This window comes from Amblyomma maculatum, chromosome 10 (assembly GCF_055883805.1).
Source record: "Amblyomma maculatum isolate TAMU_Amacu chromosome 10, ASM5588380v1, whole genome shotgun sequence".
NCBI lineage: Eukaryota > Metazoa > Arthropoda > Arachnida > Ixodida > Ixodidae > Amblyomma > Amblyomma maculatum.
Window position 1 is genome coordinate 174,690,861 of NC_139353.1, and position 71,702 is coordinate 174,762,562.

Genomic DNA, 71,702 nt, shown 5'->3' on the forward strand with positions numbered 1-71,702 from the left:
CAGCAATCATTGATGACCTTAATAAGCAGTCATTCTAACAAAATAGATTTCTTTGCTGAATGTAAAGCCAGGAGCCAATTTTTGACTTTATTAGTTTATTAGCATTAGTTTATTAGTCAAGGCAATTCAGATGTTTATAACTTTTATTCCAAGCTGACGGAGATACATAGTAATTATTGAACTCATTGCATAATTGTTTCCCACTCAATATTTCATTGTTCACCAAGATTTCAAGTGCGCTAGCAGCAGTTGTATGTAGATTTAAAACGGGTGTATGCTTTGCCACATAAGATCACTCCTATTTGATAAGAATTGGTTGAGGCGTTTTTCCATGTATTCTTTTTTCGCCCGACGAAAGAAAGGCGTAACTTTGTTCCAGTATGCTTCGCATCGTACACGATCATCCGGTGACCTGGTTAAGATAAAGCGATTGTACAGGTCTTTTGGTGATTGATTGATTGAATGTCCTTTATTGAATGGGAAGGTCTTTTGGTGCTTATATAATTTTGAGGCATTCAGTGGTTATCCCGTTTCGAGCTCTACAGGGTTTTTTATTGTTTCATTACGAGAGGATTGTACATAAATGAATGTTATTAGACAATAAATTTATGGCAAGCATCTTCTGAGTCCTCTTTATTCCGCACAATATTACAGTTAACTTTATTAGGGCTGCCGTAAATTGATTCTTTGTGTCATGATTTATGCGTCGGTAGGTGGTAGTTGCGAACATGCAATTTTTAGGACAGGAGACAAGATAGTCACTCATTTTGATTGACTGAACTTTATATTAGGTAACAATCAAAAAGGTGCTTGTTCTGCCTCTGCGCTCTTGGCGAAGTCGACAGTTACAAATCCGACAGTATACTTTCGATGGGAAAAACCAAGGAAATTGTTGTTACCCGAGAGACTGCGCTACCCCGCCGGAGTGGCGCAGTGGTTACGGCGCTCGACTAATGTTCCCTAGGACGCGAGATCGAATCCCGGCCCCGGCGGCCGCTTTTCGATGGAGGCGAAAAGCAAGGCGTCCATGTGCTGTGCGATGTCAGTGCACGTTAAAGAACCCCAGATGGTCTAAATTTCCGGAGTCCTCCACTGCGGCGTCTCTCATAGCCACAGTCTTTTTGGGAAGGTAAACCCCACAAACAAAACCAAACCATTCTCCAGCGGCAAGAGACCTACGAAGAGCTCATCACGGAAAGGGGAACAGCATTTACGGCGAAGTTCACTCAGCAGTCATGACCTACAATCATACAATCATACAAGCCGCAAACGCAGAACAGCCTACCATCCCCAGAGAAATAGAATTACGGACCGCCTCACAGACCGACAACAGACATGTTGCTATGTACACGTCCACGTCGAATACATGACATGGGACGCAATCTTTGCGTGCATAAAACAGCCGTCCAGGAGACAACCAGAGCAATGTTCTAGTTTTTCTATGACAAGGGTCCCACAACGACCGCCGTAAAGCAGGCGCAAGTGATAGACAAGACAAACAACGTTACCGCCTACACGCAGCGTGCAGAGGATGCTCGAAGACTCGCCCGGCTGCGCGAACCCAAAAATTTTTGTTTTATGCTTTAAGCCCTATTGCTCGCTAAAGGACCTACTTGTTGTAATTTTTAATGTTTGTTTACATTTTCCTGTTTGTTTTGTAAGCATCAGGGCGATGACTTTTGCAGGGGAGATAATGTCTCGAACCATTTTAAACTTTGTTGCTTTCCAACAGGCGCTTGCATACGGCTATATCACGTAGCACGTGGAACGCGTATGCACTCTGTGTTCATGTTCGTTGCGGCGAGAGTGGGTGTTAGCATCTCTCTTTGTTGCGCAATAATCGCGAAAGTTCCCACAAACGAGCGTCTATTTATACCATGTCCCTAGTAGTGCTAATCGCATTTTGCGTTTTCGTCTAAATATTTTTGAGACAATTTTATATTGAGCTTAGACAATTTCACCGGGCATATATAGATCAACGACCACCTAGCAAGTTTCCTAGTATCGCCGCCGTGGAATGCTTGATTGTTTTGCGGACGCAAGTCACCCCAGATAAGGGGTTATTCCAATAAATTTTAAACATACTCATTTTTTGCCAACGACATTTTCATCACTAACTGACAATGATTAGAGAGAATTTTCAATAAATTAACATATTTCGCACGAAGATATTGTTACAAAGGTTAATCGGGTTCTTTGTTATTCTTGATTATAATGCGTGCGCCATAATTGTGGTGCATGTAATGAGTCAAACTTTAAGGGGAATTCGTCCTGGTCTGTGGAGCAGGTCGAAACTTTTTTTAATAATGAAGCTTCTGAATAAGCTGTATAGCTTTTCTTTTTAGCCGTAGGGTGGCACATATGTGGATGTCAGTGAGTAATTACTCCCGTATTAGAAATATGTAAACTTTTATTTAAACCAGCCCCTTGTTTTGAGCGCATCAGAAAAGCCCCTGAAAGTACGAGTTGTCGAGACTCGTATAGGTAGCCTCAGCCCTGAAGGTTTTGAAGATATGGTTCTTGTTTTCTGTTGCAATTTACTCCTTAGAATACAGACGCAATCATGTACACTAGTTGAAGCAATAATTCCCCTGAATGGCGGCTCAAAGGTTCTGCGTCTCCAGATGTCGTTGCGGCCACAGACAGTTTATAAATGCTGGTCATCATCTGCTACCTGAAGATCTGGTAAGTGTGCCATGCACAGGGATGCATAAACTGCCACAACTGAGTGTCCAGGATAGACGAGACTTCTGTAGCACGCATTAGTGCACCAATAAAAATTGAAATTGACAATAGTATTAATAGAGTTTGCTACAGAATGTTGTATGGGTTAGACTGTTCAACGTTGTTCTCACTATACATAATTTGGTACTCTATCAAAAAAGGGTAGTAACGTGAGAGCCTGTCCTCTGTCTTTTATTGTGTCCCTGTTTCTTTGGCGCTGCCCATTTTTATCATAAATCACCGGCTAGCCAACATCAACTTAGTGATTGGTAGTACTGTCGTTTATGTACTAGTTTCGCCTCAATCGTGGCATGGTGCGGTGACTGGGTTGTAGCATTAGTACCTCTGATCGGTTATTGTGGCATCACAACGATGAGCACGGAGACAAATGAAGACAAAAAAGGGCTCACTATCAACCAATAAAATTTATTGGGACACGAAATGTGTAAAAAATAAATCAATACCAAATGCAAAAGTAGCACATGCCATGTGCTGTCCAGGAACCGGTTACAACTAGCCAGAAGAAAACGACCCCGTAAAGGAAATTCATAATTGAAACACAATGAATAGTAAAATAGATTCTCAAGATAGGTTATCTAGGAGTCAAATCTACGGTTTGAGTCTTTATGTTCATGTGCATTGCATTGCCTGGAGCGTCTTCAACGTGAACTGAGCGGCACATGCGATGTTTTTGCTCCTTTGGATTTTAAGAGATTTAAGAGAAGAGTATCAACCCCGTTCGTTCGATAAGCAATCGGCATCATAGTTGTAGTTGTTGGCACCAGGGTGTAGGGAATATTCCAGCAGACAAAAACCTGATTGATCCACAGGGTTGAGAATTCAATAGCACATGACCGCGCGCTAGAAGTTTAAGAAATATGTTGTGCCTTGGGCGTAGACGGGGGAACAATGAACCGCTCAACCAGTGCGCGATTCCCGCCACGGTGTTGTCTTCTTAGTGGTTGCGCGTGGAGACGAAGGACCAACGACCCTCTCGACGTTCCATTCCGCCTTTCCCCTAGCACTCTAATGTCTTCACCGGCCAGCCGTGTCTGGAGGGGGGGATGACTTCGGACTGCGCCGATGAGCGGCCGCAAGCGCGCACCGTTCGAGTCGAGCTCTAATAAATAGCTCTTGTGTTCGCAAACGCCTGTCATCTTCAAGAATACCGCGGACATGACAAAATCCACATTTAAAACGCAGCCAATAATCAATGCAGTAGATATGAAGGCATCGAGGTTCAAACTCAGGTCTTCTACATGTCAAAATGGACATACACGCATAGGCCTCATGAGCTACCAGTGGTCGCGTTGTGGTGCGTATTACGAACATTCGTTTGCATTGCATACATTTGTTACAGTAATAATAATTTAGAGTTAGGATGTTTTAACACAAAACAGTTTTACAAATTTCGTTCTAAGCAAAGCCGATGTTAAATGTGCTTCTCCCACAGTCTTGAGGCGAAGCCTACACAATTTATATATTTTTGTCATATTGCTTTCTATATATTGTATTTGCTGATAAATTTGCCAGGTGATATTGAGCACTTGTTTTCTCATTCGTCTCCTAGCTGGTCCAGGTAGCACCACAATATCATGGATCTGTGCCAAATCCCCCATAGCTGCTGAGCTCTACATAATAATTGCAGATCTAATTTCTCGTAATATCGCGGTGCTTCCCTGTCTTCCTGTGGAATTGTTATTTTATGATCATCATCAGCATCAGCCGACATATACTCAGTGCAGGGCGGAGGCCTTTCAAATATTAGTAAATTACCCGGCCTTGTACTAGCTGCGTCCGGACGGACGGACGGACGTATGTATGTATGTATGTATGTATGTATGTATGTATGTATGTATGTATGTATGTATGTATGTATGTATGTATGTATGTATGTATGTATGTATGTATGTATGTATGTATGTATGTATGTATGTATGTATGTATGTATGTATGTATGTGGATAGATGGATGGATGGATGGATGGATGGACGGACAGACGGACGGACGGACGGACGGATGAATGGATGGATGAATGGATGGAATATAGGAGCGTTCCGTTTGAAACGAGGTGCTAGCAGATGCTATAATTAAATTACATATCCAAGTATGAGACCAAATAATACATAAATATATATAGCAGTGAAACCAAATTTAGGATCGTGTGACACTGCGAACATTTTCACCTCATCCGCGCACCTAACTTTCTGCCGCCACTTGTTACGCATTCCTTCACTTGGAATAGAGTTTCCGTTAGCGATCATCGGTTATTCTTTCTTTTAACTACATGCTCTGGACATGCATTTTTTCTTCTTGATTTTCACTAGAAAGTCATTACTTGAGATATTTTTCTTAACCACTCCACGAGCATCCTATCTCTTAAAATTACATGTACTATTTTTGGGTGCAAAGCTCTTTGGGTGGTCTTCAACTGATGTAGAACGCTTTTCGTAGCCCTCTTTTCAGCCCTATAGGTGAGTGCAGGTAAGATTCAACAGTTATATACTTTACTCTTGAGCAATTCCGGCAAGCTGCTAGTCATTCTGCGAGTCCTTTCCAATTGCCTTCACCTGTTCTTATACTGCTATTTCTTTCCCTTTCATGATCCGTCTCTGTGGCTACTACCGGTCCTTATGGGCTATAATGGCTACTGAAATGTTAAGCGTACCACAACGAGCCTCTAAAGCATGTAGTTAGCAGATTATGAAAATAGGAGCTTTATGTGCTCTACAACACTAAATGAGAAAGAAGCCCACAGCCATTGACTCAAAGAAAAGCATTAGAAAACATTTTGAGAGCTTAATGAATGTGAAATAAGAACTAGTGGGGAGAGTAATCTGCTAAACAGCTAAACTAAACCAACTATGTGCTGCAGTCTAGATCCAAAGCCATGATCTGTAGCGCTAATATATGACAAGGGCCCCAGGCAGCACAAAGCATTGGGCCAGTGTTGTAAGTACGACGGCAAACAGTGGCCCTACATTGGGCCAGCCTAACCAGCATGCTCCCAACATAGGATATGCCAGTCAGCACAATGTCCAACAATGGCCCAGACTAGCCAACGCTCTCCCAGTGTTGGCGCTGCCAGTAGCCGACACTGGCTAGCTTGGGCCAAGATGTACAGTGAGTTCCCGATATTGGCACTGCCGTACGTACATAATGTCTATATTGGACCGAGATTGCCGTTGTTCCTCCAATAATGGTCGCACCGGGTTTTAGAACTGGCTATAATGGGCCAAGCTGTCCTGCGTTCCTCCGTCATTGGGTTTTCCGTTTTTTAAAACTGGCTATAATGGACCAAGTCGTCCTGTGTTCTTCCTGCACTGGATGTTCCGGTTTTTAAACACGGCTACAATGGACAATGTTATCCTCTGTTCTTCCAGTATTGGATGTTCAGTTTTTTAAAGATGGCTACAATGGACCAAGTTGTCCTGTGTTCCGCCGTCGTTGGCCGTTCCTTTTTTAAAGCTGGCTACGATGGACCATGTTGTCAGGTGTTCTTCCGGCGTTGCCCGTTCAGTTTTTAAAACTGGCTACAATGGACCAAGGTGTCCTGTGTTCTTCCGACGTTGACAGTTCCGTTTTTTTAAACTGGCTGTAATGGACCATTGCAATTTGTCTTGTGTTTTTCCAGTATTAGCTATCCCTGTATGAAAACTGCCCACGATGGACCACTTTGTCCCCTGATCTCGCAATTGTCATTGCCATCCTAAAAACGCAGCTTTAATGGGCTGCCGAAGTGAATATTTTCCGTTGATCATTCAATCAAAACAAATTCTTCATTTTTAGGGTTGAATACACGTGCGCTGGACGCAAACCGCGGCATTTAATTCCGACAACATTTCAACAGAATGGCAAAGCGGGCGAGTTGGTGATACATGGTTTAAAAATAAAAATAAAACATTCACTTATCTGGACTGGCAACCACCCTCGTCAACTGATACCAGGGGGGCGGAGGCTCTACTTAAACGCCGCATTGACGTTCTGCTGCCGGGGCGCTACACCGCTGTCGACATGAGCTTACCGCGTCTTCTCGCACAGGTGCTTTTCGGAGCCCTGCTGATTCCATGGCCAGGCGACGGCTTCTTCAATGTGGCCGGATGCTTGGCCCCGTCTTCATCTTCTTCAACGGACGCACGCGAGGCCGTGCGAACATCGCCTTTCCCGGAAAACAACGAACAAGCGCCAACTCTGGATACATTCACTTATCTGGACTGGCAACCACCCTCGTCAACTGATACCAGGGGGGCGGAGGCTCTACTTAAACGCCGCATTGACGTTCTGCTGCCGGGGCGCTACACCGCTGTCGACATGAGCTTACCGCGTCTTCTCGCACAGGTTGGTTATCGAAACCCTGCTTCTTGTTACCGGTGCTCTAACCGATGTGTGATTGCGGTGTCGTGCCCCGACAGTCTGTTGGAGTGGGTTAAGAAATGCATGGGTTTACGTACTTTGTCCCATCGTGCTTTCTCTGCATTGCTTTTACTCCTCTCGGGAGATGTTGAATTAAATCCTGGCCCTAGTCCGGACAGTGGTAGTATTGATGCATGTACTATTGAGGGCATTTATGCAGTTGTCCGCAGGTTAGAGCAGGGACAGACACGCTTTCTTGCCGATCTTGAAGTAGTTATGAAGGAACAGAATGCTCTTGCTTGTTCGCTGCAGGAACTTCAAAACTCAGTCGCTGTACTGCAAAATGATTTACTTGCAGTCAAAGAAGGCGCCTCAGATAATCGGCGTAGACTGGTAAACGCGAAATCGTCCCTCGAGGATGCAAATAACAGGACACGCAGAAATAACTTGATAGTTTTTGGCTTATCTGACTGTGAAAATGAAAGTTGGAAAGAATCTGAGAAAAATGTTATCGCGTTTTTCCAAACTGAGCTTGACCAGATCACCCACGCAGATGATATCGAACGTGCTCACAGGCTCGGAACTTTTCGTGAAGGAAAGAACCGGCCGATTATTGTAAATTTCTGTAGGTTTAAAGCAAAAGAACTACTGTTGTCGTGCGGATCAAAGCTAAAGGGTAAACGATATGCTATTCGTGAGGATTTCAGTCCCGCTGTTAGACGCGCTCGCTCAAAACTGTACGAATATGCTCAAACCACGAACCTCTCATTCAAACTGCGTTTCGACAAACTACATATAGGCAACAAAATTTTTGTCTACGATAGCGGAGATGACATGGTGACGGAAATAAATAGATAGCTAAATGTCAACCACTGCTCAAAGTCTAAAGCTTTGTGCGCCAGTGCAAAATCTAATTCTCCTTGCAGCCTTCCGCTTAGTATTTTGCTAGTTAACTGCCGAAGTTTGAAAAATAAGGTAGACGAATTTGCTGCATTGCTTTCCTCTGTTCGACCACATGTTATTATCGGGACTGAATCTTGGCTTCATGAATCCGTTGCAGATATCGAAGTCTTTCCTTGTGGCTATGAAGTTTACCGGTGTGATAGAAACACACATGGTGGTGGTGTTTTTGTCCTTATAGATGAATGCCTTCAGAGTAGTGAGTTACCTAGCTCTTTTGATAATTCTGAATCTGTGTGGTGCAGGATTAGACTTAACCATGGCAGTTACATCGCTATTGGGTCCTTTTACCGGCCTCCTGGTTCTTCTAGTCCAGAATCATTTAGTGAGTTATCAAGCTTTTTAACTACCATAAATAGTGATTATATACTTGGAGGAGACTTTAATATGCCTGCCGTTCACTGGAATAAGGGGAAACCTGTTTTGGCTGATTCGACTACCTTATCTCTAGCTTTTTCAGAGTTTATTACAACTAATGACCTGACCCAATTCGTGACTGAGAGCACCAGACGAGGTCATGATAGTGAGAGTACCTTGGATTTGTTTTTTGCTAACTCTGAGTCATTGATTAAAGATGTAGTTGTCATCCCTGGTATCAGTGACCATGACAGTGTTGTGGCCACGTGCTCTACCACTTCAGTCAGATCTGCCCACAAACATCCCAGGAAAGTGTTTTCTTACGACCGAGGTGATTACACGTCAATTTCAAGAGAACTTTCTAGTTTCTACCCTCTTTTTTATGAAGTCATCCAGTCACTGGATATAGATGGAGCTTGGATTCTTTTCAGAGATAAACTAATGGCTGTAATTGAGCAACACATCCCTTCAAAAATTATTACACGTAGACGCCGGAATGATAAGCCATGGGTGGATAAGAAAATTCGGGCATTAATTAATAAGAAACGCCGTCTGTATGCCACATATATAAGAAATCACAAGCAGTCTGTTTTCCAGGAAATGCGCCAGATAAGCTACAAAATTAAGCAAGAAATAAAGGTAAATAAACATATTTATATTTAATCGCTTGATACAAGGTTAAGAGAAAATCCAAAAGAATTTGGGAAATTTATTAAAATCAATAGTAAAGAGGTGACCTCTGTCCCTACTTTGTTAGTTGACGAGAAGACAGTGTCCGACGATTATGAGAAGGCCTGCTGTTTCAATTTTTATTTTCAATCCGTCTTTACTGCCGCATTCTCTGGTGAATTGCCTGAAGCACAAGAAAAAGCCTACGAGGACATGCCCGCGGTTACTGTCACATATAATGGTGTCCTCAAGTTACTTTCTAGCCTAAAAAACAAATCAGCCAGTGGGCCTGATGCCATCCCGTCGCATGTATTGAAAGCTTGCTCACAAGAAATTGCGCATTTCTTAGTAGCCTTGTTTAATAAATCACTATACAGCATTTCTTTACCTGCAGACTGGAAGGCAGCAAATGTCATCCCAGTCCACAAAAGTGGTCCCAAAAAGGCATTGCAAAACTACAGACCAATCTCTCTTACATGCATATGCTGCAAAACTATAGAACACATTATTTACAGTTCTGTGATGAAACATCTCCAAAACAATAATTTCTTCTCAAATGCTCAACACGGCTTCAGGCCTGGCTTGTCGTGCACGGCTCAACTGGTAGAATTTTCTCATGATCTCTTTTATTATTTTGATCTTGGTTTTCAGGTAGACTGCATCTTTTTGGATTTCCGCAAAGCCTTTGATACCGTTCCTCATGCTTTATTGTTATATAAATTATCTTCTCTCTGTATACACCCTGAAGTAGTAGACTGGATTAGAGGTTACTTATCTGGGCGAACTCAAAATGTTGTAATCAATGGTACTAATTCAACGAATGTCACCGTAACCTCTGGTGTGCCCCAAGGGTCTGTTTTGGGGCCTTTGCTATTTCTAGTCTTTATAAATGACATTGTTGAAGGGCTTGAATGTAAAGTGAGATTATATGCTGACGATTGTGCCATTTACAGGAATATACGAAATGATCTTGATGTAAGTAGTATACAGAGTGATCTGAACAAAATTCATTGTTGGTGCACTAAATGGGGCATGTCTTTGAACACTGCTAAATGCCAGTATGTGTCATTTTCCCGTAAACGTCTTCCCGTGAGATCAGTCTATAATTTGGACGGGCTACCACTTGAAAAGGTCCAACATTACAAGTATCTAGGGGTCTATTTTTCAGAAAATTTGACGTGGAACCGACACATAGAATATTTAACCTTAAAGTCATCTAGAACGCTAAATCTCATTAGACGAAATTTTTATAAAGCCCCCACAAAAGTAAAAGAACAGCTATACGTAACTAACGTCCGTCCTATACTCGAGTATGCTTGTGCGGCATGGGACCCTCAAAGCTCTTACCTTGTGGAAAAACTTGAACGCATCCAAAACCGCGCTGCCAGGTTTGTTTCCGGCAACTATAACTTCCGTAGTAGCATCACATTAATTAAAGAAAACCTTAGATGGAAAACATTGGCTCACCGGAGACTAACCGCAAAATTAGAACTTTTTTACCAAATATACTCTGATCTTACGGGAATAAACAAGACCTTGTACATTCTACCTCCACATTTTATCTCTGAACGCCGCGACCATAAGCTGAAAGTTCTTGTAACGCGATGTCGAACTGATGTGTTCCGTAATTCCTTTTTTCCTCACACTTCTTCACTTTGGAATAGTCTTCCTAAGAGCATAGCACAATGTAAAACAGGTAAACATTTTCAGTCTTTCCTGGGGTCCAATTTGTCGTAGTAGCTTTCCACCCTTTTAAACCTGTTTCTCGCACTCACATTTTCAGTGTTGTTCTTTTTATTGTTAAACAAATGTGCTTTACTGTATACTTTCGGTATTGTAACATGCTCATTTTAGGTATTTTTTTCCGTTACTGCCCCCCTGCTATAATGCCCCTGGGCGCTGCAGGTACTTGTATAAATAAATAAATAAATAAATATTGCTCGCGAGGCGCTCGATCACGGCGCGCACTTTCAGGCGAAATGGGAGAGGACGTCAGGTCCGCCTGTTCGGCAATTACAGCTCTTTGTACCTCACGTGCCGTACCGTATGCATGAAGTGCACGCCATAGCCATCGTGCAAGAATGTTGAAACCGAAGCAGCGATCCACGTATTCTAATTCTATAGGAAATCATTTGGGAGTAGAAAAGAGCAACTTAATATGATGTGCATGGTTCTTTAATGAACGATATGTATAAATGGGCGGTTGAATAGTTACAGTAATGGTGTGTTCCGCTAGAATTGTTTACGGCCGTGACCGCAATAAATATTACTCATATTGCTCTTAGCTTTAAGCTCTGGCATTGATAAGCCTATCTAAAGAACCGACTGGCAGTGACAGGTTGTTTGCAGCTGTTGATCAAAAGGTAGGCCATCATGCTATTATTGCAGGTATATTCGCTTCTTTTTGTACCTCTGTTTACTAGTAAACTTAATTTTGTTCCCCATTCCTAGGGACGCTGCACCTCTTACAATACTCACTGTTCAGTCGCTTTTATTCAAGGTACAAAAAGGAGGAAATGCGCATGCACTCATAGGATAGCCTGTCTTTCCGTTAACAGCTGCAAGTAACACGCCACTGCTCCTAGGTACCTTGGATGAAGTTTTCAATGGGGCTACCTGAGATGCCTAGCAATTGCTGTAATATTTATACCAAGCACTGCAGTGAAAAAGAAAGGTAACACTGCATCGCTTTAACTGCTGCATGCACCTATAAACGTGCCTTAATTTATTGCCTATTCTTATAGACGCAGGACCTCTTGCTATAGGCTTTGTTCAGTAAGCAACAGTCTTTTATTGCTTCAATTTCTATCTCTCCACCACTTTCTTGTTGCTCTGGGTGTGATCATTTGATTTCATTGTTCAAATCATGTTGTTTTATCATGTGTGAATGATTTAGCCTGCACATACATGCTTTCATTTTTTTTAGATGCGCATCGGGAGCGTTTTCTACGTAGAAATGGATCGATTGAGTTGTATCACTGGTGTGAAAACCGACAACCCCCAGAAGATATGTGTCCTGTGGTTGGAAGGGCAATAAAGAAGAAGAAAATCAGCGGAAAAGCCTGCCTAAAAAAAGGTAGCACTGCATCACTGTAACTGCTGCATGCACCTTTAAATATGCCTTATTTTGATTGCCTATTCTTATAGGCGGTGGACCTCTTGCTATTGGCTTTTTGCAGAAAGCAAACGCCTTTCATTGCTTCAATTCCTATCTCTCCATCACTTTTTTGTTACTTCGAGTGTGATCCTTTGATTTCATTGTTCAAATCATATTATTAAATCGCCGGTGAATGATTTCGCCTACACATACATGCTTTCATTTTTTTAGGTGCGCATCGAGAGTGTTTTCTACGTATAAATGGATCGATTAAGTTGTATCACTGGTGCGAAAACCAACAGTTCGGTACCCCCAGAAGATTGGTGTCCTGTAGGTAGCAGGGGCATAAAGAAGAGGATAATCAGTGAAAAGCCTGCCTAAAAACTTACAAAGATGGCGCAAAAGCGAAGTGCTGATCAGGGTTAGAGTCTGATTACTTCTGTTATCCCATTACACTTGCTAGGTGATGTGACATATATGAAGCACCTTAGTATAATTTGTGGTATACTCACTGAAAATTCTGTAGATATTAACTTTTTTCTCGTTCAATTATTTTGAGTGACGCACGAATTGGAATAAAACGAAGTCATCCACACATCTAATGCCCACAGACATTAGAAGCGTGGATGAGCTCATTAATTGTGTTCCTATGTGAGCATACAATAGTTTGTCGAATATATTAATATGTTAAATGTTGATTTTTTTACTGTTAATCGGAGTAATACATATGCTCCATATCATAGCATTATTCGCCTGTAGTTTGTATCTGCTCTTTCCTAAATTGTATTCCACAAAGTCCCCTTCATGGATCACTGCCTTGTCGTGGCGGAGGGGCTTGCGAAACTCGATGAAGTCGTGAGCTCTGCTGTGTAGGGCCACCCAAGATAGACAGGTCACGGCAGAGAGTTCTGACAAAATGTGATTCACTGGAGAAGGTAATGGCAACCCACTCCAGTATTTCCTGCCAAGAAAACCCTATGGCCAGTCACAATACCATTAATGATATGGCGCCGGAAGATGAGCCCCCCAGGTTGGAAGGCGTCCCACATGTTACTGGGGATGAACAAAGGGCGATTCCTAGTAGCTCCAGGACGAATGAAGCGGCTGGGCTAAAGCCAAAAGGACGCTCAGTTGTGGATGTGTCGGGAAGCGACCGGAAAGTCCGATGTTGCAAGGAGATGTATCACATAGCAACATGGAATGTAAGATCTATGACGCAAGGTAAACTGGATATCGTCAAGCGAGAAATGGACAGATTGAACATTGATATCTTGGGTATCAGCGAGCTCAAGTGGACCGGAATGGGAGAATTTAACTCCGGCGACCATTATGTCTTTTATTGTGGGCACGAATCCAAGAGAAGGAATGGGGTCGCTCTCATAGTAAACAGAAGAATGGGCAAAGCAGTGCTAGGGTACAACCCCAAAAACGACCGAATGATTTCACTTCGGATCCTAGGTCACCCTTTCAACATAACAGTTATCCAAGTCTATGCACCGACCACTACTGCTGAAGAAGCTGACGTTGAGAGATTTTATGCGGACCTACAATGCCTTTTAGACCGCACCCCATCATCAGACGTCGTTTTTCTCATAGGAGATTGGAATGCCAAGGTAGGGAGTGAAGAAATATCCGGAATTACAGGCAAGTTCGGTCTTGGTGAGCCAAATGAAGCTGGGCAGAGGCTAGTAGAGTTTTGTCAAGAAAACAACCTGACCATAGCGAATACTCATTTTCAACAGCACAAGAGGCGCCTGTACACATGGACTTCACCGGACGGTCTGTACAGGAATCAGATCGATTATATTATTTGCCGGCAGAGATGGAGAAGCGCTATACAAGCAGTAAAAACAAGGCCTGGGGCCGATTGTGGCACCGATCATCAGCTTCTTGTTGCCAAGATTAAGCTTCGATTGAGGAAAACGCAGGAAACTAGAAGGCCTTTCAGGTATAGTCTGGATCAAGTTCCATTAGAATATGCTGTGGAAGTGAGGAATCGATTTCAAGAATTATATCTAGAAGACAAAGAGCCCGAAGAGATGTGGTCTGATGTTCGTGATATAATACAAGAAGTTGCTACTAAGGTAGTTCCAAAGCAAAAGAAATGCAAGAACGTAAACTGGTTATCTGAAGAGGCTTTGCAAATAGCTGAGGAAAGGAGGATGGCAAAAGTTATGGGGGAAAAAGAAAGATACAAGGTTCTCAATGCGGATTTTCAGAAAATAGCAAGGAGAGATAAGAATGCCTTCTTGAACATACAGTGCCAAGCAGTTGAGGACAACAGCCAATTAAGGAACACAAGAGCTCTGTATAAGACAATCAAAGATATCAAAGGAAACTTCTGTGCTAAGATGGGCGTGATAAAGGACAAACGAGGCAAGGACCTCACTGAAGCCGCAGAGATAAAGAAGAGGTGGCAGGAATACACAGAAGAACTGTACAAGAAGGACTCGAATGTGCAAACCCAACATAAGACGGTTGTGATAACTGATCTTGAGCCGGGCATCCTGAAGAGTGAAGTTGAATGGGCCTTAGCCAGCCTTGCTAAGAACAAAGCTAGCGGAATTGATAGCATTCCAGCTGAGTTGCTTCAAAACCTCAACCATGACGCTGTTAAAATTCTGCATACATTATGTCAGAAGATTTGGACAACCCTGCAGTGGCCACAGGATTGGAGGAGGTCAGTTTACATCCCCATTCCAAAGAAAGGCAGTGCCAAGGATTGTTCCAACTACCGCACGATCGCGCTTATTTCGCATGCTAGCAAGGTGATGTTGAAAATCTTCCAAGGTAGGCTGCAGCAGTATGTGGATCGGGAGCTTCCGGACGTGCAAGCTGGGTTTCGCAAGGGCAGAGGAACTAGAGACCAAGTTGCCAACCTTCGCTGGATCATGGAAAAGCAAGAGAGTTCCAGAAACCCATCTACTTCTGCTTTATTGATTATGCGAAAGCGTTTGACTGCGTAGATCACAGCAGATTGTGGCAAGCTCTCCAAGAGATGGGAGTTCCAATTCACCTCATCTGTCTCCTCAGGAACCTGTATGAAGGGCAAGAGGCCACAGTCAGAACTGGGCATGGTCTTACTGATTGGTTTCCGATTGAGAAAGGAGTGAGGCAAGGCTGCATACTGTCGCCCTGCCTATTTAACCTATATGCAGAGTGCATCATGAGGAAGGCCGGTCTGGACGAGTCTTCAGCTGGAGTGAAGATTGCTGGAAAACGTATCAACAACCTTAGATATGCGGATGATACCACTTTAATTGCAGAAAGTGAAGCGGAACTCAAGAGACTTCTGATGCGCGTACAAGAAGAGAGTGAGAAGTTTGGGCTTAAACTGAACATTAAAAAGACAAAGATCATGGCGTCTTGCCCTATCAAGTCCTGGAGCATCAAGGGACAAGAAGTGGAAGCAGTGACAGATTTTCTCTTCTTGGGCTCCAAGATTACCTCGGAAGGAGACTGCAGCCATGAAATTAGGAGACGCCTGCTTCTGGGAAAGAGAGCAATGGTTAGCCTTGACCGCCTAGTAAAGAGCAGAGACATTAGTCTGCCAACCAAGATCCGTATAACTCGTGCTATGGTCTTTCCAGTTGTGATGTATGGATGCGAGAGTTGGACTGTGAAAAAGGCTGACCGCCGAAGAATTGACGCGTTTGAATTGTGGTGCTGGCGAAGACTCTTGAGAGTTCCTTGGACTGCCAGAAGATCAAATCAGTCAATATTGTCGACCATAAACCCTGACTGCTCATTGGAGGGTCAAATTCTAAAGTTAAAGCTCAGCTACTTTGGTCATCTGATGAGAAGAGAGGAGTCGCTGGAGAAAGATTTGATGTTGGGAAAGGTTGAGGGTTGCCGGAGAAGGGGTAGGCAGCGAACGCGATGGTTAGATGGCATCCTCGAGGCACTGCAGATGAAGTTATGTGATGTTAGGAAGATAGTGAGAGACCGGAAAGCGTGGCGTGACATGGTCAATAGGGTCACGAAGAGTCGGACACGACTGAACGACTGAACTGAACTGAACTGATTCCACAAAGTATACGTGTGTCATCTCGTACATCTATTTAACTAGCGAACAATTTGCAATCGAATCCCTTTTGTGATGTTGTTTCAGCTACAAATAATGTATGACAGTTGTGACAATATAGGTGGCTTTAGGTATAACGTATAGCGCGAAAATCTTTAATATATGCCATGATATTTGTATTCACTGCATTGGCTAAACCAGCCTGTTTGAAGAGACGAAATGAAAACAAATATGGATGTCTTCGGACTGGAACAGTAATCGCGGTGCCATAACCATTTTTTTTAATTAAATTTTCATATGTCGTGGGCTAATGTCTCGACACAAAGGAATGACCCTTAGGTTTGCCAGATGCGGCGTAGCATGCTCGAAAAAAAAAACGCCTATCACTAAAGCTGGAAAACGCCATTTTTGTCGTTTCAAAAAGTTGCACGTTTGGAGGCCGGCTGGTTGCGTAAAATTTTGTCATCCACTGTTTTTTACTCACCGCATTTGGGTAACGTTTACTTGTATAAGAAGTATTAAAAGTGTGTTTCATTGATGCAGTTGATTTAGTAAAAAATCGCAAACTTTGCTTCTAGAACAACGCGCTACAAAAACGGTAATGTTCCACCTTACATACTGGCGTGACGCGTTGCGTTGTTTGCACTAAAACATTCTATGTTTACTACGCAGGTCATGTTGTTAATTTAAGGCAGAATTTGGAGCTCTAAACTGCTATGTGTGTTCTCTGTGACGCCACCAAAAGTATTATGCTGGAAAGTGATTTGCTTATGATTGTAATTATAAAAATTACACATTGAAAAATCATCTTCAAAAATATAGTATTGTTAGTGGTGGTCAAAGCTGAGAAATGGAATAATATATTAATAGCCTAGATTGAATACTAATGCACCTAACAATAAAAAAGAATGCAGGACAGAGAAAAAGCTCAGCCTTCACCTGCGTTCTGCCATGAAATTGACAGACATAGTGAATTAATACCATTTTAAGCTATATTAAGTATTTGTCCCAGAAGCAGAAAAAGGGTGTATAAGCGCTGACAAGGTTTTAAATTTTACTTAAGGCAAAATGTAACTAAATTCAGCAAATACTAAATTGAAGTTTTGATGCCTACTCCATAAGGGGGAGCCATATAAGCATATCTATAGAACAAAAACAAGCATTTTTATATTTCTAATATTACATTTTGCAGAATTCAATATATTTACTGACTCAAATTGACAAAGTACTTTGCATTGTTTCCACAGATTTTGATAAAAATTGATGTTGCGGCCGTTTCTTCAATTCTAATCAGTTTTCCTTATTTTACCATTTTCTTACTTTTGTCCAATTTCAAAATAATATGCAGATACACACACAAATCTAGAGCTTCAAATTTTTTCAGAAATAAAGAATGGAACCTAGATATTGTAGAGAAATATTTTCTGTGCCAAGATATTATTGGATCTTGCAAGAATGCAGGCTGAGTTTGGCCATTATCAGCACAAGCACTCGGTTTATTATTTAATGTTATATATATAAACAGTATAACGCAACACTTTTTAGTCCGTGATATTTTTGAGGTACTGAAGATTTTTGAGAGGGATTTGAATAAAAATCGAAGATCATCTTTTTTGAATGACAGCAAATTTGCCCTTTATTGCTGTTTTCGAATTCTGAGGAATTTTGATGCGTTGTGGAGAACACACCTAGTGGTCTGGAGCTCCAGATACTGCCTGGAATTAAGAACATGCGTCAGGAAGTGAAAACATATTTAGTGCAACCAACCTAATGCATCATATGCCAGTACATAAGGTTAAAATGAATATTTTTGCAGCGTATCGCTCCTGAAGAAAAGTTTGCGATTTTTTAATAACTCAACTGCAAAAACAAAATGGGTTTCTAATAGTGTTTGTAAATATAAAACCTGCATACATTTAGTGAGTAAAAAAGAGTAGATGACAAAATCATGGTATCCAAACTTGCAACATTTTGAAATGGCAAAAACAGCGTTTTCTACCTCTAGAGATATACCATACAATTATTTTTTTCGAGGAAACTACGCGTATCTTGAAAACCTAAGGTTAATTCTATTGTGTCTAGCTATTTGCCCACCACATATAAGAATTTTATTGGAAACGAAAGATGGCCATGGGACCTCGATTATGTTTATCTAAGGCACCCATAATACGCTGTGAGAAAGCCAATATCAAGGGCTTTTTTTAATATTCCATATTTCGAACGGTTGTGCCATCTAAGAAAATTTGAAAGCTAGGCTCACCTTTGGTGTCGCCAGCCCTCACTTTCTGTTACAGCTGCATTTGCTAAGCTGAATTAATGCGTTGAGTACTTTATTTTAGCCACGAATACAGCGCTATTACGTGTCAATTTTAAAGAAAGGCCGCAGTGACGCGATTCCTGTAGAATTTGTAAGTAAAATCTGTAAACCTTGCAAATCTACCAATATATATGATCTCTTGCAGGTTTTATTCAAGCTACATTACACCTGCTGCGCCCCATAGCTTGAGCCAAGGGTTATAAATAAACCATTAGAAACAGACGATGGAAACCGGTGGCGCATTTTTGCTGGCAGCCACTTAGGACAGCGCAGAAAATTTTTATTTTGTACGTAGGGAAGTGAGGTTATTCGCTTCAAGTACTAAATATTCACTTTAGACAATAAGTAGGACTTAGAGTCGGTGAGCACGTTCGGAAACTCCTGTTTCAATATTTGCGGTTAGAAACCTCATGTGTACCTTTTTTTCCAGCTACAGATAAATTCCGGGTTATGTAGATACCGAAACCGTTACCAGCCCATTCGCGCACCTCGATTGTGCTGCTCACAACATGATTTTGAGCGGACAAAACAACCTGCCGCTATGATGGCTAGCCCCATGCATGAGTAAGGGTGATATGCTGGTGATGGTTGCTTCGCGTCGGCCCTTTGGCGCACATGAAGGCTCGAGTTACAATGAGCACGCCGAACTTTGCAATCCGGATAATGCCTACAAAGTTGTAAGGATACAAATGAGTGGAACAGTATTTTTCAGCTGTAAAATACAAATACAGTCTTGTTGGACCAATGTGGTGGCGCGGACGAAGAAACCATAGGCAACTTGTAGGTCTAACGCTACACAGGGCTGTCGAGCCAAGCCAAGTCCTCAATTGTATTGTCCAGGAATCTGATTTTTGTATTTTCGTGGTTTCCTAATGTATCTGGCGTTCAAAATGCAGACGTGAGGGTTCTTTATCGCAAATACTCAAACGTGGTTTGTGCCGGTACTCTTCAAAGTAGCAACACCATATATTGTGTAAGTCAATAATCAGTAATTTAGGTAAATAATGTCAATTAAGGATTCCAAACAAAACCTTTTCTGTGGCGCTCAAGGTAGCTTCCAGCAATATGTATCTGGTTTCCTTTGCCTGCCTCCGAAATGTTTTTTTTTATCCCTTGGATCAAATTTGCTTGGACAAACAGTATATGTGTAAAAATGATGCAGCTGTGAGCTACCTGTTTAAGTGAGCTCCCGTTTAAGTGAACGACCCACAAAACCAGTCAAAAGCGTATATCAGCTAACCAGTGGTCAGTGCAGTAGTCGTGGGCTTAGATCGCTTGTGTATATTATATCTAGCCATTTTAAAAAATGCAAATGGTCGCCGAACATTCTCTTGGTAACGATATTTACTATAAACTGTTTGCACATCGCAGAAAGCGTAGGAGCAGCAAAAACCTAGCGCGCCAGTCATATGCGGAGACAGCCGACAATCAAGCACTAATTCCTAGTGTGGGATGAAACACTGGCTGTCTCAGCCGTGTTGCTGTGGAGGCGATCAAAATGCAACAGGGCACATGCTATGCAATGTATGTACGTCTTTCATCCTAATAAACCCAAGGCAGCTGAAATTAATCTGGAACTCATCAGTATAGTGTTTCTCATTGACCATGAATTTCGGTACATGAATCCGGGAATTGTCTACATCTTCCTAAAATAATGCGCGCGATTTTATATGCCTCGCAATAGTGTTGTAAATTTTGTTTCCTCATTGTTTTTGTGCAGGTGCCATTTGCGAAAAAGTTGGGGTGGACGATTTGGAGGCACACGCATTTATTCGCAGGTGGCTGCCTGGTTCCTGTGACAGGGGGGGGGGGGGCGGAAGAAAAAGGCGTTATGCTGAAACCTACCCTGGCGAACCAGGCATGCCACCTGTGAATGCAATTGCAGGGTCAGCCCCCTCACTACGCCTATGAGTGTGCCCTCCAGCTCCCTGGCCCCTTCCACTTCCCGAGAGCCCGCCCTGCCCTGACCAACCCTGCCACTGCCCCGCTAACTGCGGCTGTGTGTGCCCTCAGCGCTGGCTAGTAACAACTGCCGTCTATAGTAACAATTGCAATAAATATTATCTTTTTGTGAACCATGCCCTTGTTTTGTGAATATCTACTGGTTGCTCATGAGCGACAATTTGAATTATTATGGCCACTCTTATTTGAAAGGCCATTATTGTCCCAGCAAGTTCGATGTGCTGTCACGAATATGGCTAGAATGAAAAGGGCTGCATTTTATGGCCTGCAAAGGCAGTGCCACAAAATGTGTAATCTTGACATCATCAATGGTACATGAATGGAGTAGCCGATGTACCCATAAACCATTTGATTAATATTGGTACCGACAATATGCGGCATGAATGGAGTAGCCAGTGCACCTGCAATGGCTAACCATTGGTATGATATTGGCATTGACAATGGGCCATCAATGGAATAGCTGGTATTAAACAAATATTGGTAATACAATGATGGTATAATGCTGGACAGTATTGGCAAGAATCATGGTGCATGAATGGAAAGTCTAATATTGTGCCTACATTGATGGCTCCAGCTTGGTTGAACACTGGACCAATCTTGGAACGAAAGATGGGCCAAGAATGGAGAATGTAGTAAAATGCCCAAATGCCAATATCAGTCCAATATTGATGCCATTCTTTTCCAGTGATGAACCATTGTTGGACCAATGCTGGTGTGCTGCTCGGGGCTGTTTATTCTACATCCGTATTTACTGTTATTGGTAGTGCAATAAATGCTTTTACCACACTTGTGGAGAATAAACTAGTTACATTTTGGTAATTATTGTGTTTCTATGTCATTACAAATTTGTTCCCTCCTTTTGAGTTTAGCTTGTGGTAAAGTATTTGTCAGCCTAATTCTTGTCGCACGATCCTAAATCTGGTTTCACTGCTATATATATATATATATATATATATATATATATATATATATATATATATATATATATATATATATATATATATATATTTATATATTTGTGAATAATTTCGTCATATATTCGGATATGTAATTTAATTATCATTGCTAAATATTCTGTCTCTTGAATGCCCTCCCGGTTACGATACCTGACAAAATTGACAGTATAAAATAAATCAACAAAACTAAAGATATATTTTTGTTACCGATAACTAATACTTAAGAACGATTGTCTTAGCAACCCTCAACCCTAGCGGCGAACGGAGAACGTTTGGTATGCTGCGAGCGTCCATAGAAATTGATGTGAGCACATTGTCTGAGGTAAACCTTCTACACTACCTCTAACGTCAATGCCTCAGGGTTGAATGCGTTCTTAAAGTTAATCAGCAAATAAATGCAGCAAGCAGGCAGGCTAAGCTTGTCAGCATCGGTGATTAAATAAATGAGCATGTTTATGAATTCATTGTTATAATATGCACTTTCTACAGCTGCCGTGTATTTAAAACTTTAGTGTTCCAAGAAACGAAAAATTATATTATATTTAAGGTTATGTAAATGACAGTTAATACAAAATCTATTCAAATTTGCACTTAAAGCGTGGCCTTTACCATGCCCTTTTTTCTTGATAGATTCCCGGGCACTTAAGCAAATTAATTAAAAAGCTATGAATCATGCCATTGCTTTCTTGGTGAATGTCTGGGGCGGATAAGCTCCATGCGAGGAATACATTTTCGTAATATATAAGGGATGTGATCAGCACCTAAAATTCAGAACATTTTACAGAGTTGAGTGTATTTTCGCTGCAGATTGTGTAATCTAAGAGCATTTTTTTCTAAGATAATGATTAGATATGTAGCAGTTTCCTTGCTTCTTGCTGAAATTGTTGCCCTCTCAGAGTGAGTACTACTGATTGCATTTCACTGTATCATAATGACTATTTCAAAAAACGTAATAGTCAGTCTGCCAGCCGGGCTCATAAATGAGCAAAACAAACTTCAGTGTTTGCTCCTAAGTCTGATTACGAGCAGAAAGGCGAAATCTTTTCTCTTACTGTTTGCCATTATGTTGAGGCATGTTCCTTTCTTCGTGACTTCGCTCTTTCTGATAAAATTTGGCCTTTAGTTCAGCCCCCGTCGAGAGCCACATGAGGCTCCTGAGCTGTGTTCCGTCGAACTCCGTACTACTTTGATCCTCGGTAGAACCTCGAAATGCTCCGGAACATCGTGAAATGCTTCGTCATTGTAATCTATGTTTATATGCCGCGGTTTTATCCTCGCCGCCCTCCCGGGTTCGTACGCTGGACATGGAGAATTATAAGATTTTTCTTTTGCAGCAAGCGCAGTCGCAGATATGATCATATAGGATTATCATTCCAATTAGCACTATAATGAATAAAGTATAACCTCAGAGCCATGAACGACATTCAAACCCCCGGCAGAGCGAGCAGATTAGCCTTACTGGCCGCAGCATTAGAACGGTACGCATCTCCCGTATTTTTGTAACCATTACAGTTTATTTAGAAAGTGCACAATACCTTTTGTAACTGATAATTGTGTAACTTAGCATCTGCACAATCATTAGACAGGGTATCAATAATTGCCTAGTAACTAGGAACGAATAGCGTGAAAGGGGTATCGGCCCACAATGATCATACAATACAAAATTATTGTACACGACCACAGACTATCGAATATTCGGTGATTGCAAGACCACAGACCACTGAAACCGTCTATCGGGGTATGTAAAAAAATTCCACTTTAGTACTGTGCATCGGCTGTTATCCAATTCTTAATTTTTTTTTGCGCACGATTTTTTAATATATCCAAAGGATCACATGAAAAATTGTGACACCTAAAAGAAAAATGTGAATTTGAGTTTTTGCGTGCTAAGATAATAGAAATATGTCAAGATGTCGCTGTGTAAACAAGATATCATAATTACTGGACTGAGATGGCCCCATTCAACCATTGGAAGTGCAAGTTGGTGGCCTAGAGTGTATATTTTCGCTAGTTTCCTCGAGCAAAACGTTAGAAAAGATTATGCACACTCGGTCAGGAAGAAATATTTGCGGAATGCAGACTTGTGCAAAAACATTGATTTCTGCGCCGCTAGCTAGTTTTCCTTTCGATATTTTTCATTGAATTAGGGCTTTCAGGCACCCTCTAATTCAGCAAATTTTATGCACTTTGTTTGCCCAGTCACACCGAAATAAATATTTTTCCCCGAACTCACGTGCCAAACAATTTTGTGCCAGGCTTTATATATTTGAATGAGGAAGAATAAAAACAAAGAAACAAGGAGCTGTTTAGCTATAAAGAAGACTGTGTTAGTACATAGTTTACGCAGATGCATGTAGAACTTCAACCGTTCGTTGGTTGCAACATTACGCTCAATCAAAGATGAGAACGATAATATTAACCTACTCCCCAGTCCCAAGTATTGAAACAAGAGCGACGTCTTAGCTAAACAGGGCATCACGTGACTTAGCTCACGTTGATACGCTGGAGAAAAAGAGGTATCACACCCTCTATGTTGGGGGCAAAACCATTGCCGGGTTCAATGACCATCAGAAAGCTATCCTGAAAAGAGGTCACGAGCTAAATCTATGTTCTCAGTAAAGCTTGGAGGCTAATGTAGTGGCCAGTCTCTTTCGTGTAGCGCTGCAAGCCACACTAGACGATGCGCTTCGAGAACGTGAGCTGGCTGTGAGTATGCGATAATTGCAAAATCTCGGTTTGAAGCTTTAACGGCAAGCACTCTTGCTGCTGCGGATGTCTTTATCCACGACGTAATTTAAAGACCGGCAAAGCACGCTTCGTCACCCCAGCCAGAGGTGTAAATCATGTTTTTTTATATATGTCTTGCGCAGGCCTGTACTCGGGCCACGATCGTAGTTGCACAGTGTCGAGCTGCTTTTCGGAAGCCTTCTTGAAGAGAGGGCGCACGCCGGGAGCACGTCCAATATTGGGCCTCTGCTACAACTGCTTCATACCATGTCATATTGTGGGTCCCCGGTGGGTACATTCTGCACTGGAGAATGAACACAGTAGCCTAATAATATGACGAAGATGCTCTGCCACCACCGCGTAGTTTAAAGGTGTGGTTATCAACAATAAGCCTCGCCGATTCATGTCATGCGGTAATCAACAAAAAGTAAAGATTATTTGAGAGGAAGTTTTTCATGGTAGAGCCGGAACGTTTCTTTGGCACTCGTTCCTTTACCTATACGGACCTGCCGCTGCTAAATACACCGCATTACCGTATTTCCATTTTGTTATATAAATGTGCATTTTAAATATCTAAGTAATATATATCTCAGAACAATAAGATGGATTTGTAAAAGCTGTCCCGCCATTTTGCCCGCAATATAAATCTCAGCACATATAAGGACATTGATTGTGCTCTGTCCTTGCAACTTCTGTGTTGCTTGTTTCTCACCTATGATTTGAACACTGGTCACAAGCCCCCACATCACAATCTGGCTCACTTCTTCGCGGGCTGTATTGTGCATATGGGACCCGCAATTTTGATACCTGCCCCTGTGGCCGCATTTGAAGGGAGGCTGTACTCGCATACTTAGAGTTCTGTTCTAATGTCGAATGCCAGTGCACTCAAATTTTCTTACGCGGCCGAAATTTACTAAGATCTCAAAAACACTGCCATCATATCGTATGTCTTATTGGGGCGATGTATGGCGTTTATCCCGTAAAACGAGCCTAGCAAGATGAGATACATTTCATAGAGAAATTCACATACTACAATTTCCGCAAATGTTCTACTATGAGGCACGAAACGTTTTTTTTTTATAACATCTGCTACAAACAACAGCGTGCTATGATCGCAACTTGTAATCATGGACCAAAATTTTGTTGCGTTCTTAACACTACAATTAGCCTCTTTTGTTATTACTGACTTAGGTCAGGAAGGAACACTGAAGAAGGGGGGAGGGCGGGAGGGCGCCGTTCCCAAGTCGAGCCAATGTTTCATCAGTTGAAATTGTCTTCTTTTAGGCCCGGACGAAGCTAAGCCCACTTGTGGAAACATTGGTTCGACTTGAGAACTTAGGCACCCCTCTCTCAACTTGTTCGCGGCGCCCCGGTGTTATGCCGATTAACTATCTGTTTTCTCTCGTTCTATCCTGACCTAGGCCATGTAAATCTGGTATGCTATATGGGATGAAACAGCGGCACATTTTTTCGGTCCGCATTTACATGCACAACGCCAAATAATAAAAAATGAGCTCTACTTTTGAATATAAACATTTTAATTACTGTGCAAAGTATCACCACAGAGCTTGAAACCGATGTGGAACTAAATTGTCCTCTTCAAGCCACCAAAACTATACTGCAAGACAAGTAGTGGCGTGTGCTCTCGAGGGTAAAAATTTCATACAAAAACGCATCATAGTGAGCTGTTCTTGGATGACAGACAAAAAATTCTAACTTTACAAACAACTTATGAAATAGTCATGTTCAAAATATATTGTTCAAAAATTAAAAGGGGCACATAGTATGTTTCGAAGTATGGCTAGTAGAGTTTTGTCAAGAAAACAACCTGACCATAGCGAATACTGATTTTCAACAGCACAAGAGGCGCCTGTACACATGGACTTCACCGGACGGTCTGTACAGGAATCAGATCGATTATATTCTTTGCGGCAGAGATGGAGAAGCGCTATACAGGCAGTAAAAACAAGGCCTGGGGCCGATTGTGGCACCGATCATCAGCTTCTTGTTGCCAAGATTAAGCTTCGATTGAGGAAAACGCAGGAAACTAGAAGGCCTTTCAGGTATAATCTGGATCAAGTTCCATTAGAATATGCTGTGGAAGTGAGGAATCGATTTCAAGAATTATATCTAGAAGACAAAGAGCCCGAAGAGATGTGGTCTGATGTTCGTGATATAATACAAGAAGTTGCTACTAAGGTAGTTCCAAAGCAAAAGAAATGCAAGAACGTAAACTGGTTATCTGAAGAGGCTTTGCAAATAGCTGAGGAAAGGAGGATGGCAAAAGTTATGGGGGAAAAAGAAAGATACAAGGTTCTCAATGCGGATTTTCAGAAAATAGCAAGGAGAGATAAGAATGCCTTCTTGAACATACAGTGCCAAGCAGTTGAGGACAACAGCCAATTAAGGAACACAAGAGCTCTGTATAAGACAATCAAAGATATCAAAGGAAACTTCTGTGCTAAGATGGGCGTGATAAAGGACAAACGAGGCAAGGACCTCACTGAAGCCGCAGAGATAAAGAAGAGGTGGCAGGAATACACAGAAGAACTGTACAAGAAGGACTCGAATGTGCAAACCCAACATAAGACGGTTGTGATAACTGATCTTGAGCCGGGCATCCTGAAGAGTGAAGTTGAATGGGCCTTAGCCAGCCTTGCTAAGAACAAAGCTAGCGGAATTGATAGCATTCCAGCTGAGTTGCTTCAAAACCTCAACCATGACGCTGTTAAAATTCTGCATACATTATGTCAGAAGATTTGGACAACCCTGCAGTGGCCACAGGATTGGAGGAGGTCAGTTTACATCCCCATTCCAAAGAAAGGCAGTGCCAAGGATTGTTCCAACTACCGCACGATCGCGCTTATTTCGCATGCTAGCAAGGTGATGTTGAAAATCTTCCAAGGTAGGCTGCAGCAGTATGTGGATCGGGAGCTTCCGGACGTGCAAGCTGGGTTTCGCAAGGGCAGAGGAACTAGAGACCAAGTTGCCAACCTTCGCTGGATCATGGAAAAAGCAAGAGAGTTCCAGAAACCCATCTACTTCTGCTTTATTGATTATGCGAAAGCGTTTGACTGCGTAGATCACTGCAGATTGTGGCAAGCTCTCCAAGAGATGGGAGTTCCAATTCACCTCATCTGTCTCCTCAGGAACCTGTATGAAGGGCAAGAGGCCACAGTCAGAACTGGGCATGGTCTTACTGATTGGTTTCCGATTGAGAAAGGAGTGAGGCAAGGCTGCATACTGTCGCCCTGCCTATTTAACCTATATGCAGAGTGCATCATGAGGAAGGCCGGTCTGGACGAGTCTTCAGCTGGAGTGAAGATTGCTGGAAAACGTATCAACAACCTTAGATATGCGGATGATACCACTTTAATTGCAGAAAGTGAAGCGGAACTCAAGAGACTTCTGATGCGCGTACAAGAAGAGAGTGAGAAGTTTGGGCTTAAACTGAACATTAAAAAGACAAAGATCATGGCGTCTTGCCCTATCAAGTCCTGGAGCATCAAGGGACAAGAAGTGGAAGCAGTGACAGATTTTCTCTTCTTGGGCTCCAAGATTACCTCGGAAGGAGACTGCAGCCATGAAATTAGGAGACGCCTGCTTCTGGGAAAGAGAGCAATGGTTAGCCTTGACCGCCTAGTAAAGAGCAGAGACATTAGTCTGCCAACCAAGATCCGTATAACTCGTGCTATGGTCTTTCCAGTTGTGATGTATGGATGCGAGAGTTGGACTGTGAAAAAGGCTGACCGCCGAAGAATTGACGCGTTTGAATTGTGGTGCTGGCGAAGACTCTTGAGAGTTCCTTGGACTGCCAGAAGATCAAATCAGTCAATATTGTCGACCATAAACCCTGACTGCTCATTGGAGGGTCAAATTCTAAAGTTAAAGCTCAGCTACTTTGGTCATCTGATGAGAAGAGAGGAGTCGCTGGAGAAAGATTTGATGTTGGGAAAGGTTGAGGGTTGCCGGAGAAGGGGTAGGCAGCGAACGCGATGGTTAGATGGCATCCTCGAGGCACTGCAGATGAAGTTATGTCATGTTAGGAAGATAGTGAGAGACCGGAAAGCGTGGCGTGACATGGTCAATAGGGTCACGAAGAGTCGGACACGACTGAACGACTGAACTGAACTGAACTGATTCCACAAAGTATACGTGTGTCATCTCGTACATCTATTTAACTAGCGAACAATTTGCAATCGAATCCCTTTTGTGATGTTGTTTCAGCTACAAATAATGTATGACAGTTGTGACAATATAGGTGGCTTTAGGTATAACGTATAGCGCGAAAATCTTTAATATATGCCATGATATTTGTATTCACTGCATTGGCTAAACCAGCCTGTTTGAAGAGACGAAATGAAAACAAATATGGATGTCTTCGGACTGGAACAGTAATCGCGGTGCCATAACCATTTTTTTTAATTAAATTTTCATATGTCGTGGGCTAATGTCTCGACACAAAGGAATGACCCTTAGGTTTGCCAGATGCGGCGTAGCATGCTCGAAAAAAAAAAAAACGCCTATCACTAAAGCTGGAAAACGCCATTTTTGTCGTTTCAAAAAGTTGCACGTTTGGAGGCCGGCTGGTTGCGTAAAATTTTGTCATCCACTGTTTTTTACTCACCGCATTTGGGTAACGTTTACTTGTATAAGAAGTATTAAAAGTGTGTTTCATTGATGCAGTTGATTTAGTAAAAAATCGCAAACTTTGCTTCTAGAACAACGCGCTACAAAAATGGTAATGTTCCACCTTACATACTGGCGTGACGCGTTGCGTTGTTTGCACTAAAACATTCTATGTTTACTACGCAGGTCATGTTGTTAATTTAAGGCAGAATTTGGAGCTCTAAACTGCTATGTGTGTTCTCTGTAACGCCACCAAAAGTATTATGCTGGAAAGTGATTTGCTTATGATTGTAACTATAAAAATTACACATTGAAAAATCAGCTTCAAAAATATAGTATTGTTAGTGGTGGTCAAAGCTGAGAAATGAAATAATATATTAATAACCTAGATTGAATACTAATGCACCTAACAATAAAAAAGAATGCAGGACAGAGAAAAAGTTCAGCCTTCACCTGCGTTCTGCCATGAAATTGACAGACATAGTGAATTAATACCATTTTAAGCTATATTAAGTATTTGTCCCAGAAGCAGAAAAAGGGTGTATAAGCGCTGACAAGGTTTTAAATTTTACTTAAGGCAAAATGTAACTAAATTCAGCAAATACTAAATTGAAGTTTTGATGCCTACTCCATAAGGGGGAGCCATATAAGCATATCTATAGAACAAAAACAAGCATTTTTATATTTCTAATATTACATTTTGCAGAATTCAATATATTTACTGACTCAAATTGACAAAGTACTTTGCATTGTTTCCACAGATTTTGATAAAAATTGATGTTGCGGCCGTTTCTTCAATTCTAATCAGTTTTCCTTATTTTACCATTTTCTTACTTTTGTCCAATTTCAAAATAATATGCAGATACACACACAAATCTAGAGCTTCAAATTTTTTCAGAAATAAAGAATGGAACCTAGATATTGTAGAGAAATATTTTCTGTGCCAAGATATTATTGGATCTTGCAAGAATGCAGGCTGAGTTTGGCCATTATCAGCACAAGCACTCGGTTTATTATTTAATGTTATATATATAAACAGTATAACGCAACACTTTTTAGTCCGTGATATTTTTGAGGTACTGAAGATTTTTGAGAGGGATTTGAATAAAAATCGAAGATCATCTTTTTTGAATGACAGCAAATTTGCCCTTTATTGCTGTTTTCGAATTCTGAGGAATTTTGATGCGTTGTGGAGAACACACCTAGTGGTCTGGAGCTCCAGATACTGCCTGGAATTAAGAACATGCGTCAGGAAGTGAAAACATATTTAGTGCAACCAACCTAATGCATCATATGCCAGTACATAAGGTTAAAATGAATATTTTTGCAGCGTATCGCTCCTGAAGAAAAGTTTGCGATTTTTTAATAACTCAACTGCAAAAACAAAATGGGTTTCTAATAGTGTTTGTAAATATAAAACCTGCATACATTTAGTGAGTAAAAAAGAGTAGATGACAAAATCATGGTATCCAAACTTGCAACATTTTGAAATGGCAAAAACAGCGTTTTCTACCTCTAGAGATATACCATACAATTATTTTTTTCGAGGAAACTACGCGTATCTTGAAAACCTAAGGTTAATTCTATTGTGTCTAGCTATTTGCCCACCACATATAAGAATTTTATTGGAAACGAAAGATGGCCATGGGACCTCGATTATGTTTATCTAAGGCACCCATAATACGCTGTGAGAAAGCCAATATCAAGGGCTTTTTTTAATATTCCATATTTCGAACGGTTGTGCCATCTAAGAAAATTTGAAAGCTAGGCTCACCTTTGGTGTCGCCAGCCCTCACTTTCTGTTACAGCTGCATTTGCTAAGCTGAATTAATGCGTTGAGTACTTTATTTTAGCCACGAATACAGCGCTATTACGTGTCAATTTTAAAGAAAGGCCGCAGTGACGCGATTCCTGTAGAATTTGTAAGTAAAATCTGTAAACCTTGCAAATCTACCAATATATATGATCTCTTGCAGGTTTTATTCAAGCTACATTACACCTGCTGCGCCCCATAGCTTGAGCCAAGGGTTATAAATAAACCATTAGAAACAGACGATGGAAACCGGTGGCGCATTTTTGCTGGCAGCCACTTAGGACAGCGCAGAAAATTTTTATTTTGTACGTAGGGAAGTGAGGTTATTCGCTTCAAGTACTAAATATTCACTTTAGACAATAAGTAGGACTTAGAGTCGGTGAGCACGTTCGGAAACTCCTGTTTCAATATTTGCGGTTAGAAACCTCATGTGTACCTTTTTTTCCAGCTACAGATAAATTCCGGGTTATGTAGATACCGAAACCGTTACCAGCCCATTCGCGCACCTCGATTGTGCTGCTCACAACATGATTTTGAGCGGACAAAACAACCTGCCGCTATGATGGCTAGCCCCATGCATGAGTAAGGGTGATATGCTGGTGATGGTTGCTTCGCGTCGGCCCTTTGGCGCACATGAAGGCTCGAGTTACAATGAGCACGCCGAACTTTGCAATCCGGATAATGCCTACAAAGTTGTAAGGATACAAATGAGTGGAACAGTATTTTTCAGCTGTAAAATACAAATACAGTCTTGTTGGACCAATGTGGTGGCGCGGACGAAGAAACCATAGGCAACTTGTAGGTCTAACGCTACACAGGGCTGTCGAGCCAAGCCAAGTCCTCAATTGTATTGTCCAGGAATCTGATTTTTGTATTTTCGTGGTTTCCTAATGTATCTGGCGTTCAAAATGCAGACGTGAGGGTTCTTTATCGCAAATACTCAAACGTGGTTTGTGCCGGTACTCTTCAAAGTAGCAACACCATATATTGTGTAAGTCAATAATCAGTAATTTAGGTAAATAATGTCAATTAAGGATTCCAAACAAAACCTTTTCTGTGGCGCTCAAGGTAGCTTCCAGCAATATGTATCTGGTTTCCTTTGCCTGCCTCCGAAATGTTTTTTTTTTATCCCTTGGATCAAATTTGCTTGGACAAACAGTATATGTGTAAAAATGATGCAGCTGTGAGCTACCTGTTTAAGTGAGCTCCCGTTTAAGTGAACGACCCACAAAACCAGTCAAAAGCGTATATCAGCTAACCAGTGGTCAGTGCAGTAGTCGTGGGCTTAGATCGCTTGTGTATATTATATCTAGCCATTTTAAAAAATGCAAATGGTCGCCGAACATTCTCTTGGTAACGATATTTACTATAAACTGTTTGCACATCGCAGAAAGCGTAGGAGCAGCAAAAACCTAGCGCGCCAGTCATATGCGGAGACAGCCGACAATCAAGCACTAATTCCTAGTGTGGGATGAAACACTGGCTGTCTCAGCCGTGTTGCTGTGGAGGCGATCAAAATGCAACAGGGCACATGCTATGCAATGTATGTACGTCTTTCATCCTAATAAACCCAAGGCAGCTGAAATTAATCTGGAACTCATCAGTATAGTGTTTCTCATTGACCATGAATTTCGGTACATGAATCCGGGAATTGTCTACATCTTCCTAAAATAATGCGCGCGATTTTATATGCCTCGCAATAGTGTTGTAAATTTTGTTTCCTCATTGTTTTTGTGCAGGTGCCATTTGCGAAAAAGTTGGGGTGGACGATTTGGAGGCACACGCATTTATTCGCAGGTGGCTGCCTGGTTCCTGTGACAGGGGGGGGGGGGCGGAAGAAAAAGGCGTTATGCTGAAACCTACCCTGGCGAACCAGGCATGCCACCTGTGAATGCAATTGCAGGGTCAGCCCCCTCACTACGCCTATGAGTGTGCCCTCCAGCTCCCTGGCCCCTTCCACTTCCCGAGAGCCCGCCCTGCCCTGACCAACCCTGCCACTGCCCCGCTAACTGCGGCTGTGTGTGCCCTCAGCGCTGGCTAGTAACAACTGCCGTCTATAGTAACAATTGCAATAAATATTATCTTTTTGTGAACCATGCCCTTGTTTTGTGAATATCTACTGGTTGCTCATGAGCGACAATTTGAATTATTATGGCCACTCTTATTTGAAAGGCCATTATTGTCCCAGCAAGTTCGATGTGCTGTCACGAATATGGCTAGAATGAAAAGGGCTGCATTTTATGGCCTGCAAAGGCAGTGCCACAAAATGTGTAATCTTGACATCATCAATGGTACATGAATGGAGTAGCCGATGTACCCATAAACCATTTGATTAATATTGGTACCGACAATATGCGGCATGAATGGAGTAGCCAGTGCACCTGCAATGGCTAACCATTGGTATGATATTGGCATTGACAATGGGCCATCAATGGAATAGCTGGTATTAAACAAATATTGGTAATACAATGATGGTATAATGCTGGACAGTATTGGCAAGAATCATGGTGCATGAATGGAAAGTCTAATATTGTGCCTACATTGATGGCTCCAGCTTGGTTGAACACTGGACCAATCTTGGAACGAAAGATGGGCCAAGAATGGAGAATGTAGTAAAATGCCCAAATGCCAATATCAGTCCAATATTGATGCCATTCTTTTCCAGTGATGAACCATTGTTGGACCAATGCTGGTGTGCTGCTCGGGGCTGTTTATTCTACATCCGTATTTACTGTTATAGGTAGTGCAATAAATGCTTTTACCACACTTGTGGAGAATAAACTAGTTACATTTTGGTAATTATTGTGTTTCTATGTCATTACAAATTTGTTCCCTCCTTTTGAGTTTAGCTTGTGGTAAAGTATTTGTCAGCCTAATTCTTGTCGCACGATCCTAAATCTGGTTTCACTGCTATATATATATATATATATATATATATATATATATATATATATATATATATATATATATATATATATATATATATATATATTTGTGAATAATTTCGTCATATATTCGGATATGTAATTTAATTATCATTGCTAAATATTCTGTCTCTTGAATGCCCTCCCGGTTACGATACCTGACGAAATTGACAGACCCCGCCGGGGTGGCGCAGTGGTTACGGCGCTCGACTACTGCTCCCAAGGACGCGGGATCGAATCCCGGCCTCGGCGGCAGCTTTTCGATGGAGGCGAAAAGCAAGGCGCCCGTGTGCTGTGCGATGTCAGTGCACGTTAAAGAACCCCAGGTGGTCGAAATTTCCGGAGTCCTCCACTACGGCGTCTCTCATAGCCTGAGTTGCTTTGGGACGTTAAACCCCCCCAAACCAAACCAAACCGAAATTGACAGTATAAAATAAATCAACAAAACTAAAGATATATTTTTGTTACCGATAACTAATACTTAAGAACGATTGTCTTAGCAACCCTCAACCCTAGCGGCGAACGGAGAACGTTTGGTATGCTGCGAGCGTCCATAGAAATTGATGTGAGCACATTGTCTGAGGTAAACCTTCTACACTACCTCTAACGTCAATGCCTCAGGGTTGAATGCGTTCTTAAAGTTAATCAGCAAATAAATGCAGCAAGCAGGCAGGCTAAGCTTGTCAGCATCGGTGATTAGATAAATGAGCATGTTTATGAATTCATTGTTATAATATGCACTTTCTACAGCTGCCGTGTATTTAAAACTTTAGTGTTCCAAGAAACGAAAAATTATATTATATTTAAGGTTATGTAAATGACAGTTAATACAAAATCTATTCAAATTTGCACTTAAAGCGTGGCCTTTACCATGCCCTTTTTTCTTGATAGATTCCCGGGCACTTAAGCAAATTAATTAAAAAGCTATGAATCATGCCATTGCTTTCTTGGTGAATGTCTGGGGCGGATAAGCTCCATGCGAGGAATACATTTTCGTAATATATAAGGGATGTGATCAGCACCTAAAATTCAGAACATTTTACAGAGTTGAGTGTATTTTCGCTGCAGATTGTGTAATCTAAAAGCATTTTTTTCTAAGATAATGATTAGATATGTAGCAGTTTCCTTGCTTCTTGCTGAAATTGTTGCCCTCTCAGAGTGAGTACTACTGATTGCATTTCACTGTATCATAATGACTATTTCAAAAAACGTAATAGTCAGTCTGCCAGCCGGGCTCATAAATGAGCGAAACAAACTTCAGTGTTTGCTCCTAAGTCTGATTACGAGCAGAAAGGCGAAATCTTTTCTCTTACTGTTTGCCATTATGTTGAGGCATGTTCCTTTCTTCGTGACTTCGCTCTTTCTGATAAAATTTGGCCTTTAGTTCAGCCCCCGTCGAGAGCCACATGAGGCTCCTGAGCTGTGTTCCGTCGAACTCCGTACTACTTTGATCCTCGGTAGAACCTCGAAATGCTCCGGAACATCGTGAAATGCTTCGTCATTGTAATCTATGTTTATATGCCGCGGTTTTATCCTCGCCGCCCTCCCGGGTTCGTACGCTGGACATGGAGAATTATAAGATTTTTCTTTTGCAGCAAGCGCAGTCGCAGATATGATCATATAGGATTATCATTCCAATTAGCACTATAATGAATAAAGTATAACCTCAGAGCCATGAACGACATTCAAACCCCCGGCAAAGCGAGCAGATTAGCCTTACTGGCCGCAGCATTAGAACGGTACGCATCTCCCGTATTTTTGTAACCATTACAGTTTATTTAGAAAGTGCACAATACCTTTTGTAACTGATAATTGTGTAACTTAGCATCTGCACAATCATTAGACAGGGTATCAATAATTGCCTAGTAACTACGAACGAATAGCGTGAAAGGGGTATCGGCCCACAATGATCATACAATACAAAATTATTGTACACGACCACAGACTATCGAATATTCGGTGATTGCAAGACCACAGACCACTGAAACCGTCTATCGGGGTATGTAAAAAAATTCCACTTTAGTACTGTGCATCGGCTGTTATCCAATTCTGAATTTTTTTTTGCGCACGATTTTTTAATATATCCAAAGGATCACATGAAAAATTGTGACACCTAAAAGAAAAATGTGAATTTGAGTTTTTGCGTGCTAAGATAATAGAAATATGTCAAGATGTCGCTGTGTAAACAAGATATCATAATTACTGGACTGAGATGGCCCCATTCAACCATTGGAAGTGCAAGTTGGTGGCCTAGAGTGTATATTTTCGCTAGTTTCCTCGAGCAAAACGTTAGAAAAGATTATGCACACTCGGTCAGGAAGAAATATTTGCGGAATGCAGACTTGTGCAAAAACATTGATTTCTGCGCCGCTAGCTAGTTTTCCTTTCGATATTTTTCATTGAATTAGGGCTTTCAGGCACCCTCTAATTCAGCAAATTTTATGCACTTTGTTTGCCCAGTCACACCGAAATAAATATTTTTCCCCGAACTCACGTGCCAAACAATTTTGTGCCAGACTTTATATATTTGAATGAGGAAGAATAAAAACAAAGAAACAAGGAGCTGTTTAGCTATAAAGAAGACTGTGTTAGTACATAGTTTACGCAGATGCATGTAGAACTTCAACCGTTCGTTGGTTGCAACATTACGCTCAATCAAAGATGAGAACGATAATATTAACCTACTCCCCAGTCCCAAGTATTGAAACAAGAGCGACGTCTTAGCTAAACAGGGCATCACGTGACTTAGCTCACGTTGATACGCTGGAGAAAAAGAGGTATCACACCCTCTATGTTGGGGGCAAAACCATTGCCGGGTTCAATGACCATCAGAAAGCTATCCTGAAAAGAGGTCACGAGCTAAATCTATGTTCTCAGTAAAGCTTGGAGGCTAATGTAGTGGCCAGTCTCTTTCGTGTAGCGCTGCAAGCCACACTAGACGATGCGCTTCGAGAACGTGAGCTGGCTGTGAGTATGCGATAATTGCAAAATCTCGGTTTGAAGCTTTAACGGCAAGCACTCTTGCTGCTGCCGATGTCTTTATCCACGACGTAATTTAAAGACCGGCAAAGCACGCTTCGTCACCCCAGCCAGAGGTGTAAATCATGTTTTTTTATATATGTCTTGCGCAGGCCTGTACTCGGGCCACGATCGTAGTTGCACAGTGTCGAGCTGCTTTTCGGAAGCCTTCTTGAAGAGAGGGCGCACGCCGGGAGCACGTCCAATATTGGGCCTCTGCTACAACTGCTTCATACCAAGTCATATTGTGGGTCCCCGGTGGGTACATTCTGCACTGGAGAATGAACACAGTAGCCTAATAATATGACGAAGATGCTCTGCCACCACCGCGTAGTTTAAAGGTGTGGTTATCAACAATAAGCCTCGCCGATTCATGTCATGCGGTAATCAACAAAAAGTAAAGATTATTTGAGAGGAAGTTTTTCATGGTAGAGCCGGAACGTTTCTTTGGCACTCGTTCCTTTACCTATACGGACCTGCCGCTGCTAAATACACCGCATTACCGTATTTCCATTTTGTTATATAAATGTGCATTTTAAATATCTAAGTAATATATATCTCAGAACAATAAGATGGATTTGTAAAAGCTGTCCCGCCATTTTGCCCGCAATATAAATCTCAGCACATATAAGGACATTGATTGTGCTCTGTCCTTGCAACTTCTGTGTTGCTTGTTTCTCACCTATGATTTGAACACTGGTCACAAGCCCCCACATCACAATCTGGCTCACTTCTTCGCGGGCTGTATTGTGCATATGGGACCCGCAATTTTGATACCTGCCCCTGTGGCCGCATTTGAAGGGAGGCTGTACTCGCATACTTAGAGTTCTGTTCTAATGTCGAATGCCAGTGCACTCAAATTTTCTTACGCGGCCGAAATTTACTAAGATCTCAAAAACACTGCCATCATATCGTATGTCTTATTGGGGCGATGTATGGCGTTTATCCCGTAAAACGAGCCTAGCAAGATGAGATACATTTCATAGAGAAATTCACATACTACAATTTCCGCAAATGTTCTACTATGAGGCACGAAACGTTTTTTTTTTATAACATCTGCTACAAACAACAGCGTGCTATGATCGCAACTTGTAATCATGGACCAAAATTTTGTTGCGTTCTTAACACTACAATTAGCCTCTTTTGTTATTACTGACTTAGGTCAGGAAGGAACACTGAAGAAGGGGGGAGGGCGGGAGGGCGCCGTTCCCAAGTCGAGCCAATGTTTCATCAGTTGAAATTGTCTTCTTTTAGGCCCGGACGAAGCTAAGCCCACTTGTGGAAACATTGGTTCGACTTGAGAACTTAGGCACCCCTCTCTCAACTTGTTCGCGGCGCCCCGGTGTTATGCCGATTAACTATCTGTTTTCTCTCGTTCTATCCTGACCTAGGCCATGTAAATCTGGTATGCTATATGGGATGAAACAGCGGCACATTTTTTCGGTCCGCATTTACATGCACAACGCCAAATAATAAAAAATGAGCTCTACTTTTGAATATAAACATTTTAATTACTGTGCAAAGTATCACCACAGAGCTTGAAACCGATGTGGAACTAAATTGTCCTCTTCAAGCCACCAAAACTATACTGCAAGACAAGTAGTGGCGTGTGCTCTCGAGGGTAAAAATTTCATACAAAAACGCATCATAGTGAGCTGTTCTTGGATGACAGACAAAAAATTCTAACTTTACAAACAACTTATGAAATAGTCATGTTCAAAATATATTGTTCAAAAATTAAAAGGGGCACATAGTATGTTTCGAAGTATGGCTAGTAGAGTTTTGTCAAGAAAACAACCTGACCATAGCGAATACTGATTTTCAACAGCACAAGAGGCGCCTGTACACATGGACTTCACCGGACGGTCTGTACAGGAATCAGATCGATTATATTCTTTGCGGCAGAGATGGAGAAGCGCTATACAGGCAGTAAAAACAAGGTCTGGGCACCGATCATCAGCTTCTTGTGGCCAAAATTAGCTTCGATGGAGGAAAACGCAGAAAACTAGAAGGCCTTTCAGGTATGATCTGGATCAAATTTCATCAGAATATGCTGTGAAAGTGAGGAATCGATTTCAAGAATTAGATCTAGAAGACAGAGTGCCTGAAAAGATGTGCACTGATGTTCGTGATATAATACAAGAAGTTGCTACTAAGGTAGTTTCAAAGCAAAAGAAATGCAAGAAAGCAAACTGGTTATCTGAAGAGGGTTTATAAATAGCTGAGGAAAGAAGGGTGGTAAAAGTTATGGAGGAAAGAGAAAGATACAAGGTTCTCAATGCGGATTTTCAGAAAATAGCAAGGAGAGATAAGAATTCCTTCCTGAACATAAAATTCCAAGCAGTTGAGGACAACAGCCAATTAGGGACACAAGAGCTCTGTATAAGACAATCAAAGATATCAAAGGAACCTTCTGTGCTAAGCTGGGTGTGATAAAGGACAAACGAGGCAAGGACTTCAGTGAAGCCTCAGAGATAAAGAGGTGGCAGGAATACACAGAAGACCTGTACAAGAAGAACCCGGATGTGCAAACCCAACATAGACGGTTGTGATTATTGATCTCGAGCTGGGCATCCTGAACAGTTAAGTTTAATGGTCCTTAGCCAGTCTTGCTAAGAACAAAGCTAGCGGAATTGAAGGCATTCCAGCTGAGTTGCTTCAAAACCTCAACCATGATGCTGTTAACATTCTGCATAGATTATGTCAGAAGATTATGGCAACCCTGCAGTGGCCACAGGAATAGAGGAGGTCAGTTTACATCCCCATTCCAAAGAAAGGCAGTGCCAAAGGTTGTTCCAACTACCGCACGATCACGCTTATTTCTCATGCTAGCAAGGTGATGTGGAAAATCCTCCAAAGTAGGCTGCAGCAGTATGTGGATCGGGAGCTTCCGGACGTGCAAGCTGGGTTTCGCAAGGGCAGAAGAACTATAGACCAAATTGCCAACCTTCGCTGGGTCATGGAAAAAGTAAGAGAGTTCTAGAAACCCCACTACTTCTGCTTTATTGATTATGCGAAAGCGTTTGACTGCGTAGATCACAGCAGATTGTGGCAAGCTCTCCAAGAGATTTGAGTTCCAAATTACCTCATCTGTCTTTTCAGGAGCCAGTATGAAGGGCAAGAGGCAACATTCAGAACTGGACATGGTCTTACTGATTGGTTTCCAATTGAGAAAGGAGTGAGGCAAGGCTGCATACTGTAGCCCTGCCTATTTAACTTATATGCAGAGTGCATAATGAGGAAGGCCGGTCTGGACGAGTCTTCAGCTAGAGTGAAGATTGCTGGAAAACGTATTAACAACCTTAGATATGCAGATCATACCACTTTATAGGCAGAAAGTGAAGTAGAGCTCAAGAGACTCTGATGCGAGTGCAAGAAGAGAGTGAGAAGTTCGGGCTTAAACTGAACATTAAAAAGACAAAGATTATGGCGTCTTTTCCTATCAAGTCCTGGAGCATCAAGGGACAAGAAGTTGAAGCTGTGACAGATTTTCTCTTCTTGGGCTCCAAGATTACCCCCGAAGGAGCCTGTAGCCATGAAATTAGGAGACGCCTGCTTCTGAGAAAGAGAGCCATGGTTAGCCTTGACCGCTTAGTAAAGAGCAGAGACATTAGTCTGTCAACCAAGATCCGTATAACTCGTGCTATGGTCTTTTTAGTTGTGATGTATCGATGCGAGAGTTCGACTGTGAAGAAGGCTGACCGCCGAAGAATTGGCGCGTTTGAATTTTGGTGATGGCGGATACTCTTGAGAGTTCCTTGGACTGGCAGAAGATCAAATATGTCGATATTGTCGACCATAAACCCAGACTGCTCTTTGGAGGGTCAATTTCTAAAGTTTCAGCTCAGATACTTCGATCATCTGATGAGAAGAGAGGAGTCGCTGGAGAAAGATGTGATGTTGTGAAAGGTTGAGGGTCGCCGGAGAAGGGGTAGGCAGCGAACGCCATGGTTAGATGGCATCCTCGAGGCGCTGCAAATGAAGTTATGTGATGTTAGGAAGATAGTGAGAGTGGAAAGCGCGGCCTGACGTGGTCTATAGGGTCACGAAGAGTCGGACACGACTGAACGACTGAACTGAACTGAACTGATTTTTGAAGTATATATACATCTACGCCAACTTCTAAGTGCACGGTTCAGCAGGCAGTCGCTGCACTAGTACGTAGCACGTAGCACCTGAATTTATATTTGAGCCTTGCGCATTCTTTCTGATGACGGTCGTTCTCATTGCAGAGCCGGATTTGATCCAGGAATGATACCACGACCAAGCATACGTGGTTGTCCGGCACAGGTGAGTGGGACGTTTCATGTAATAACACTTTTGCCCATGACATTTTTATTTTACAACAAAGTTTTTTCCGGTTCCTATGTTTATCAATAATTTTCAATACCTAGGTACGTAAGATTTACTGCTTGCAATACAAATATTAATGGGTTAAGGACAGTGCGTCGAATTAGTACACAAGTGCTCAGAGGGTGTCAAATTCAAAACTGTCCACTTTGGTTACAGACATTCAAAAATCAAGTTAACGAAAATGAACCTAATTTCGAGCTAAGGATTCATAAAGGAAATCGCTTGCGTAGGCAGCCTTTCGTAAGTTTAATCTAATTCTTAGTTTTACAAACAAAAAAGAATTTTCTTTCATTCATAGTCTGAAGCAGCACTTTTTGCCTGTCAAGAACACATAACGTGCTTCCGAGCACATTGCGTCCACGTTATCAAGAAAAATAAGCTAAATTCGCTCTATTGTTACCGGCATCGAGGCACGCCTGTTCAGGTGCCAAATAGCTTGACTGCACTGCCTAGCGTTGTCCAAAGGAAGAACAGAGGAATAAAATGTTGACAAAAAGGCTCTCAGTAAAGTTACGAAATTTTTCTTTCATGTTGTTCAGGTGTTCCCCAATATTACTTCCGTCGGTGCACGGCTCGGTATCAATGTTCACGTAGTGCGATAGAAAAAATCTAAATTCTTCAATTCTTCAAAATGCAGTTCAATAATTTAGGCATTGCCTCAAGTAATGATTGATGTCAGCAGTCCCGCAGCTTAATATATATGGGCTTGTAGGCAAAAAACAAAGTGGGGTCCACTATAAAAATATTCGCTGTCATTACTTAAAGGCCCCCACTGACAAACATTGCCCCCGGACGGTATCAGTCGGAGATGATGGCCTGTCCATATTCAGTCACATGTAAAAGCTAGGCGCGAGCTTAGAACGGTAGAAAAATATTTATAGTTATCAGGGTGAGAATTGTAACGGCTAATGAGATATCAATTTACCAATTTGTAACATTGCTTTTATTTAGTCAAGGACTTCTCTTTGCACCTTCTACCTCCTCAGAGCGGGCAGCCTAGCATAGCGCAAAGTCGGCAATACTAATACCAATATAAATAGACATCCTGAAAAAAACAGAAATTAGTTATCTGTAGTTTTTATAATATTCCTCATACCAGCCGAACATCTATGCTGCGGGTTTAATTTACGCCACCAGGGATCAAATAGCTAGTAACCCAAATAAAATAAATAATGGGCTTGTATGCAGAAAATATGCGATGTTTAATTGTAGGCTTTAACTGAATAACAGAATTAATGGAAGAAATGTTCTTCTGCTGTGTACGCAGCTATGTCTGAGGAACGTGCTGCTGCCTTTACACAAGGGAGATGCTGTAGATGAGACGCTGGAGATGTGCAACTTACACAAAGCCAGCATGTAGGATTCGATGATGCTGAAACACTGTCATGATTAATTTGATGAGAAACAATCACTTTGTTTCATTACTATTGACCTCGCCGTGGCGGCGCAGTGCTTAGGGCTTTCGACTTCTTTGCCCAAGGACGCAGGATCGAAAGCCGGTCGCGGTGGACCCAGGTGGCCGCAATTTCCGGAGTCTGTCGTAGGCTGAGTCGCTCAGGGAAGTTAACCCCATACAGCAAGCAACAAACATTACTATTGCAGCACTGTCGTGTGTTATTCCGCGATTACAGTGACAGCCAAGCAGTTAGTGTATCACGTGTGGCAAGGTCCTGCAATGAATGTATGTGCTATTGACCGAAAAAGAAGAATGTGGCTGTGTTATCGATACGTGCAAGCCTAGGTCCTCAAATGCTCAGAAAATCAAGCGAAGGAGCAGAATAACTTTGCGGTGCGAATATAAACAGCAGATGCAATAAATAGAAAGACTTAGTCTTTGTAAGAAAATCGCAGCCTAGCATTTCAAGCTCTACAGTAAACGTTTGATAGGTTTTAATGGCAGTGCAACAAAAGATGTGCGTTCATCATATATCGATGATTTCTGAAGGACCGGTTGCTTCTCTATTTCTTTCACTTGTGCTTTCAGGCATTTAGTTGGATGTTACGGCCAGTGTTCTTGTCCTTGATATTGTGTGAACACAATTTTCCGCTCGCCTGCACTTACCTGATGGCCATTCGTTGCGAACAATTTTTGATCGAATACCTGGATTAAGCTCTGATTGTCGTGGGTACATGTCGGGGTCCAGCGCCCGTGTTCCAACTCCAGGCGAAATGATTTTGAAAATAACGCACTCAAATTTTCTTCAGGTTGCGTGTTTACTATTATCACTTGTGAGACCAACGAAAGCGTTCAATAGCAAAAAGGTATATTAGATATTCAGCCCATTAACCTCAAATTGAGTAGGTAGGTAAACCTCTTCTCTTTTTTCCGTTTCAGTGTACTCTCCAGCAGTGGGGTAGAACGTGCCATCCAGGCTGCACATGCAGGAAGAATATCAGGATGACCCCAAATATGCCCATTTGCGTCAATAATGAATCGCAACTTCCAAGCCATATAAAATAGAAGGAGCTATCACTCCTAAGTTAAATCATTGTTTTAGTTTTGAAAAGCGCTGTATTCAAAACGAATCAGCGCCAAAATAAATGCAATACGATTTTGTCTTGTTACTAAAACATATTCCTGGTGTCTCATAGGGAGATGGTCTGACTAAATTTGATCATGACCATCTATAGAGATTTAAGTACATATGTAAATATAAAAAGGTGATAACCGGCTGCCCTTCCTAATGCCATCTTTAATGTAATTCTTACACTTCCTAGTGATGCCACAATGTCATCATCTACTAAAACCGATGTTTGCTTTACTTTATGAAACCACAGTCCCCTAGAACACAGGCGCTGTCCCCTTGAACCCATGCGCGGCATGGCCTTGTCCGGTGAAAAGGGTATCCTGGTGGTTGCGAGATGCCTGGTGCTTGGAACTTTGAGGTGCCTTGGCGGACAAAACACATCAGAGGCCACTACTTAGGCTTTGCAGCACCTCTGCACTGACTTACAGGTGGAGACTAGCAGTCTCATTTTCATATCCTTTCATCAATTTTTCACTTTAAGATCATTTTCTTTTCTCCTCTTTCTATTTTTTCATTTTCTACTTTCACGCAGAGGAAGCTGATCTCCACCGGCAAACTACCCTTATTTTAGCCATATTTGAATATATTTATGGCGAACGGCTGGTGTGGGTCTAAAATACCTTTTAAGTTCCTGTCCCCAGCACTGGTGGGTGGGTGGCCTCAACCTTGGGTGCGAACCTACAATTTTCAGGCTGAACTTCGGCCTGTAAATACCTCCTTCGCAGAAGAAGATAGTATAATGAAGCTCCTGAGCGCTTCTTCCACAAAATAATTGTTTCCCAAGCACCGCACTGTCTACCTCCAGAAGAAAGAACAAACGACGACAATGTTATCACTTTTTGTGTATATAAATTCTTTACAGGCACCTTAGGTTGAGGCTGGAATGTTGGTAATGTAGGCAGTGGGGAGCATATCCTTACCTTCTTCATAACGATTAGCACAATAAATTGGCAGACGCGGGGTTCTTCTATTATATTCCAATATCCATTACCCCACAAAGGTCTCTAAGTACAGTACAAGGCTTCATATGGCTTCAATACCTTCACAGAACAAATGTTTAGAGTCACAGCGTAATTAATGGAAACAATGCGACCCGCTAAGAAAAGAAAACAACTGCCCCAAAACATCTAACGTTTTCCGACTGCACTTTGCGTGACTCCATAGTAGTAGAATGCTTCAAAACCTCCGTCTGTGACTACATTCTTAGTCTCCGGCGCTTTTTCTAATGACAAATATTTGGGCATTGCTCACAAGGTTGCCGAAGCAGCGAAATATGCGCAAATGTTCATCCAAATGTCATGAACTGTGAGTCTGCGCTATACAGTGCGAACTGTAACGGCGACCACCGTCATATTCCCAATCACGTGCAAAGTGAAACAGGGAAATGCAAATATCAACTTTGAGAGTTCAAGAAAACGTTCCCTTCAAAGAAACTAGAGCGGATATCACATAGGCATCAAACTTTATGATTAGGAACCTTAACTTCAACATAGGGTTCAGATGCGGCGGCACAGCAAACCAGGTTTCGCCACCTGTCCAGGTAACGCAGATTGGCCCCGAGACAAACTCTATACGCCCCCCGTGCAAATATCTGGCGCTACTGCACCACTTAATAAAGCCGGCAATAGGACCTTCTGGGTGAAGAGCGTTAATGGTATGCCTCCGAAATAGGAAGTGTACCTCAAAGGTGGCGGTGCTTTCTTCACGACTGTCTAGCCCCTCTAGAAAAGCAATGCACATGAACCATGATAGCGTTGCACTTTCTGGTCTACCGCAAATAGGCGAATACTTCCCTTGAGCGCTAGAAAGCATTACAAGGACCCACACCGAGGCGGAGAAAAGCCATATCTTTTCTTTTTGCACAGAAAGTATAACCCGGAGTCATAGTTTAGTTTAATTGCAGGGGGCTTCAAAGTTATTATGTGATATAAAATATCATCATCATCATCACCAGCCTGACTATACCCACTGGAGGGCGAAGGCCTCTCCCATATTTCTCCAATTAACCCGGTTCTGTGCTAGCTGCGTCCACTTAGCCCTTGCGGCCTTCTTAACCTCATCCGCCCATCTAATTTTCTGCCGTCCCCTGCTACGCTTTCCTTCCCTTGGAATCCAGTTTGTTACCCTAAGCGACCATTGGTTATCCTCTCTTCGCACTACATGTCCTGCCCATGCACATTTCTTCCTAATTTTCACTAGAATGTCGGTAACTTGAGTTATTTCTCTGACCCACACTGCCCGCTTCCTATCTCTTATTGTTACTCCTACATTTGTCATTCCATAGCCCTCCGAGTTGTCCTTAAGTAGAACCCACTCGGTTAGCCTCCATGTTTCAGCCCCATAGGTGAGTACAGGTAACATGCAACTATTGTATACTTTCCTCTTGAGCGATACCGGTAAGCTGCTAGTCATAAACTGCGAGTGCTTGCCAAATGCGCTCCATCCCAATCTTATTCTTCTTGTTATTTCCTTTTCATGGTCCGGATCTGCGGTTACTACCTTTTTTAAGTAGACATATTCACCTACTACTTCTAGTGCTTCGCTACCTAACGTGTAGCGAAGCACTAGAACATTCTCTTTGTCTTCTGCTTTTGATTTTTAAGCCTACCTCTCTACTTTTTCTGTCTAGGTCATCAATCATTATTTGCAGTTCATCCCCCTAGTTAGTTAGCAATGCAATGTCATCACTAAATTGCAGAATACTGAGATATTCTCCATCTACCCTTATCCCTAACTGCTCCCTTTCCAAGTCTCTGGGGAGATCGTGTCTCCTTACCTAACACCTTTCTTTATGGGAATTTTGTTACTTTCTTTATGAAGAACTATGGTTGCTGTGCAGCCACTATATATACATTCCAGCACTTTCACGTACTGTTCGTCTACCCCCTGATTTCACAATGCCTGCATCACCGCCGAGGTTTCTACTGAGTCAAATGCTTTTTCGTAAATCAATGACTGCTATGTATAAGGGCTGGTTAGAATCCGAGCATTTTTCTATCACCTGGTTGATGGTATGAATATGATCAATATTAGAGTACCCTTTCTGAAAACCTGCTTGATGCTTTGCTTGATTGCAGTCTAAGGTTGTCCTAATTTTATTAGCGATTACCTTAGCAAATACCTTATACGTAACAGACAGTAAGCAGATTGGTCTGTAATTTTTAAGGTCCTTAGAGTGCCCTTTCTTATGAATGAGGACTTCTGAATGAGGACTTCTGAATGAGGACTTGCATTCTTCTATGGTTCCGGTACCGTTGATTACATCAGGCACAGCGTATACAGGGTGGCCAGTTTTTCTAGCACGATATACCCCCCCGCCCCCCCCCCCCCCGTCTTTTAACATTTCTTTAGCTATCTGATCTGCTCCAGCTGATTTCCCCCTTTTCATAGTTTCTAATGCTCTCTTAACCTCGTCCTTCATCACTGGGGGAACGTCTGACGTCTGACTTCCTTATATCGGCCACCTTGCGCTTATTGATTAGCTTTGATATCTCGGCCAATTCTATCTGATTTGTTGGATTGGAAGTTTTCATACTCTGGCGTTTCCTAATCAAGCATTTGTCTCCTTAGACCTCGTTCCGGTATCCTCTCTATTATACCGCCTACTTCTACATCACACTCAGTAATGATATGTCGGCAGTTATGGTTCATTGCTTGTAGGGTAATGTCGCCATCCTCGGCTAGAGCTGCATATCTATTCTGTAGCGAGATCCTGAACTATTCTGCCCTCCCCCTCACCTGTAATTCGTTCATGGGTTTCTTTCTTACTAATCTGTTGCGTTCCTTCTTCAGATTTAGGCTAATTCGGGACCTCACCATCCTGTGGTCACTGCATCGCACTTTCCCGATTACCTCTACACCTTGCATAATGGCTGGGGTTGAACACATAAGTCAATTCCATATTTAGTCTCCCCATTATGACTTTTCCTTGCCCATTTCCGGTGCTTCCGTTTGCTGAAGAAGGTATTCATGATTCTTTAGTTATTGCGCTCTGCTAACTGAACTAGTTACTCCCCCCTGCTATTCCTAAGGCCAATGCCGTAGTCACCTACTGCCTGGTCTCCTGCCTGCTTTTTCCCTACCTTGGCATTGAAGTCGCCCATTGGTACAGTATTCTGCGTCTTTACTTTTCGCATTGCGATTCTACATCTTCGTAGAAGCCTTCAACTGCCTGGTCATCATAACTACATATGGGTGAATAGGCCTGTACAACCTTCAGTTTATAGCGCTTATTAAGCCTAATTACGATGCCCGCCACCCTTTCATTTATTCTATAGAATTCATCTATATTGCCCGCTATATACTTATTGACAAGGAAACCTACTCCTATTTCTCACCTCTCCGATAAACCTCGATAACACAGTACATGCCCATCCTTCAGGAAAGTATATGCCTCATTCGACCTCCTAACCTGACTAAGCCCTATGACATCCCATTTCATGCCCTCCAGCTCCTCTAACAGCGCTGCTAATCTAGCTTCACTCGCTAGGGGTCTAGCATTAAACGTTGCCAGGGTCAGTTTCCAATGGCTGCCTGCCCAGCGGAGCCAGAAGTTCTTAGCACCCCCTGCTGCGTAACAGTTCTGACCGCCGCGTTTATCTGGCGGAAGAGGCCGCAACAAGCCAAGCGCTACCTGCCAGCCTCTAATTGTCGGGCACACGACTCCCCGTTTCCGATGGAATTAAACGTTGTACAACCACCAACCAGCCGCCGTGGTCAGTTGTTCCGCAGCCGCTGGTGACTGAGGGCCGGCGTATTATGAAACTAATCATGAGAGGTTGCAGCCAATTACTGCACCAGGGTGGCCAACTCCTGTTCTGGTGAGGGAGTGCGTTGCCGGAGGTGTTCACCGGCATCAGGCCGCACCCCAAACTTGTTTATGCAATTCCATCGAAACGCGTTTTTTTTATCTGGTGAACAATTGCGTGGCACCGGGATTTGAACCCCGGTCCTCTTGCATGCGAAGCGGATGTTCTACCGTTACGCCACCGCTGCACATACTATGCACATATACCCTAGGCATATTCACAGATATTAGGAGGTTCATTCAAGAAACAAATCTTAGAACATGGACCTCAATAGACCAGTATAGGAAATGAATAACATGTGTAGTCTCCCTGAGGAGAGCACATAAGCAATTTTTGTCGGGTGGCTGGACCATCATAGGTAAAAAGTGAAATGGCAGCTCATGCCAACGTAAATACCTTGTCAAAAGCTGTACGTGTCCAGTTTAATTGCTGATAAAGGCATCACAGTATGCTGTGTTCGATAGAAGAGCACCTAATGCTTGATTTTACAAAACTTTTTTCTATTTTTTCAGAACTTGTACTTGGCAGTCTGAGATCTTAATGCATACTCTCCTCTGACGGAAAGAGATAGACCCTTTACATGGCGCAACATTATCGAGAACAACAACCTTTCTAGAAAAATTTGTGTTTTGAACCTTAGTAAGCCTACCTGTTTTCGCAATGATCAGAAGAAATGAGTGTTCTAAATTTCTCTTTCAGTTTGCCTTTTAGTTTTCACAATATTAATTAGTATGGTTTATTCAACCGAGTTTACGCAGTTTACGTTAGGTAGCGAAGCACTGAAAACTGGAAGTAGTAGGCGAATACGTGTATTTAGGACAGGTACTAACCGTAGATCCAGATCATGAAAAAGAAATAATTAGGAGAATAGGATTGGGATTGAGCGCACTTGGCAAGCACTCGCAGATTATGACTATCAGATTACCGATACCGCTATAGAGGAAAGTGTACAACAGTTGAGTAAATGTTTCGTTGGGCTTTTTTTTTGTGCACCCGGAGTGCGCCGTCAGAGATGGTAACGTGGTTCAGCGGAGATTCCTTGCGCCCGAGGCACCCCGTCGGAGACGGTATGAACGAAGACTTGAAGACAGGAGTTCCCGAGAATAATAACTAAATATTTATGTACACAGCAAATATTTACAAGAACAACTTTTACAACATAGTTGCAGAGTGGAACTGTTAACAGGGAAGTATTCCCACCTCGGCATAGCCGACGATGCCGAGCATCAAAACCTAATCCGGAACATGCGAGTACGCTTTTGCAGGCTAGTTGGTGCCTAAGCATTCTGTTACTTTGCGCGAAAAACACGACACAAAAGAAACGAGGTAGACAAGACAAGCGCTTACTGACAACTCAATTTTTTATTGACGGAACATTTGCTTAAATACCGCAGCTGCTCTTATCAACAGTGAGAAGAAAAGAAGGGACTTCGCATACATATCAGATCAGCCCAGATCCCATCATCGCACGAGTGAATGCATGCTTCGAGTTTTAATTCTGCGCAAGATAACTGAATTCTTTTTTGAGAGCAAAATTGAAGGATTGCTGACACACGAGTTACCCGATTTTTCTATCTCATTAGCCTCAATTATCTCTCTTCCAAGTTGAGTCTTGCAGCGGCGCAGTACTGACGTTTTTTCGAGCGCGGGAATGCAGTTGCGGCAATTCCGAATATGGTCAATCATTTTGCTACCCGAATTGTTCCTGACATCTCTAGCGTGCTCCCTCAGCCTATCATTAAGGCACCTCCCAGACTGGCCAATATACTGCTTACCACAGGCAAGCGGTATCGAGTACACAACGCTCTTTTTACAGGCCACGAAGCGCTGCTGGTGGCGCTTCGAACAAGCGACGCCCTCCTCCTCCGCATTCACTCTCTTGCAAATCCTGGAGAGTTTTTCTGGAGCGGTAAAAACCACTTTAACACCAGCCCTAGCACCGATCTTCTTAATATTATGCGAGATTCCGCGCATGTACGAAATAACCGCCACTTCTGGTCAATTTGATCGGGCATGCTGGCTGGTTTCTTCAGCAGGTTCTCGGCCGTTGATGCCAGTAAGGCCGGTTGACAACCTGCGCTTGAAAGGCGCTGCAACTGGATGGCAAAGCTGCGTCCTACCAAATGCAGGCAGGACTTGCTCAGAGCGTTGGAAAGGCACGATCTCACAATGCCTCGTTTTACGGCTTTAGAGTCTGCCGAGCTGAAGAGAAGCAAGAGCTTGTTGCCTCTGGGCTCGAAGGCCCAACATACGTGTTCATGAAGCCCTATATCTAAAAACCTAATAAAATTATCTTCCGGTAACTCGTGCGTCAATTCTAATGGTGCTGGCACCATTAGAATTGACGCACTTCCGAAACAGATCAAGCAGGTACTCAGCCTCGGACCAAAGTTCGCCACCGAACCTCGGAGGTCTCCAGCTGAACTACTGGAAATGGTCAGGCAAGTCTCACGACGTGCAGGGGCTGAAGCCGAGAGGTGTGTCTCCGAAGGCGTTGACTTCTTCCAACGACACAGGTCGTCAACTAGGGCCCTGCCTGTTGAAAAGACTGTTCGGTACCTGAAGGATAATGCCTTGAATATCGTACCGACCGATAAGGAGGGAGGCTTCTGTGTCCTGGAAAAAACGATGTATCTTCAGAAGGCTTCAGAAGCGATCGCTACAAATTTCAAAGAGTGTAAACAGCTTTCACTCGCGAGAGTTAAGACAAAGGCAATGAAGTTTATCGAGGCGTTAAAGCTGGATGGGCTATTGCACTCTGTAGAGAAAGCTGAGAAGTTATCCTTAAACATGTTCTTCAGTGCCAAGACACACAAAGATGCATTCCCATTCCGAGTGATTGTTTCGGAAAAGGGATCCTGGCAGCAAGCCGTAGCCAGGTTCTTGCAGGATGAGTTGAGTGTTTTAGAAATTGACGATCCCTTTAGGGTAAAAAATTCGGACGAAATAATTGAGTTTTTAAAATCAAACAACAACAAACGCATGTCAGCTCTGTCAGTAGATATAAAGGACTTGTATTATTCCATACCTCACGAATGTCTATTAAAAAATGTCCGCGATTGTATTGACAGCCATGGTGCAACAGCCTTCCAAAATAATGCAGGTTTATCGGTTGACAACGTCGTCGAACTGTTAGCAATGAACCTGACTTCCACGTATGCGCAGTGGAAAGATATGACAGTAATTCAAAAACAAGATTATGCATTGGATCGTGCCTAGCGTCATGTCTTAGTGACATCTTTTTAGCGACACGTGACAAGATGCTGCATGACTGCCTTCGCGACACTAACGTTTTAAAAGTTTTTAGATTTGTTGATGATTTCATTGTGTTCGTTTCAGGTGGAGGTCCCTAGTTGGGGACCCCAGTGGCGGTTGCCGCCGCTCGGGCGCATCCGACAAAGGCTTGTTGGGCCTGTAAGTCGTGGCAGCCGAGCAGGACCGCCTCCCAGTTCTCCCGGGTTGGGTTGGGGATGAGGGAATAGCCGGGTTGGAGGGGCAGGCCCACACCATGTGATAGATGTCAGAAGACACCGCTCCACAGTGTGGGCAGTTGCCACTAAAGGAGGGGTCAAAATGTTTTAGGCTGCAGGGCACAGCAATGTATTGGTGAAAAGGCGGCGAAGGAGCCGCTCATCCGCCTTTTTGAGACCTTTACATGGGCTGGGATAAAGGCGATGACAATTTTGATAGTATGTCGTGATATCTTTGAAGGTGTAGGCCGGATTAAAATCGGGTTCCTGATCGGGTAGGGAGGAGAAAACAGCCCAGTGAGAGAGCGCGCGGGCGGCTGCGTCTGCTGCCTCGTTTCCTGCCAAACCCTGATGAGCAGGGGCCCATATAAGGTAGCGGTGTGCGGGGTCCGTATCCCGTATGCAATTTAAGTAAATTTTATAGGCTCCTCGCGAGTCGGTAATTACGTATGTTGAGTCCCGGGAACTCCGGCACAGCAGTCGGGCGTCTTACCACTGCACCACCCCGGCGGGGCACGGACAAACTATGCTCACATATTTGGGGGGCACAAGAACAACGAACAAAATATCCTGCTCACAAGCATATCGAAACAACACGTCCCTTACCATGCATTCTTACAGATTCTGGAGAAGTGTGCAGTAACTACATGAACGGCCGCATAGGTCGCGCCGCGCTCAGGCTCCTCCAGAGGGCGACCCCATCAAAAATCAAACACAACATTTACTGGTTGCCAGGACACACCGACATAGCGGGGAACGAACGCGCCGATCAGGTAGCTCGAGGGTACACGAGCCGAGCTTCCTTCCAGTCGGACGATCTACCCGAGCGAGTCGGCCCTACGTACTGAGACATTCTGAACTACTATAAGGGGGTACGGATCCGCTATCCACCGCCTCATCGGGATCTAAAACAACAAGAGGCAGTGTACTGGCGAAGGCTGCAGACAGGAACATTCCCTAACCTGCATATCCTAAGCAAAATTTACCCGTCACAATATCGGGACACCTGCCCATGGTGTGGTAGCATACCTTCGTTATACCACATCACGTGGCAATGTAGAAATAACGACAGCTTTCGTAAAGACCCGAGTGTGGAACAGTGGCAGAGCCGGCTCTCCAGCGGCGATTTGGATTGCCAACTAGGTCTAATCCAGCACGCCCAGCGAGCAGCGAAGCTCAGCGGAGTCCTGGAATAGGGGCACCGACCCTGTGAGAAGAAGGAAGATGAAACTCTTCTGCTACTAGCACAAGGCCCTTCTAGAGAAACTAACGTATTTCCTATCCTATCATAAGCATAAAAAGATAAACAAAACTCAAATTCTTGAGTGATCGCTTCACACAAATACACAATTCGCGTTCACAAGTTGCGCCTCACAAAAAGTTCAAGTTCATGAGCAGGCATCAGTTCTCGTGTTCGCGCACCCCGATTATCATCGCGAACACCTACACATACACGCACATTTGCAAGGCTTCACCATTCTTTAGCGCCAGTGTCTCGTGCCCGGTCACGCCCCCTGCCGCAGTGTGCGCTCGAGCCGGAGTGCGATGTCTTGGGCCGCAGTCTCAACAGAGTGAATACTCGATGGCTTGTGCCCTCCCGGATCGAAAATAGCCGAAAAACACGTAGGTTCTAACACCGAATCATGCGGGGCACATGACGAGTCTATCCAGCTCCGCGGTGTACACGGAACCCAATCTGGTTGAAGCTTGTCTGGTGCCGCTACCCAACCTTCGATCGACGCGTTAGGACTACCTTCAGGCGCATTCAACCACTGTGCGGCACTTTCTGAGTTCAGCGCGACCCGTCCGTCGCCCTTCCTCGCCTTGAAGGACGCGCACTTGCCGTGACAAATACTAGCTAGTCTCTCGGGAAGTTCGTTGTTCTGGGAGCCATCGTCCTCGCCGGTTTCACGTGCACCGAAACACGCGTTTTTGCTCCCTGGCCGAGATAGCGTCTGCGGTACCGCGGCGTTCACGTGCGAAAACACCGGACCAGCGCCCTCGATCATAGTGCCTAGAATATACTGCTGAAGAGTTACTTCATCGAAATGGGCAGTAACCGGCCCAGATGGAGGAACGTCCGTACAGCAAACCAGACCAGCCGCTTCATCTAAATGGGAAATCACTAGCCCAGAGAGAGTTTCGTTGAACCCAACTTTGACGCTTTCTTCCGCCGAGCTATCGATATCGCAGAAAGATGCACTTTCTTTTAACTGCTCCTTTTCCTCACGCCTCCCTGACGGATCGGCGATCACGACCATGCCCTCGCTCGTAGAGCATACAGGCACTTGAATGCCTTTTTGACTGTTCAGACCGGGCAGCTAGTTTTCGTCGCTGGCCCCCCGGGGCGGCGGTAAGCTGCTCTGTTTTCCACGTCCGGTGGCGCAACTGTTGGCTCTATGTCGGGCACTTTGCGCCCACTGCCCTCAGCCACCGTGTTGTCATAGCGATCTTCCGATCAGTTTCATGGCGCTCCGCTATTGCAAGTTGAATCAAGCGGCACAAATCGAGAGTACTGCCTCCTAAAATGGGCGCCTTTACTCCCTTTAGCCTCTGCAATTCTGCCTGCGCCTCCTTTAACCGCGCCTGTTCCGCTTCCAGAATGAGCATTCTATCTATTTCTAGTTATTTTCCTCTACCGACGTTTCAACTGACAATTTATCCATGCGGACACACGCACCCTTAAACTGCACTACCTGCTCGAACGCAGACAGAGACTTGAACAATGGGACCAGAAAAACTCACGTTTTTGATGTGTTGATCCATTTTGACGCTCTCTGGCATCGATGTCCGCCGCCAGCTTCACAGGAGCCTGCGAAGCTCTGCCGCTCGCCTCGGGCCTTGGGTGCGTTGCTGCCTATAATTGCATAGACCCGCCGCTGACCGACGCGCAGCATTTCTAACCGGCTGCAGCACCGCGTCCCTGGTCCGTTCTTCTGGTCCTTGCTGCTACGACTCCTGGTTTCCTTTTGCTGCTGCTTCCTGCTGCCTGCACCTGGGCCATCTAGGTAGTCGATGCCTTGACTTGCTGTAGTCTTCGCTCCTACCTCCGCTGCCTTCATTTGTCTCTACTTGGCCCGTGAGACAGCCTGTACGGCTGCGCCAGTAAATGATCCGTTGCGGGTATTTTTCCTTCGTGCACCAGGGGTGCGCCGTCAGAGACGGTAACGTGGTTCAGTGGAGGTTCCTTGCGCCCGTGGCGCACAGTAGGTGACGGTATGAACGAAGACTTGAAGACAGGAGTTCCCGAGAATAATAACTGAATATTTATGTACACAGCAATTATTTACAAGAGCAGTTCCTACAACATAGTTGCAAGGTGGAATTGGCTAAAAGGGAAATATTTCCACCTCGGCATAGCCGACGATGCCGAGCCTAAAAACCTTGTCCGGAACACCAGACCGTGCCCTCGGACTCGGTTTTACCCTCCTTAGGTCCAGCCCTAATTTCCGCAACGACCAATCAAAACCAACATCAACCTGATTGGTTCGTTCTAGGGTGCCTCGATGCTCGCCCGCTCTCCGCTTAGGGTGAGGACAACCGCGTCGACTGCTAGCGCGACCACCATTTTCTTGCATCCGCTGGTCGCGAGGCGCGCGTTTGCTGCATGACGCGCCTAGATATAGGAAGCCCCTTTACCAGTGGTAGCTTGAATTGAACTGTGCCTTTGATGATTATTCCTTTTATAGTCTAGATGAAAAGTAAGAGTAAAAATTCGGTGATGTATTCGCTATTTCGAGACGATTAGCGAAAGTGTAGCTGTTATCTTTGTTTTTCGATATATGATCACGGCGGCGAGCTGTTCGCCGTCGTTGTCATACCAGCGCCGTCAACTTTCTATCATAGCGCTTATGTGTGGATATCGCGGAAAGTGAACAGTTGCATATTCAAGCCCGAACGCATGGCATGCTTACGTTCACTTACACTATTTTGCAGTGGTGGCAAACTGTGTCATGCGTACGCTATGAAGACAAAATAAAGACTCAAGCGCTCGCAAGAACAATTATTTATTGCCTTGATGCACAAATAGGCTGCGTCCTGTGTCCAGGTGGCTTGTGCTTCTTTGGACCATCTGGAAGCAGAAAGGTGTACAAACCAATGATCAAATTGAGCACAAAGCAAAAGGAAAACAGGAATCATGTAATATGGAAAAACAAGGCAAATAACAGACGAAAAGAAGGCATCAGTAGTGTCTCCGCAATTTTTTTTTTCCACAAATTAATCAAAGCATACAGGACAAAGGGTTCACATAAATACTTGATTTGTTCCCGCTCTCTTTAATAACTACAATGTCGCCTTGGTTAATTTCATTTGTATTAATTAAAGAAGGCGACTGATTCTGCCTTTCAAGGGGTAATGGGTTAAGTGGGTGTTAGAGATGAAGGTCGTTGTGTTAGCCGACCGACAGTAGAATTGAATAAGGGGAATGCTTCTGATAAGAGCGTGAGAAGCAGAATTGATACATATACACACGTACACATAACCTGTTAAAGGCGAAATAAATGACCCATGCCGGGCCTGTGGCTCAAATGCCACTGAAATGTTTCCCGGCGACCCCCACATTTTTGGTAACGAATGTATGCAATTAGGCAGTGAATCAAATGGGAAATCAAATGGGAAAAATTTTTCGTACAGGCTCTCTTTGATGAATCTTGTTTTGAACAAAATAAGGCAGACTGAAGAAAGAAACTGAAGCAAAATGCTGTACCAACCAATTTCCCATTCAGGGAAAGAATTTTTGTTGCTATTATAAATGCATTATTCCCTGAAAAATAAGATTAAATTACGATAAATCAAGAAAATCACACAAACGCACACTGACATGCATATAGGTTTACCTTAGCACACAAGCACAAACTAAAGATGTACTACACATTATTTCTTTTTTTTTTTTCATTTCAATGCGCTACTTCCGTGACATAGGATAGGCGATAATAAATGTATTGAATAGCATAGTTTTCGTGAATAACAAAAGTATAAAATATCTCAATGCGACGCAACGTAGAGAAACAAAGCCTAGTGTATCGCATGCTATTCTGCGCTCCGAGGGTCACAGAATTTTCACGCTGCCAGATGCGCCTTTCAAAATTAAGCGGGCTGCTAGAATTTTTGTAAAGTAGACGAGATGAACTGCTCTTCAAGCTTCGTTGCTGAGAAAGATCGTAATATTTTTTACCAGCCTGAGCCTTAATTTGGAAAGATAAGTGTTTTAATGAAGGTGTAAATGCGCTGGAGGATCCATATCGCTCTCGAGCTCTAAGAGATTACGTCCGTTTACTGCGATCAAATAACAGAAGGCTGCAAAAGCATGATATGGCGCCTCCGAAAGGTACAGAAAATGGTATGTCTGGTAGGCAGAAACCGTCGCATAGACAAGCTTAAATTAGCCCGAAAATGAATTTACCACTGCAGAGACATCTGGTACTTACGTTGCATATGCAAGGGTAGCTCGTCGGCTGCCAGTTGTCCGGCTTCATTTTCACAGTCCATAAAAGAGGTCGTTTTTGGGCTCGGAAAAGAAAACATTCTGCGGTCATTTTTAGCACTGTTAGTGCACTGATGGGGAACGCAGCACCCAGCAATTCTGCAGACTATGTGAAGGATGCCGCTTTCCGTGTCTAGCGTGGGCGTCCGCAGGATGGCGGGAGCAGAATGCAATAAAATGGCGGCGGCGCCTTCCGATAACCGGTTTTGGCGGCGACGACCGCTTCTAAGAGTGGCGCCACCTTCAGCGGAGAGCGAGAGCGCATCGAGGCACCCTATTTCGTTCCGACGTCCAGCGCCCCCTTCAACTTTAGGAGGACTAAACCCTCTCTCTCAAAAAAAGGAGAGGCAAAACTTCTAGGGTCTTGTCCTTCCATTGGGCGCTTGCATTGAATGAGCGTCTCACCTGCCCCCGCGATGTGGAGACAGTGCGCTCAACCCGCTCGACAAGCTAAAAAAGTTAGGAGACTAGGTGGGCCGAATGGTCCGCAGAGTCTCAAACAAGAAAGGGGGACTGAGAAACAAAGATGCTCTACGGCTGACCAATGCCTTTGTAAAAAGCAGAATCCTGTACTCGACCACCTCTCCACCTCAAGAAACACGACGAGAACATCCTCGAGGTGATCACGCGCAAAATAGCGAAGAAGGCCCTCGACCTCCCTATAACCACGTCGAACCTGAGGCTCCAAGGTCTGGGCATGACGAACTCATTCGAGGAGCTGAGAGAAGTCCACATCACGAGTCAATACACGCGACTATCGCAAACACTGCCGGGGCGTCGCCTATTAACCCGTCTACACATATAACACACGACTGTAACCGAGGAAAGAGTAAGGCTCCCCAGGAGTGGCGATGCGCCCTGCACGTAAAACCACTCCCCACTAATATGTCCAAGGACGACCACGAGGGTAGGCGCATGGCCAGGGCAGAGGCCTTAGCTCATCACTACGAAGGGAAACCCGGAGTGTACTATGTGGACGCGTCCGGCGCGCACCAAGGCGGGTGGTACACGGCGGCAGTTATCCACGAGTCCAAATCGGTAAACGGGCTCACATTTAAAGCCCGAAGCGTAACACAGGCAGAGGAGGTCGCCATCGCGTTAGCAGCAACACACACTGATTCCAAAACGGACTCGCGACGGGCGTGTAGGAACCTTCAACAGAGCTGGGTGCCGTACCTGGCCTACCGGCTAATAAAAAACAGCTCGGACTTGGCGTACCGACTACTACAAAACAGCTCGTAGGTGGAAAGTCCATCCCGCCGCTTCATAGTCTGGGCTCCGGCCCATTCTGGACTAGGAGGAAACGAGGCAGCAGATGCCGCCGCCCGCTCACTTTCTAACCGGGCAACCTCGTCTCCTTCCTCCTCAGAAGAATTCACACCGGCCTACACTTTCAGAGACATTACCCAGCTGTACCAAAACAGACACAATATTTACCCCCACCCGTGTAAAGGGTTAACAAGAGCGCAGGAACGCTTGTTTCTTCGCCTCCTTACGAATACCATGATGTGCCCGGCGTCACTTAAACACTTTTACAGTGCCTTCTCCGGGGAGTGCCCCCACTGCGGGGAAATGTCCTCGGACCTTTTCCTCATGGTGTGGGCGTGCCCCTACAACCCTGCCTTCGCACCTAACCACAACACCACCCGGGAGGACAGGGAGGCGACCTTACTCGCCTGCTCCGACCTGAAAGCCCAAAAGGCCTTGGTCAAAAGAGCAATGGCGGCAGCGGAAGCCACTGGGGTCCCGTACTAGGGACTCCATCTAGTGTTTGTGAGGGGAAGGGCACTAAGCCAGACCCCAGAGCAACCTTCATGTAACTCCATACTTTATTAAACGTTTTCACCACCACCACCACCGCTCAACCCCTGTGTACAAAAAAAAAGAAAAGGAAAGAAAAGAACAGAGTAGTCCTGTCATGACCCGCCTTTCGTCACGAGTACAGTACAATTGTTAGGCGTTCGCCACAGACTTCTATCAGCGCCCGCGCTAATCTGTTGTGCCCGTCGGTCCCTTACAAGTTGCATCTCACCTGTACTCATCTATGGGGCGGAAACATGGCGGCTAATGAAGAGGTTTCTGCTTAAAGGGACACTGCAGCGGTTTTCAAATGTACCAATACTATAGGCTTTTGAAGTAGGTTATTTGGTGATCATGCCTGTGAAGTTATTTTTTCGATTATACATAAAACACCCGCGCTATCATCGACTAAATGCACACAATTAAAATTTCCCGCGCCCGCGCCACAGCTGCAGAGGAGTAAAGAGGAGGGAGAAACCTCGCTCCTTTGTCCGTCGTGACGTCACCGTTAGGAGCCGGAGGCATTCAGAGCCAACGGAGGGGGTTTTCGGCGTGCGCTGTTCCTCGTTTTGCGTACGTTGCGGACGTACAAAACACGTCAACTTAGTGTTGTGGAACTTATACAACACAGCTCTGCATGTGTTCGGATGCACGAACAGCTGTGGACGCGACGATGTGATCTTGCATTGTATTAAAAGCTCGCGGCGCAATGTGGTGTTGCTGAGAAGAGAGATAAATTCAAGCCGACCAAAGGAAACATTCTACTCGAAGCATTTTCGAAACTGTGACTAGATGAAGTTGGTTTCTAATGCGTTTCTATAGGGTTTTGACAAAAAGGCAGGGCTAAACCATGACATGGTTCCTCCTGTTTCCTTGTAAAAACCAGTCGGGACAGTCATCTGCGGTCTGTTCATGAACTGCTATCTCACGATGGGACGATCAGACAGCATCGGCGCATGGTTGTATGCCCGCAAGGTTGTATGTATACAATGCCCAACTACTCAATGGCGGTTATAATTTTGTCAATGCTGGGTTTGTCTGTGCAGAAAAACGCCAAATCGTCGGCGTACGCAAGCACTTTGACTTCATTACTGAAGGCAACATAACCACGGATATTGTGGTTTTGCAGTAAACTTAAACAAAGTGGCTTTAGGTAGAGGGCAAAGAGCAGCGATACATAGGACAGCCCTTCTCCACGGATGACCGAATTGGCACAGGCTCTGAGAGGTGTCCGTTAACAATCAAGCGAGTGGAACAGTTGTCGTAGCAAAGTTACACCCCTTTCAGTACGGTTGATCCAACATTTGCACGCTCGTGAAGAGAAAATTGAAACGAATGCCAGACACGATCAAATGCCTTCGCAAGGTCAATCTGCAATAGAAAGCTGTTCATAAGAGCCAAAGGAAGATTCGAGAATTGTAGGTGCAATATGTATGTTATTTTGTATGGAGCGTCCCCTCAAGCCACACGTTTGATGAGGGCTAATGAGAACCGTCATGACATACTGTAAACGATTTGACAGTACGCTGTTACAAGCGGTTGTGTTTCTCGATGTTCTCCACTCAAAGGCTTCAATCGGCCTCTAGCCGAGGTACTGCTCAGGCTAATGCCAGCAGTAATGAATACCGGTATGTTTTGCCACGTCTCCCAACTGGTAAGCTGGTGGCTGATTCCGTTTTCTTGCATGCGGACCTTGCCGGACGCCCGTACCGGGCACAAGACTTGAGAGACTCCCTTCGGAATGTTGTAGACCCCAAGGAAATTAGGTCAATTGGCCAATTTCAAATGTCCCATGTATGGAGGGTCACCTGCCAATCGGCACAATCGAAATAGAAATTGGTTGCTTGCGGTGATCACGTTGTTAAGGGCCGCCGTTGTGTCGTCGTGGACCCAGAACCAAAAGTGGTGAAACTGAAGCTTCTGTGGCTTCCCGAACGCTTGGAAGACGCCTTCATACGTGAGGCACTACACACCTACGGGAAGGTGACTTCGATTTCGACAGAAAATTGGGAAAGTGGCGGAAATGGAAGATTTGAGAACGCTGAACCGGGATGTTGTTGTGTCTCTCGCAGAAGGAGTCGGCGTTGGCGACGTCCCACATGTACTATTTGTGGTATACAGAGCCTTATTTTAATACCAGGCAAGCCACCGCTATGCCTCCGATGCAACCGTGTTGGCCACATTCGTAGTCACTGCCGTACGCCGCGTTGTGACGACTGCCGACGCTTCGGTTACACCGCAGAAGAGTGCGTCGTTACCTATGCGAACAAGCTGCGGCATCGTTGGCGGCCACCGGACGACGCTCTACAAGAGCATGTTATGGACGCCACACAAGTGCTTGACGCGGCTGGTGTCCTCTCAGTTGCTACTGTGGACACGGCTACCACAGCTAATACAACGGTTGTTCCTCAAGGTGACTCCAAGGAAAGTAAGACGCTGCTTCGATATGAGACGCCGAATGCGGCACATGATAAGGAGCCTGCCACCTGTTCTAATCCTGCCAAAGATACCGCCCCGGTTACTCCAGGCACTGAGGTCAATGCCGAAGAAGAGCATGCAGGTCAGTCCACTGTACCTGCCGCTGAGGCCGTCCCTCCTGTTGAAGAGCATCTTCATAAGCGCCGGGGAAAATGCGCATCTGAGTCGAGTGAAGATGATCTGGTAAGCGTGAAGCATCGCCGCCGCCGGCGCACGTCGAAACACAAGGGTAAGTGCCAACGTTCGCGTTCCCGCAGTCATGGTGGAGGTCAGGAGGCGGCGTCGCCATCTCCGGAGAGACAAATGCAAGCCTAGTTAGCACTTGTGTGGTCACCATGGCGACCCCTGAGGAGCTAGTGTTTGCAACGCTGAATGTGAAAGGCCTTAGGTCTCATCAGAAGCAGGTGCAACTTCGTCGACTTTTCAGCAGCAGGCGGCTTGATTTTGTCGCCGTCCAGGAAACGAAGATTGAGAGTGAGCAGGATACAGAGAGGGCACTAGGACCCTTTTTGTCTGATTACAATGTTACTGTGACGCATGCTAATAGTTTTTCTTGGTTTTTCTGTGGGTTGCTTCTTGTTTCTGCGAAAGGCTCTCCCTTTTTTTGCGTATTTATTTCTGCTTACGGTAGGCGTTTACCTTGCGGCAGAACTAAGTTGCTTCATGGATGTAGGGGGGGGGGGGCGGTTAAGGGTGGGGGTGAGGGTATGGGTGGGGGTGGGGGTAAAGGTTGGGATAGATATGAGGGACCGGTGTCCACTTCTTCCTCGAGGTAGGGTCGTCCCGAGGTCGGCTCCTTGAAGTAATGGCCTGGTCCTTCTTCTTCCTTGAAGTAAGAAAGAAAAGTTCGCCAGAGCCGGGTTGCGTCTGATGGCCCGATGTGCGATGGGCCCTTATTCTGCGTTATCTTACTATAGTGACTCTGAAGGGCAGCTAAAAAGCTGTGATTTTTGCTCCACGGGAAACCATAGAGACTTATCAATATTTATGTGTTTAATAGTGCAGCTGAGCGTGTTGATATGTTTGAAGCCATGGCTAACCTCCTAGATTGTGATAAGAATGTTGTGCTAATGGGAGACTATAATTGTGTATGTTACCTGAATGATCGTGCTGGGCCTAGTGTACACAGAGACAGAAGTGGTGAAGTGTTGTCGCGTGTTATAGATGACTCAGGACTCATTGATACAGGGGCCTCAAGTCATACTACTACACTATTCACGCATATCCAGGGGAAGTCCCACGCGCGCTTAGACAAGATTTATTTTTCTTCCACGCTGATTTCCCGTGATTTGTTGAGTGAAACTGTACCGGTTGCCTTTTCTGATCATTGTATGGTGGTTGCTCGGCTCGGGAGAACTTACTGTTCAAAATTTAGGCCGCAATGGGAGGTTTGGAAGCTAAATTCTTCACTTGTAAATGATCAGGAGTTTGCCTTTCGGACACGCTCCCAGCTGCAAGCGTGTTCGACAGGTGCCATGCCAATATTTGCTGCATGGGAGCTGCTTAAACAGGAGGTGCTAGCGACAGCTATTGAAATTGGGTCTGTTAGGTCATTTTGCAGGAAATTTCAAGAGAAAACATTGCATAAGAGTTTGTATAACCTCTATGAATAAGAATGTGAGGCACCTGGAGTATAATTAGACGACATTACTAGGGTAAAGTGTGACCTACAAAACAGGACGCTTAAAGATACAGGGGTGCCCGAGTTCGATCTCCTACAAATCGGGCTTTGCACTCTGAAAACCCTACGCGACACGCTCTACTTGATGAGCACCTTAATGCTACTGCCAAATTGATACCGGGAATGATGTCCAATGGCACCTTAGTAACGAAAACGTGTGACATTATCTATGTGTTTGTGAGCTATTACGCGACACTTTTCAATGACGCTTCTGCTACTTCTAATTCGGATCTACTAGCTGACTTTAAAGCTCTTATATCGCATTTATCAGATGAAGACTGTGCTCTTATCAATGGTTGTTTCACGCTGGAAGAATTAGAACACGCAATTGACCAATTACCCCTTTCTAAAACACCTGGCCCTGATGGCATATCGTGCGAGTTTACACCTTTGCCGACTCCTGTCTTGCTGCAATTCTTCGCTTTAAGATTTGATGTGGGGGTCCATCCTCAGTCCTTTACTAGAAATCAGACAGTCCTAATTCCAAAGAGTACGGATAAAGAAAAACTGCTCTCAGTAGGTGGATACAGGCCAATCACGTTGACAAATGTGGACTACAAAATTGTTGCGAAAGTACTATCAAATCGTTTACAATATGCCATGACGGTTCTCTTTGGCCCTCATCAGACGTGTGGCTTGAGGGGACGCTCCATACAAAATAACATACATATTGCACATACAGTCCTCGAATCTTGCTCTGGCTCTTATGAGCAGCTTGCTCTACTCAAGATTGACCTTGCAAAGGCATTTGATCGTGTGCGGCATTCGTTTCTATTTTCTCATCTCGAGCGTGCAAATGTTGGATCAACTGTACTGAAAGGGGTGCAACTTTGTTACGACTTCTGTTCCACTTGCTTGATTGTTAATGGTCCCCTCTATGAGCCTGTGCCAATTTGATCATCCGTGAAGCAGGGCTGCCCTATGTCACCGCTCCTCTTTGCCCTCTACCTAGAGCCACTTTGTTTGAGTGTACTGCAAAACCACAGTATCCGTGGTTATGTTGCCTTCAGTAATGAAGTCAAAGTGGTTGCGTACGGCGACGATGTGGCGTTTTTCTTCACAGACAAACCCAGCAACGACAAAACTATAACCACCATTGAGCAGTTTGGCATTGTGTCTGGCGCTCAAATGAATATGTCTAAAAGTTCGGGTCTGTGGTTCGGTTCATGGGGAGCAACGCCGACTCATTATGCTGGAATTGAATGGCCTCCTATTCCATACCTTGGAGTTTTCCTTCATGCATTCAAGTTTAGTGGGCGTTACTGGAAAGAGCGGGTCACGGCACTCAAAAGCTATGCTCGGACTTTTGTTCCGCACCGCCTATCAATTTTTGGCCGAGCACAGGCATGTAACATGTTTCTGGCTACAGAACTTTATTATGTTTTACAGGTACTCCATTGCGCGAGGAATTGCATCCACAGTTTTCACCGAACGTTTGCGACGCTCATATGGTCGTCCAGTTTTGAGCCTATGCGGCGCGATAACTTATTCAGGCCTGTTTCTGCTGGCGGGCTAGGTTTGACACATCTCTATGTCAAACAGTTAGTTGCTCGTTTCTTCTTTTTCCGTAATAGCTCCCATCCAATTACCAGAGCATCCTTGCAAACTAACCTAGTGAACCTTCTTCCAAACTTAGTGGTATCTTCCGATTTTACCGATCGGCCCTTATTATTTGGTTTTATGCAAGAAATTTGCGATTCAGTGCGCTTTCTGGCAGTTCGCTTCTCTTATGAGTACATATTCTCAGTTTCACGGAAAAAGTTATACCAAGATTTGATCTCTATGTTGTTCCCGCCTCACTTATATCGTTCACTCTATTCTAATTATATGGGGCATGATATGTTAAAAAGGGTGCGTAAACTGTTGATCTCGCCTTCTACTAAAACGGTTTTCTTTAAACTTCATGCCGAGGTTTTTTCTGTTAAAGTGTGCCTTCAGAAAAAAAATATTTTCATTTCTTCTGTTAATTGTCGGTTATGTAACACACCTGAAACCACCGAACACTGTTTTATTGCCTGCAAATATGCAATAATATTTTGGGACATTCTGCAAAGAACATTGAAGAAAGACTTTATTTTGAATTCCCAAAGTGTGCGTTACTGCACCGAACATGACCACGAAACCTTTGACATGATTTTCCTCCTTGGACTGCACAGCCTGTGGAAAACGCTTATGTTGGATTGGAATGCTGAAGCTCTAGTCTCCCCCGCAACTCATTTCGGCCAGATGGTACACCAGCTTAGAGACACGAAGATAGTGGCTATCAACCGAACTGGCTGCCATTGTTGATGTGTTGTCGTTCCTTGTCACCATTTTAGTGAAATTGTGCTAAGTCGCATACTAGTTGTGTGGTGTTGTGTTGTATGTTCCAATTGGACTTCTCGCCTACAGGCTGATTACTCTGCAAATTATGTATATAACTATATGCTGAATTTAAAAGCATGCAATAAATATCAGGCCGAAAAAAAAGACCACATTTGCATAGTGGCTAAAGTGCGTGCTTGCTGGCCAAAAAGGCCGAAGTTCAAATCTCATGTAACGTTTGTTTTCTTTTCTATTTGTCTATCTTTTTCTTTTTTTTGTTTTTCATATTTAGTCGGGTTATTTTATAGTTCTGCATGCTTTTTCCAGCCTGGCATCCAGTTTTGTTTCTGAAACAAGGGACACGGACCATACAGGAATTTTCGAAATGAGAGCTCCGCGCAGTTCACTTCGGTTCAGCCTGTATCAATTGACCATTTATTTTTCTTTCCTTTTCATGCCTCAACATAATATATGTATCAATTGACCAGAAACCGGACGAACGCGTCATTTCTGGGACTGATACCGGGCAGAGTATTTCCGCTTCTGAACAGAAGCCGGGCCGATCGATGACACTCAACCAGAATGACCATGCTGAACACGCCAGCACACTAAATAAGCATGATACCAAACATGTTATACAACTATTCTGTATATAAAGGGCACGCTTCGTTTCACAAATACCTCGAAAATACGAAGCCGTTGAAGTGTGCGCTAGGAACACGAAGGACGGAAGGACGACGGTAGCGCTTGTCCGTGTCGTCCTTCCGTTCTTCGTGAACCTTTTTTGCGCTATTTTTCATCATGAACGTTAACCAACTGGACCAACGTTTGGCATTACTTAATGCGCTAGGAAGCATTTATGCGCGTCGCGTCGCTTTTGGGCGTACAAGAGTCGCTGCAGCTCGTACGATCTTGCGGTGCGTCTTCATATCTGCGACTGAAGATCTGCCGCCTTCAACGCGAAAGTTGAAGCACGAACGTATCGTTTCGCTAGCGATGACAAAAAACTGCTCGAGAAAAAATAAACAAACATCGCTGACCATCGAAAGATGCGCAGATAGCCGCACACCGGGCGACGCGTTTTCGAATGTTTACATATTGAAACCGCTCAGTCGGAAGTGTATTCATTTATGTCGCGGCTCCGCTGGTAGCACGTGAAGCTAAAACGCCCACTATTACAAGTATGAGTGCACCGGATATCTCTGTATGTAGGAAAACTTACAAGCGTGCATAGACGATAAAAAACACATCATCACTAGTAAATTATGATGTCATGAGGTTTGCCTGCAATAAAGCGACGCATTATAAAAATACGGGACATTTGTAAACCCTCTTGATAGCCTGCAAAAAGATTAAGCGTGTTTAAAGGGCGATCGGTGAATTACGACATCAATTTTTTTTTTATTGCCTGCTTAGACATACATCGCTACATAACAAAACTGAAAGAACACTTGAGAAGAATGTACATAGCGTCGGTATGGGCTAAAACTTCCAGCCAAACCTTGACAGATGTAAAGGGGCTAAAAACTCTTCATGTGCATAAGGGGCTCAATTCTCGATACCATTCGGGCACCGGGCACACATTCTTGTGGGTTGCCACGAACGCCGCAACAGATTCGCAGAAGTACTGGCGTGCCGGCCTTGCATCAATGTAGGCGTGTCGCGCTGCCATGCAGGCTTTCCATATAGGTGCAATCCCATCAGCATTACTGCGTCGAAAGGGACGCCTTCATCATTTTCCACAGCTAGGAAACGAATTCCTCGGGGGTCTAGTGGCAGGTCTTTTTTCAGTGTTTTTTTGCAGTATGTCCCAAAAGAACACGTCACCCAAACACTCCAAGAAGACGTGCTCGACGGTTTCGGGCTTTCTGCATAAAAAACAATGCACACCCCAGGGAACGCACAGTCCCTTTTCCTCCATCCAGGTTTTTACCTCTAAGGTTCCGGTGTGGAGCCTAAAGAAAAAGGACTTTGCGCCTGGAGCCACATGCAGTCTCTTTACGCGCTTTAAAACGTCGCTACCGGGATTGGCACTGTACATGGTGCGATACAGTGGTACAGGAAAAACTACGTCTGCAAGGTCCTTGTACAACATTTTGCGATACAGTGGTACAGGAAAAACTACGTCTGCAAGGTCCTTGTACAACATTTTGCGCTTTACTAAAGCTAAATAATCGCGTGAGAATCGCGCACTTAAGAAATTACAGGCCGCCACGACCTCCTTGAGAAAACCAACAACACGTGCTGTTACGTATTCGGTAAAAACAACAATTAGGGCCTCAAATTCTACAGCCAAGGAAAATATACGAAGTACGAAAGAGGAAAACTGGCTACATATATAGTATAATAACCACTCTAGCCATAACCCGCCGTGGAGTAGTGGTTAAGGTGCCCGTCTGAAGACCGTAAGAACGGAGGTTTGGTTCCATACTCGGCAGTCAAGGTTTTTTATTTACTATTTTATTTATTTTAAATTATTATTCATGTTTTATATTATTATTTTAAATGTAGCCATCTTATTTTATATTGTTGCATGCTTTTTTCACCCTGGCGACGCGTTTCTTTGCGGAAACGAGGGCCATCAACCATAGAGGCCATTCCGGTATCAGAGCTCCGCGCGGTTTCATTCCGGACTTTCCAAAGGCAGTATAGGAATTTCCTGAAATAGCCCATAATCCTGTATCAACAGTTAACCTGTATACGATTTCCTGTACGAATTTTATTTTCAGGATTTTTCAGTAGGGCCAGCGTGAAGAAAAAATAGGCACCAGCAGTGGAGGTGGAAGAGATGGCGGCTGTTTCACAGTAACGCGTAAGATGATCAACACATATGATGGCCCAGCTATTCCCTTTGGACGAGCGGGGAAACGAGCTTTAAGGCCATGTTCCACTTGCTACAATGATTGGTCGGTTATGTCACCGGATGTAAACGGCACGTCGAAGTTGTGGCAAGGTGAACCGTGAAACTGCACAAAAGAGGCCAAGCAACGCTGAGCCGTGCGGCGCATATTTGGCTAGTGAAAACGTTCCTTAATGCGGGCTTCCGCGGCAAGCCCCAAGTGCGACGCTCTGACGACATGTGAATTTCGTGTAGAACAGAAGAGTAGAGGACAGCAGGAGCGACGACCAGAATGCGCTCACCGCCAGACGAGTAATGTTTTGAGTAGAGCACATTGTCGTGAACACAGAAATAGTTCACAGATGTCGAATCACGAGTTTTACAAAAGGGTACCCAAGTTTTGATGTTTGCGCTGGTCTTGCTGAAAAGTGGCAAGGTCCGGAAATTGTAAGGAAACTGCGGCAAGGTTGTCTTCAAAGTTGTCGTTATCTCAAGCAGTATTCGCGAAAGGGAAGTCGCGTGAGGCAGTCAGCGTCAGCCAGACATGGCAGTAATTGAATTATAGTAATAAAATTACTGCGCATGCCCAGCTTTATGGATGGATGGATGGAATATAGGAGCGTCCCCTTTGAAACGGGGTGGTAGCAGTAGCTATCATGCTCATTTTTCTCCCTATATCTTAATTATTGATTTAGAATGGTTATTTATTCTATTCTATTTATTAAATTTTGTTCCTACATTACTAACATTATGTCACTTCGCTGCTTTTAAGCCACCAATGTTCCAGTCGTTTTTTGCTAGTTTCCACCGCCGGTTTATTCACCCGGCCACTGTTATCTCTAAACCCCAGAGCTTCAGGACCAGTGATTGCGTCTGCACCAACTTCCGGATGGATACCATTACATTCGAGTATAATATGGGCAATTGTTTCACTGGAGTTTCCACATACAGCGCATGCGTCATCTCCATTGTTAAATTTCTTTTTGAAGCTGCGTGTTCTAAGGCACCCTGATCTAGCTTCAAAAAGTAGGGCACTGCCTCTTGAGTTATCAAAGAAATCTTCCTTCCTGATCTGCATTTTTCACTTTCGGTATAATTCCACACTCTGTTTCTTTTCCATCAAATTTATCCAATTTTTACCTTCTGTCTTTTTCACCTGTTCCTTAATGCTCTTTATTTCTCAGTCCTTGTTACTAGCAGACTTAATAGTTAGTTTCCTAGTTCTTTTCCTCCATTGTGAGTGAACGCTTTTTAGGTACAGGTATTTAAATACCTTAGCTGCCCATCTGTTACTGTCCAATTTCGTCAGGCGTTCCTCATATAATATTTTACCCTGAGCTTCCCGCACTTCGAAAGATGCCCAGCCCCTATCTCCCTGTACCGCCTCATTTGTAGTTTTGCCGTGGGCACCGAGTGCTAATCGTCCAACGGATCTCTGATTTGTTTCTAATGTCGACTGTACCTCTGATTTTAGGCACAAAACCGCATTTCAGAAAGTAAGTCCGGGCACCATAATTCCTTTCCAAATACCCCTCAAAACCTCATACCTATTGTATGCCCACAATGCCTTATGCTTCATTATCCCGGCATTCATTCGCCCTTTGGCCTTACGTGATTGCTCATGCTTTCAATGTATGCCAATCCTTCGTTTACCCATACCCCCAGATATTTATATTCTGCCACTCTAGGTATTTCAAGGCCTTGTATTTTAAGACCCTGATCAGTTGAGCTGTTGAAAATCATCAGACCCGACTTAACTGCGCTGAAACTGAAGCCTAGAGCGTCGCCTTCGTCTCCGCAATACTTGACTAGAGTTTGCAATTCTTCCAGACTCTCAGCTAGCAGCACAATATCGTCTGCATACATCAAACCGTGGAGCCGCTGCTCTACCACCTTTCCACCTAATCTATATGACTGGTTAAAACCTAGGTTACTGTCTTGTAGTCTCCGTTCCAGGTTTATCATATAAAGCATGAACAGCACCGGTGATGGAGGACAGCCTTGTCTTAAACTTTGCATACTTTGACATCCTCCGTACTTCTTATCCCTTCCCACGTAATTTCTACTTTGATATCCCGGTATATTTACTGTAGGAACTCTATTATCTCATAACCGATACCTTCTTTTAATACTTACTACGACATTTACTACTCACGCCATCTGCCGGCAGGTGGCGGCGACAGGATGCGTTACTTAATGGGAACAGGTACAAAAAATTACGTAAAACGTGAACAAAACCACTTTCGCAAAATGATTCCGGGATTTATATAAAAAATAGTTAGCCAAAGATTGTGCCGAAGTTTCAGCTCTCTGCTCTTATTACACGAGCTTCCCAACGCGTCTGATTGCTTCCTATGGCAGGGCACCAAAATTTCCCTCTTTTGCAGACTTTGAAACTGTATAGCGTCGTAACGCGGATAGATATCGAAAATGATTCTCGGTTTTAGGTACCCTAACATATGCTGAATAAAATGGTTTGCGCCGATCTGGCGTAGATTTAATCATGCAGCTTCCTGAGGCCGTTTTATGTGCAACCTGATGTCGCCTCGCAAGCCGTGTTTCATAAAACACGGCTCCTGCAGTGGGCAGTTACGCGGAAGAGATGGTTGGGTGATTCCACATAAGATGGATGAAAGCGTGGCTTGCCAAAATTTTTATGTGATGTTTCCTGATGTTTAAATAAAAAATATCTGCAACTGGTTTTAATCCATTTTTGTTTTCTATAAGCACCGGGTATAATTAATGGCCAAGAGGTCTAGCGCCGCAATTAAATGCTCTGCTGTTTGGCTAAGTTTTTATGAATGACATAAAATGTTAGTTATGTAAATAAAAATCGTTCGACTACATATCAAAACGTTTTTATTTCCGCCCAGTTATTTTTATTTTTGTTTCTCATAGCGAAATTTTTAACGAAACGTTAGCCCAAGGAAAAGACTTTCTTTTTGCTATTTTGCGTATCTAAATAGAAAAAAGGTTACTACAAAGCAGCAGTAATGCGCATTATGTTTCATGGAAACGTATCTATCAAACTGCCAGCGCTCCAATCTAACGTTTCCGATTTAGCGTTATGATCGGCCTATCTGCAACAAACGCTGCGCAATGGAAAATTCGGACAACAATGAAAATTCTTTGTATTTCTTAAAATTTGTCCACATATTATCCTCTACATCAGCTTTCATAATCACTAAAAACTTATTGGCTAATTTCATTGCACTAATAGTTACGGCACCTTTAATGAGTTCCGTGCGCGAGGCTCAGTGCGCAATGCGGGTTGTGGAGCCTGCGGGGTCATTCCAAGCCAACTCATCCAGACGTTGCACTCGACCATCTTCGATTTCTTTTTAAAAATTTATGGCCTGTTGTATTACTGTGATGAATATTATCCTGGCCTTCCTTTAGCGGAAAAACATTTTCCAACATGGCCAC

The 71,702-nt window shown here is 43.7% G+C and overlaps 2 long non-coding RNA genes and 1 pseudogene across 4 annotated transcripts; all 3 read left to right on the forward strand.

The window, feature by feature from the left end:
• Positions 1 to 11,995: 11,995 nt before the first annotated feature.
• LOC146177970 (uncharacterized) lies at positions 11,996 to 20,576 on the forward strand. 2 transcript variants are annotated; one of them, XR_014701121.1, is made up of 2 exons: positions 11,996 to 12,139; positions 20,222 to 20,576. It is a non-coding gene; the product is annotated as an uncharacterized LOC146177970 (long non-coding RNA). The 2 variants fall into 2 exon arrangements; XR_014701122.1 differs by lacking the exon at positions 11,996 to 12,139 and adding an exon at positions 17,142 to 20,025.
• Positions 20,577 to 22,150: 1,574 nt separating this feature from the next.
• LOC146177971 (uncharacterized) lies at positions 22,151 to 43,454 on the forward strand. Of its 2 annotated transcripts, none has more exons than XR_014701124.1 (3): positions 22,151 to 22,316; positions 40,763 to 40,820; positions 43,219 to 43,454. It is a non-coding gene; the product is annotated as an uncharacterized LOC146177971 (long non-coding RNA). The 2 variants fall into 2 exon arrangements; XR_014701123.1 differs by lacking the exon at positions 22,151 to 22,316 and adding an exon at positions 34,514 to 34,670.
• A 20,600-nt stretch (positions 43,455 to 64,054) lies between these two features.
• LOC146177972 (uncharacterized) lies at positions 64,055 to 65,451 on the forward strand (annotated as a pseudogene).
• Positions 65,452 to 71,702: the final 6,251 nt, after the last annotated feature.